General features: G+C 44.7%; 1 protein-coding gene across 1 annotated transcript; it reads left to right on the top strand.

The window, feature by feature from the left end:
* The first annotated feature begins 9,305 nt into the window (after positions 1–9,305).
* IL20RB (interleukin 20 receptor subunit beta) lies at positions 9,306–45,268 on the top strand. The gene is made up of 7 exons (XM_068987613.1): positions 9,306–9,378; positions 27,155–27,281; positions 28,828–29,018; positions 33,095–33,219; positions 35,365–35,515; positions 39,301–39,443; positions 45,161–45,268. Exons 1-7 carry the CDS (start codon positions 9,306–9,308, stop codon positions 45,266–45,268), a joined length of 918 nt encoding a protein of 305 aa, XP_068843714.1.
* Positions 45,269–62,413: the final 17,145 nt, after the last annotated feature.

Raw genomic sequence — 62,413 nt, 5'->3', positions numbered from 1 at the left:
TATTTGAGGAAAAGATGTGATGTGCTAATGCTTTGAGAAAATTTTTAGAATCTTCTTTTTGCAGATGCTTCTGTTACATTTTTATCTAGCAGAAGTTTGGGTATATGGGTAAGAGGCTGAGGCTTCTGTAGAGAATTTAATCTATTTCTGTATATCACAGAAGAAAACCAGTTATATTTTATGGCCACATCTCCCCCTCCCCCCCTCCCCAAACACACTATTATAAATTCTGGAGATTTAAGGAAAGTACCTTCAATATTTTAATAGAAAATACTTCCTAAAACAGTTAAGTAATTAGGAGAAAGTCATGAGATTTTAAAAAATTTCACCAATGCTGCCTAGGCAAATGAATGTTTCCATTCTTTAATATATCATAAACAGACATTTAAGACACAAAATTACTGATCCTAAATTTGAAGTTGTCTAATTCATGAATTTCTTGATTTTGGTGGTTTTAGATTTATTTTGTTTTTTAATTCTCTAAATCTTCAAATCATTTAAAGACTTACATTGCCACTGGGTGGCAGCCCTGACTTCTGCCTCTGCACAACAGGAGTTAGCAAATATAAACATTTTACAATTTTAAAAATCTTTATTACATCTGCTTTTAAAGCCTTTTAGTTTGTTATTTCATTATCTTTCTCAGCCCCACTTTATTTATTAAGATAATTATGAGTAGGCAAGTTTAATGGAAACAAAAGTCACATGCTTACCTTTTTTGGCTGTAAAATTACTTGAATATCAATTGAGGAAAATAGTTTTAAAGTAGTTGTAAAATGACTTTAATTTTAAACAAACATTTGATGATGCTTTCTTTTTATTCTCTACCTCTTTGTGGTTTCCCCTCCATCCAGTCTTCCTTACTTAAAAAATGGATTGTTGTTTGAAAAAAGAAAGGAGGATGATGGTTCAATTACTACTTTGTATCACAGACATGAGCTATTTATAGCAGACCCTGCTGAGCTGATGTCAAGCATTTTGAGAAAGTAGGAATGGAGTAGCACTGGAAACAGAATGCATATTTCTGTGCTATAATTAGATTTATAATAACTAGAGAATTCCTAGGAGATCCATGTGTTCCAATGATAGCTATTGTGTGCTCTTACTATATGATGGAAACCTCACTGGGAACTATTTAACTTTGCAGTTCAACATTTTATCAATTTTTTTAAAGTCTTAAAACCAATGTTTACATCAGTGACTTTTTTTAAAGCATGAATTTTCTTAAGAACTGGAACCATTTTTAAAAACATCTACATAGCTAGCTAGTAGCAGGACTTCTATTAGAAACCACTTTTCCTTATTTCTAGCCTGTATACTTGTCTTGTGACACATTGGCCTCATTGTACCTGTTTTTAGACTAGGAGGAAGGTCCTGGAAAGAGCAATATTACAGAAATTTTCTTTCATCTGTGAGGAGATGCTTAGCTTTCAATTTAAATATTCATAACACACATAACTGCCCCACAACCCACTTCTACAAATAACTTCAAATTCTTGGAAGAAGGATTTTTAGAACTTTATATAAGCTCAGTGACAGAAAGCTATTGCTGTATCTGTATTTAGTCAGAAGTCCTTAAGTTCAGCTGAATACATTCACACATATTACACACCTTTGACTATATACAGTAATACCTGGCACTTTTAAAGATGGTGTGCCACAGATACATCACTTAACAAAATCAGAAGGCTTTAGTGCAATCCATTGTAATTGCTGTAAGAATGAAACGCCTAGCTTTGATTGGTAGAATGATGTCTTCATGGATATGTGGCTAGAGTAATGACCCATAAGTTGTCTCCAGCTTTAATGCTTTAATTTTGTCATCTGATCTAGAGATGGCAAGAAGCAAGGCCACTACCATCTGTGTAGATACATTTGTGAGAATTGCAAAAAGGCACGTCTTCGCCTGGCAAGACAGCCACTTTTGTTGTTAATAAGTCCAGAACTCACCATCACCACCCTTCCCCCATCTTGCAAGATAACCCATTTCAGGATACAACCAAACAGGAATACAGTTCAACCTACAATGCTTAAAAAAATAATTGTGAACATTTTTTACTGGGGTGGGGAGGGGTTTACATAAATAGAGTTTTGGTTTCCCCTGAAAAATGAGAAGCTGGTAACACTGGATTTGAATTCTCACAAGGCATTGGATATAGTATGGATGCGCCCATATTTTTACCAGTACATTAAAGATTAACAGCGTAGAACAGTGTTTCCCAACCTCTATCCTCCTAGTTCAAATCTCAAAATGCAGTTACTTCCTGTTTCTCCTGTAACTTGGAGTTTTGGGTTTGGAATCTGGAAACTTACCATTTTGCAGAAACATTTCAGTTGCAATGTCCAAATTGATAAATTAGGAATAAATATTACAGTATGCTTTAACTTTTCCACTTTAGTATTTTGCTAGAAGAAGAGATCCTTTGTAGTCTTATTTATCTAGATTCTTTAAATGTTTTTGAATGGTTTCACAATTGAAGTCACTTTTAACATAAAGCAAATTTGATACAGCACAAATGACATCCTCATTTTATGTTTTGAACAGCATCCAGTGGACTTTTTGAAAATGCCATATTACTGCTTCTTGGGAAAATCAGTGTTTTTTTCTATTGCAAGGCAAGGTAGGAAAGCTGCTTCTGAAAAACTTGGTTTTTAACAAGTTTATATGACTTAACTGTCATCTTCTAAACTCTTAACAGACCAGCACACTATGCATACTCCACACCCTAGTTTCTTATTGTTAAATGACCTAAAACCAATGACCAAAGAACTGAAATACATTTTTCTTGTTTACTGTGAGGCTTCTTTTGATTTGGAAGTACTAATAAATATAGTTTGCTGCGACTTTAATGAGGACATAAATTGGGCTTAGTGAGGTTTTGAAGAGCAAGAGTTTTCGTTATCCCTGGCTGTGTTCACAGAGATAAACCACCATGTCTTTTAGAATATGTATGTTGGTTTGAGCACTTAAATTATCGGATACTTCAGAATTGGCCTGATGCCTACCAAGGATTCACACAAACACTTAGTTTACCTAGCAGATTTTTTAAACGTTTCCTCTCAAGTTACTTTTTAAGCTGCTTTTAAATCTCCAGGGAAAGCTGGTCTCAGTATTTTGAAATAATGTTGCAAATTTTGTTTGTAGTTGTAGACGAAAAAGTACTCAATTTCCTCTCTCTCATGTATTATTGTGACTTCTGAACAGGAAAACAAACTTAGACAAGAATAGGCATCTAAAGTAGTTTAGATGTTGCTTTAAATAGATCTCTAGACTCAGAAAATATATTAAATCTGTAGAATATTTGAAGATAGCTTTTGGGAAATTATGGAGGCACAGGTATATTCCAGAATGAGACTACAGAGTCTGTTAAATACTGGAATGGTTATAATTGATGTTTTTTGAGCATTTGTAGAAGAAATTAGTGATCCCTGAATAAATGTCTTTTCTTGGAAGAAGTAATACACACTTTTACTTGTTTTGATATGTTTTAGACTATAGGTGAGGGGGATGGTGTAGAAGACAATTTCATCAGGGCATATGCTAGTCACTTGGTGTCAAGATGAGAAAAATACTTTTGGGGCAGTTATATCTATGTGTATAGTTTTGTGTCTGCTTAGGTTTTGGAGATACTTATCCATCAACCAACCATCCAGCCACCTCACCTCAAATAATTTGATTGCATAGGTGCCAGCCCATTCTAACCTAGCAATATGAGAGTGAAGAGAAGGGACACGTTTGTCCAAAAGCTATACATTTCTCATGATGTAAAGCCTAATGGAGAAGTTCTATGAAGAAGAACAGAGCAAGATGAGAGTGTGTGGTGGTAATTTATGTAGGATGTTCTAAGGAGATCTCATAAAATTGACATTGAGTGTACTGTGTGCCTCACCTAATCTGGTGACTAGCTTTAAGCCAGTGAATGAGTGAAAATAGAGCAGTCAAAATCATTTGAAAAATTACGTTAAGATCTTCACTGTTACAGAGCATTGTTTCTGGTTTTCAAATTGTAAAATTGAATAAAGTGATATTTGTTTTATTTAGGCATGGAACTTTTAACTGCAAAGTTCTATTTTGAATAAGGCCTGATTCTCCATCTTAAGAGGAGTTGCTGGGGAATGTCACATAGAAAAGAATCAGTTATAACTACAGGAAGGAGGACAGTTTGTTGACAGACTTGAAGGTTTTAATTCATACCAAAAGAAAGAATTGAGGTTAACATTCCTGATGTTCTGCACTGTGGCCAGACAATAAATCAGGCAGGAAATTGAAAAAGTAAAGTATGTTCAGAGGAGGCTGAAAAGGGGCTGCAAGAATCCTGAAAATGAGAGCTGGAAAGTGTCAGAGTTAACATGAGCAGACTCCGTGGAAGCAGGAGTAAAACACTCTAAGACAAGGCAAATTCTACTGTTTAAATAACTACTGTGTTACTTGCAGAAGAAAAAATAATTGAGATGGGGTTACAATGAAATGTCAGATGTGCTGAAATACAGGACGTAGACATTCCTTTGGTTAAAGGGAAGAGGACTATTTTGTGCTAAGTAGAGCAGGGAGGCATTATTGCAGTTAATGGTGGTCTGCTCGTGGTCTGCACCAGAGCACCAGGACCTACCTTGAGTTTGCACAACCTTAAGAGTTAGTGCCTCAAATTTTGTGCCCTGGTGCCTCCCTTGCTTCAGTTTAATCCCAGCCCTTATAGGGCTCAGGGGGCTTAGGAGTTTCTTCCTTGAGCATCAGTTCCCTTTTCCCTCCCAACTCTCTTGCTTTTCCATAAAAAGAAACTATCTCCTTGCTTTTCCTTCCATAATCATTCAAGTGGCAAATAGTATAACAGGAAAACTAATTCCTATTTGTAGACTGTACTTAGGAAATAGCTTTGTTTTTGCAGTGGTTCATCTTCAGACATAGATGACTGATCATTTTCAACTCTGGAATCCTGTGGGAATTGATCTGAGAAGTCCTGGCAGCAGGTTAGAGGATAGTTCGGTTCTGGCAGGTTGCATAGACCAACCAACCAACTAATAGATCACAACCAACTGATGAGAAGGTACAGAGAGGGAAGTTCCTCAAAGTCAGAAGAAAAAGGCATGGTCAGAGTCAGGCATGTCCAGGCAAGGGTAGTGGCTAGCAGGTGAGGCACGGCCCTCCAGAAATTCTCAACCAGTGGCATGGTCCATACAGAGGTTGATGGTCTGAGCTCCTCGTTGACTCCTGGGCAAGTCCTGAGATGAACTGTCATTCAAAAGCATTGGTAGCATTCAAAAAGGTAGCATTACCCTTCAGTGCCCCAGAAGTCTGCTGAGCAGAGTTCAGAGTGCAGTGGATTGTGAAGGACTGGCAGGCAGTACTGCCTTGTCAACATAGTGGTGGGCAGGGGATCTTGACAGGGACTCATGTCCAGACTGAGCTAAATATCTTAAGATCTCAAAGTCTGGTGAACAACTCTCCTTCCCCTAAATGAGTCTTGTTTCTTCTCCCATTTTCTGTTTACTTACCTTTTCATCCTCTCAGTTGGAATGCTTAACTGCAAATGTGTATCCTATCCAAATCTAAGTGGGTACATCCTTGAAATGCCATATTAAAGACTGTCTGTTCTCTCAAGCCCTTGCTAATCTCCTAGATCATTCACTGTCTTATGTCCCTCGTACACATTGCAAGCCCTCTTTTGGTGCTAATTGGGAGGCAGTAAGGTGAGTGAAAAGAACTTGGAGTTAGGCAGAACTCTGTCAGAATTCCTGTCTGTCTAGCTCTGGGGGTCTACAGTAAATTTTAAGGTGTGTCCTCATCTGAAAAGTAGGGAATCAAATCTTAACTTGAAAGACTTAAATCGTATATATACTATATATATAATGTGGGGATCAAGGAGACGGTGCAGCAAGTGTTCTTGACCGTTATGTATTTTAAAAATACAGCTGATGCTTATTGTGTACTTACTTTGCCAGATCCTGTCCTGAATGTGCAGTCTCATATAATCCTCACAACAGCCTTATGAATTAGGTACTATTACAATTTTTTCCAATTTGCAGAGGAGGACATTGAAACAGATTGCTTAAAAGAGCTGGCTGAAAAAACACAGCTAGTAAATGGCGAAGCCCAAACACCAACCCAGACAGTCTGGCTCCAGAACCCATGCTTTTGACGACCCTCTTAATCGGTGTCACCAACTGGAAGCCTTTCTTTGCTGATCCAGGGTCCAAACTGAAAGATGGGCAGCCTACAAAGGTCCAGCCAGTAAGAGTAAATAATCCCTAATGTATTTATTGTTAATACAACAAATGGTTAATAAACCATTTGTGAAGACCTATTGTGTTCCTGGCACTGTGCTAATGTGCTTTGTCTGTGTTCTTTAATTCCCACCACTATTATGCAAGACATCGTTGTTTCATAAAAATGAGGCTCCTGGAGTTGCTATCTTCCCCTTCACATCAAGAGAGCACTACTTTTTCCAATCCACTGCTCGGCCTACAACGATCTAACTTCTGCTCGAAGTTCTCCACTATAACTCCTCTTAACTGAGATTACAAATGACCTTCTAAGTGACATAAATCTTGGAGACATTTTTTTGATGATCAAGTGATTTTCTTCTGCACTCCCACTTGGTGACCACCCCTTCCCTCATTGTTTCCAGGACCATAGTTTGTTCCAGAACCACCTTTCTGACCTATCTATTTCCCTGTATCTTTCTATGCCATTTTTCTTTTGTCAGTTCATTCTTAAATGCTGATCAAGAGCATATCCACCCACCTCCTTAATCTACATACCCTCCCTGAATGTTCTCACCACTTCTAGTCTCAGCTACCCCTGAAATGCTGAAGGTAGGGGAAATGGTGCCATACCCTGACACTCATAAACTGAGACAAAGATCGTTTACATTTGGAAGACTCCCCCAGTCCTTAGGAGCACCTCAAGTTCAAGTGTATCAAACTGAACACATGCACACTTTTTCTATACCATCCCCAACCCTGACTACCTTGCTGCCGCCCCACCTTCCTTAACATTATTTAAGTTAACCTGCTGTCATCACCTAGTTACTCAGACCTAGGGCCTGAAAATCATGTTTGCCTCCTCCTCCTCCAGTCCACTCCATGTCTAGGAGCTGTCAATTCTACCTCCAAGTTTTGAATTTATTCGCTTCTCTCTGGAGACATGGGAAAACCTAGTGGAAGCCACCATCTCACCTGACTGACCAAAATACCTCCCTCCTCACCTACCAGCCTCCAGTCTGGCTGCTTCGGCTGTTTTCTCCACCCTAGTCATGAACTTTCTCAAACTCAAATACAGAGGATGATGTGATCAGATTGGAGCTCCTTTAACCCCCATTGCCTCAGGATAAACTCAGTGCTCCTCGACAAGGCATTCAAAGCTCTCCCAAACTCTGTTTTTGTCTGCCTTTGAGCCCCGTTTCTCGCTGCTCGGACCTGGTTCTTTAGTTGCACCAGGCTGCTTGTGGTTTCCTAAGCACACTATAGCTGGCTGATCTTTTTAGCATTTAATACTCAGCCCTAAAGTAACCTCCTCCAGGAAGTCTTTGACCCCCTAGGCTGGGTTAGGTGTTCCTGTTTAGTGCTCCTAAATTCCTTTGATGACATTTCTGTCACTTCATTTCCAATATTGATTTGTAATTATTCTCATGTCCATTTTCCCCACTAGTTCGGAAGTTTGTGGTTGAGGTCAGGAACCATTAATTTCCAGTATCTAGCATATATATAACTCCTTAGTGAATGCAGTTGAATGAATAAATAAATAACTTTCCTAAGGTTATATTGCAAATAGTTTCTGACTAACTAAAATGTTGCACTCTAAAATTCACGTTCTTTTTACTAATGCATTTGCACATGTAGAGTATTTAGAGACTTTAAAAAGCTGACATTTTAAGGGGCCAAACCTTATAAGATTTCCTTCCAATTAAAAAATTAAAATGTTCAATAATACAGTCACATGGTTCAGTAATCAAACAATATAAAAAGATACATAGCGCCCACAAGAGTTGAAAGCAGAATCTCAGGATATTTGTACGTGTGTTCAGAGCAGCATTATATTCACAGTAACTAAGATGTGGAAGCAACTCAAGTGTCAGTGAATGGATAAGCATAATGTGGTATATGGAACATAATTCAGCCTTGAAAAGGAAGGGATTCTATAATAAGCTACAAAATGGGTGAATCTTGAAGACATTATACTGTTGTTTGAAATAAGCAAGTCACAGACAGGTATTGCAGGATTCCACTTACACAAGGTACTTGGAGTAGTCAAAATCATGAAGACAGGAAATATAATGGTGATTTCCGGGGGGAGGGGGGAAAGGGGAGTTACTGTTAAATGAGTATAAAGTTTCAGTTTTACAAGATGAAAAGAATTATGGGGACGGATGGTGGTAATGGTTGTATAACAATTTGGATGTATTTAATACCACTGACTGTATATCGAAAAATGGTTAAGATGGTAAATTTTATGTGTATTTTACCACAATAAAAACAGTTTTTAAAATTCCCCAAACGAAAGTTACTGGAAAGAGTCTGGTTCCCATTTTTCTCCTCCATCTTCCCAATTCCTACTCCCTTTGCCCCAAGATAAACAACCTTGGTAGTTTCTCTCTCTCCTTCCGGGTTTTCTTTTTGCAAATGCAAACAAATATGAAGCTATATATTCTTCATCTCCTGACTTTCAAAAAGATATTTAAAAAATTTTTCTTTTAAACATCTCTACTTCTGAAGTGGAGATGTAGCAAAAAAGTGCCCACCTCCAATGAACTCACAAGAGGGAGCCTTGTGAAAAAGAACAGCTATTTGATGAGAGGCTCAGATAATCTTGCCTGCTACTGCCAAGGAGACCTCTAGAGGTCTATCCAGGGTCCCCCAGGTTAGAGCCTGTGATCCAGGCAGATTTTTTATTAAAAAAAAAAAACTAATAACTACTTACATTCAGGATCTTAGTTCCCCGACTAGGGATCGAGTCTGTGCCCCCTGCAGTGGAAGCACAGAGTCATAACCACTGGACACCAGGGAATTCCCCTCACCACGTTGATTCTTAAGCTTCCCAGGTACCTTTTCTCTGGAACTCTCCTAGGCCACTCCCACTTGACGCAATATCTAGGTTTAGGCAGAAAGGAGGGTGCTGCACAGCCCGCCTCTTCAGAGCTGTCCGGGCTGGCTCCTCTTTCCAGAACAATTCAGGCTTTACAGCAACTCAGACTCAGCTCCAACATCTGTGTCCCAAAGCAAGGATGGCTGAGATGGAAAGCACACTTCATTCTGGAAGGAAACAACATTCCAGGTCAAGCTGAGTCTGCCAAACACCGACCCTCAAAATGATTCTAGAAGAAATCAAGACAAGTCTTACCATGTGGTTTTCCTACGCCTTGATTCCTTGTTTGTTTGTGGGTAAGTATTATTTAGAATACTGCCAATAGTCTGGGACTCAACTATAGGTTAAGAAACTGAAAAATGCTTTCCCAGGGTTTGGGGTTGTAATATATGCATAGACCACCTTATGTCTGTTTTTAAAAAGGTTTTTCACTTTCCTAATCCTCCATCCCCACAAAGAAAAGGCCTGCGTTCTATTAAGAAACTTCTCTTAAATTCATCAGAGCAATCTAGAAAGATAAAGCATCAGAACAAATAGTTTGAAGGTGAGCAGAGATCCATATGCATTTTATTATTCATTTCATTACCGAGTTTTAAAAGCCACAAAACAGTATTATCTCAGTCTTTCTGTTTGTGCCTCAAAGATTCTAACAAAACACAGGCGAATAAGAAGACACACTTTGCAACCTTAATATTGGGTCTAAGACATAAAAATTGGATGCCTCTCCTGGTCAGGTACTCTGTAACATTTTTAGACGTATTTGGTTTGGAGCATTTTGCCTGCCAGTTAAGATTACATAATTTTCTCTGCTCTATTTCTGGCTGCTTGCACCTACATGTTTTATTGTTATGAAATCGCAGCTTTTTTGCTTTTGATGTTTCTTCCTGTCAGCATTTACGAGAAATTTCTAATTTGAATACATCAAGGTACGAGACACTTGGCACTGTTGATGGGTGTATTGAGTACTTTCTTTTTCATACTTTCTTTTCTATTTTGGGGGTAACATTGAGAACTAATCATCCAGTTAGTTTAAATCAGGTAACAAATCAGTGCCAAGGTGATTAGCAGATGTTTGGAGCTGACTTAAACATCAAATTTATGCCTGTGTAGCTCACAGCCCTTCATAGCTCTGTGTCTCAGCATGTGATATGTAAATTTGCTCTTTGTTTTGTGACCCACTGTATTTAGGCCCCAATCCTCTTTCTTACAGCTCCTTGTAAACAAGTATAGGCCACAGGCAGCTGTTGTCTTCACAGTTGGCATGTAACCCCCTCATTTCCTCCTCCTGGACTTTATTATTGTTCTTCTCCACCAGAAGCTTGATCTCTAGTTCCTTACCCCACTCTAAACCCATCATCCCATCATCATTCCAGGTGGGACTCTGCTCCTGCAGAACCTTACCACACCTCTCTCCTTTGACCCTTGACCCCATGTATTCTATTTCAGTGCGTTATTTCTGTTTCCTACACTGGCCTGAAGGCAGGGCCTAGGCATCTTTCCTGGTGTCCCCATGGCCCCTAGAATAGGCTAAGCGTGTTGGTTGATTGGTTAGTTAGTTGATCGATTGATTAGTTGGTGGGACAAACAATTTGCCAGGAAACTACTCCTCCACTAAGCCAAAGGGAGAAGATGGGGAGGCTGAATGAGAAGGGGAAAAGCCAGCATATTTTTCCTAATTTTTTTTAAACAGGAAATTTATGTTTTTTTTTATCTCCTTGACCCATTTATTAATTTGACATTTTCTTCAATGAGGCAGTCCAGCCTTTTAAGGAAAACTATTTTAAACAGACCTGGAGGTGAGTACTCTTCTGATACCTGTAAACTTGCACAGAAAAACAAAGAAACAAAAACAGCCACCACTATCCTTGTCTCTCCCTGCTCCCCCCCTCACCCCCCTCCAAAAAACAGTGGTAGGAGCCACAAGGATGTCAGAGTGAGAAGGACCTGTGGGTGAGTCTTGATTTTTATCACGTGCTAGTTCAGTGAATGTATCACATCACTTCAGTTTCCTTGTCTGTAAAATGGTCAAAATAGCTACCTTGAGGTTGGGAGGTGTCAAACGAGATTATGCAAACAAAGGCACTCTGAAGATGTCAGGGTGCCCACCCCATGTTACTTACCATCTGTTGGTTGTGCAAACTGGTGGTGGTGTCAGCAAATATTTCCTTTAGCTGAGGTTACCTTTATGCAATTTTGATCATTTCCTCTGAATTGTGTAGAAGTCTGAAATGATTTCAGCAACATCTAAATGAACTATTGCTTACTCTAGATCCTTGGGAGAGATGGGTAGAGTTCTTGCTCTCTTTTTTAGAATTATTTTGCCTTGCCCTGTCCCTTTCAAGTAATTTGTGTGATTCAAGAAACTGATTCCCACTACCAGTAATAATAGTAATAAAAATAGCAACAATGATGACCATCACGACTGCCATTTATGAGCACACACTGTGTGCTAGATGAGTAAAAACATTCTCTTGACATCTCACATCAGTCCTGCAAAGGAGGTGATATAATCCCCTTTTATGCACTAGGAAACAGGTTCAGTTAGTTACACAAGTGTATACATCTTGTAAGTTGGAGAACTGGGATTTGATCCTGGTTTGGGTGCCCACAGAGCCTGTGCCCTTTTAGTTCTATGCAGAAGAAGCTGGCACATAAGCAGGACAGGAAAAGGTTGGAGAGACGAAGTGAAAGTAATAAAGATGTTTCTACCTTTTCTGACACATTCGCCAGAAGGGCTATTGAGGTAAAAGTGAGAGAAGAGGATCCAAATGAGGGGAATTGAGAGCAGACCCCATGAGGGGAAAGCCAGTATGGAGTCATGCAAGGTTTTCTGCTGGGGAAATTTGCCTAAGGACTTAGTGGTGGGCATAAACCTCAGAAGGGCACAAAGGTCTAATGTGAAATAGGAACTGTTGTTGTTCAGTTGATCAGTCATATCTGACTCTTCACGACCCCATGGACTGCAGAACATCAGGCTTCCGTGTCCTTCACTACTTCCCAGAGTTTTCTCAAACTCATGTCCATTGAGTCGGTGATGCCATCCAACCATCTCATCCTCTGTCGTCCCCCTCTCCTCCTGCCTTCAATTTTTCCTAGCATCAGGGTCTTTTCCAGTGAGTTGGCTCTTCGCATCACATGGCCAAATTATTGGAGCTTCAGCTTCAGCATCAGTCCTTCCAGTGAATATTCAGTGTTGAATTCAAATCAGACTTGAAATCCTTTAGATTTGACTGGTTTGATCTCTCAAGAGATGCTCAAGAGTCTTCTCTAGCACCACAAGTCAACAGTATCAATTCTTCAGCACTCAGCCTTCCTTATGGTCCAGCTCTCACATCCATTCATGACTACTGAAAAAACCATAGCTTTGACGATATGGACCTTTATCCACAAGGTAATGTCTCTGCTTTTTAATATCCTGTCTAGGTTTGTCATAGCTTCTCTTCCAAGGAGCAAGCATCTTTTAATTTTACAGCTGCAGTCACCATCTGCATTGATTTTGGAGCCCCCCAAAATAAAGTCTGTTACTGTTTCCTTTGTTTCCCTTCTATCTGCCATGAGGTGACTGGACTGGATGCCATGATCTTAGTTTTTTAAATGTTGAGTTTTAAGCCAGCTTTTCCACTCTCCTCTTTCACCTTCATCAAGAGGCTCTTAAGTTCCTTTCTGCTTTCTGCCATAAGGGAGGTATCATATACATATCTGAGGTTATTGATATTTCTCCCAGCAATTTTGATTCCAGCTTCTACTTCATCCAGTCCGGCACTTTGCATGATGTATTCTGCATGTAAGTTAAGTAGGGTGACAATATACAGCCTTGACATTACTCCTTTTCCTATTTGGAACCAGTCTGTTGTTCCATGTCCAGTTCTAACTGCTGCTTCTTGACCTGCATACAGGTTGCACAGGAGGCAGATAAGGTGGTCTGGTATTACCATCTCTTTAAGAATTTTCCACAGTTTGTTGTGATCCACACAGTCAAAGGCTTTGGCGTAGTCAATGAAGCAGAGGTAGATGTTTTTATGGAATTCTCTTGCTTTTTCTATGATCCAACAGATGTTGGCAATTTGATCTCTGGTACCTCTGCCTTTTCTAAATCCAGCTTGCACATCTGGAAGTTCTCAGTTCACATACTGTTCAAGCCTAGCTTGAATGATTTAAGCATTACCTTGCTAGCATGTAAAATGAGTACAGTTGTGTGGTAGTTTAAACATTGTTTGGCATTGCCTTTCTTTAGGATTGCAATGAAAACTGACTTTTTCCAGTCCTGTGGCCATGGCTGAGTTTTACTAATTTTCTGGCATATTGAGCGTAGCACTTTCACAGCTTCATCTTTTAGGATTTGAAATAGCTCAGCTGGAATTCCATCACCTCCACTAGATTTGTTCGTAGTGATGCTTCTTCAGACCCCTTTGACTTCAGGATGTCTGGCTCCAAGTGAGTGATCACACCATTGTGGTTATCTGGGTCATTAAGAACTTTGTGGTTAGTTCTTCTGTGTATTCTTGCCACCTCTTCTTAATATTTTCTGCTTCTGTTATGTCCATACCATTTCTGTCCTTTATTGTGCCCATCTATGCATGAAATCTGTATGCAGGTCAGGAAGCAACAGTTAGAACTGAACATGGAACAACAGACTGGTTTCAAATAGGAAAAGGAGTACGTCAAGGCTGTATATTGTCACCCTGATTATTTAACTTCTATGCAGAGTACATCATGAGAAACGCTGGACTGGAAGAAACACAAGCTGGAATCAAGATTGCCGGGAGAAATATCAGCAACCTCAGATATGCAGATGACACCACACTTACGGCAAAAAGTGAAGAGGAACTAAAAAGCCTCTTGATGAAAGTGAAAGTGGAGAGTGAAAAAGTTGGCTTAAAGGTCAACATTCAGAAAATGAAGATCATGGCATCCGGTCCCATCACTTCATGGGAAATAGATGGGGAAACTGGAAACAGTGTCAGACTTTATTTTGGGGGGCTCTAAAATCACTGCAGATGGTGACTGCAGCCATGAAATTAAAAGACGCTTACTTCTTGGAAGAAAAGTTATGACCAACCTAGACAGCATATTCAAAAGCAGAGACATTACTTTGCCCACTAAGGTCCGTCTTGTCAAGGCTATGGTTTTTCCTGTGGTCATGTATGGATGTGAGAGTTGAACTGTGAACAAGCCTGAGCACCGAAGAATTGATGCTTTTGAACTGTGGTGTTGGAGAAGACTCTTGAGAGTCCCTTGGACTGCAAGGAGATACAACCAGTCCATTCTGAAGGAGATCAGCCCTGGGATTTCTTTGGAAGGAATGATGCTAAAGCTGAAACTCCAGGACTTTGGCCACCTCATGCAAAGTGTTGACTCATTGGAAAAGACTCTGATGCTGGGAGGGATTGGGGGCAGGAGGAGAAGGGGACAACAGAGGATAAGATGGTTGGATGGCATCACTGACTCGATGGATGTGAGTCTGAGTGAACTCCGGGAGTTGGTGATGGACAGGGAGGCCTGGCGTGCCTCAATTCATGGGGTTGCAAAGAGTCGGACATGACTGAGCGACTGAACTGAACTGGTGCATGAAATGTTCCCTTGTTATCTCTAAGTTTCTTGATGAGGTCTCTAGTCTTTCCCATTCTATTGTTTTCCTCTGTTTCTTTTCACTGTTTGCTTTAAAAAGGCTTTCTTATCTCTCCTTGCTATTCTTTGGAACTCTGCATTCAGATGGGTATCTTTCCTTTTCTCCTATGCTTTTTTGCTTCTCTTCTTTTCTCAGCTATTTGTAAGGCCTCCTCAGACAACCATTTTGCCTTTTTGCATTTCTTTTTAGGGGGGATGATTTTGATCACTGCCTCCTATACAATGTTACAAACCTCTGTACATAGTTCTTCAGGCAGTCTGTCTATCAGATCTAATCCCTTAAATCTATTTGTCACTTCCACTGTATAATCATAAAGGATTTGATTTAGGTCCTACCTGAATGGTCTAGTGGTTTTCCCTACTTTCTTCAATTGAAGTCTAAATTTTGCAATGAAGCGCTCATGGTCTGAACCGCAGTTATTGCCCACTCTTCTTTTCACTTACTGTACAGAGCTTCTCCATCTTTGGCTGCAAAGAACATAATCAATCTGATTTCAGTATTGACCGTATGGTGATGCTCCTGTGTAGTGTCATCTCCTGTGTTGTTGGAGGAGGGTATTTGCCATGACCAGTGCATCCTCTTGGTAAAACTGTTAGCCTTTGCCCTGCTTCTTTTTGTACTCCAAAGCCAAATTTGCCTGTTACTCCAGATATCTCTTGACTTCCTACTTTTGCATTCCAGTCCCCTATGATGAAAAGGATATCTTTTTTTGGTGTTAGTTCTAGAAGGTCTTGTAGGTCATCATGGTACCGTTCAACTTCAGCTTCTTCGGCATTAGTGGTTGGGGCATAGACTTAGATTACTGTGATATTGAATGGTTTGCCTTGGAAATGAACTAAGATCATTCTGTCGTTTTTGAGATTGCACCCAAGTACTGCATTTCAGACTCTTTTGTTGACTATGATGGCTACTCCATTTCTTCTAAGGGATCTTGCCCACAGTAGTAGATATAATGGTCATCTGAATTAGATGGGAATCAGAGGAGAAAAAAATTTAGGCTGAGGCTAATTTCACTGAACCAAGATTTGGTTCACGTATTTTGTTTTCATTCATTCTAAATTTCTGAGCACCCACTATGTGCCAGTTTCTGGATTAGGTGCTGATTAAAGATGAACAAAACAGAGTCTCCTGTCTTCAGGGAACATAAGAGCCTACTGGGAAATACACTCAAGTCTTTCGGGATTTATCATACATAGTTTTTTTTTAACTGAAATATAGTTGATTTATAATTTTGTGTTAATTACTCCTGGATAGCACAGTGATTCAGTTATACATATATATATGTACATTCTTTTTAAATATTCTTTTCCATTATGGTTTATCACAGTATATTAAATATAGTTCACTGTGCTATACAGTAGGGCCTTGTTGCTTATCCATTCTATCTATAAAACCTTACATCGCTAACCCCAGACTCCTACTCCACCCCTTCCCCCTTCCCCTCCCCCTTGGCAACCACCATTCTGTTCTATGTCCGTGATTCTGTTTCTGTTTCATAGACAGGTTCTTTAGTGTCGTATTTTAGATTCCATGCAAAAGTGATATCATATATCATTCATAGTTTTAACTGTCTTTCAGGCCCCAGAAGTAAGGTCTAGGTCAGTGGTTCTCAATCTCAAGTGCACATTGGAATCACCTGGAGAGCTGGTAAAAATACAAACACTTTCACTTTTCACTTTCATGCATTGGAGAAGGAAATGGCATCCCACTTCAGTGTTCTTGCCTGGAGAATCCCAGGGACGGGAGAGCCTGGTGGGCTGCCATCTATAGGGTCACACAGAGTTGGACACAACTGAAGCGACTTTGCAGCAGCAGCAGCCAGGATTCACAGCCAGAAATCTGACTTAATTAATCTAGGGTGCTGCCTTGGCTCTGGGATTTTTAAAAACTTCCTGGGCCAGACTCCTTAGAGAAGCAGTTTATTCTATAACTGGGAAGAGAAAATAAAGTTTGGAGCATCTTGTGGTAATGAAGGAAGTGCTCAAAATAGGATGGGGGCCAAGATGCCACAAGTATCCTGGATTGGAACCTGACATGGAAAAAAGAGTATCAATGGAAAATTTGGCAAAATCCAAGTAAAGTTTGGAGTTTAATTAAAAGTAATATACCAATGTTAGTTTCTTAGTCTTGACAAGTATATCATGACTATATTAGATGTTAGCATCAGGGGAACCTGAGTGAAGGGTTTACAAGAACCCTGTACTTACTGTCTGTACTTTTTCCTATAAATCTAAAATTATTCTAAAATTAGAAGTCTATTAATGAAAATAACATGAGAAAAGAGAATGAGAGATGAAAGTAAGTCAAAAGCACACAAAATCCAAAATAACTCCCAATAACCGAAGATGGAACAATTTGAGTAACATAATCAACACTGATAGAATAAAATAAATTTCTATGAGTCCACACTGTTATATTACAAATCTCCACAAATGGTAGAGCGGGAAGAACTCTTCCTTACAAAATTCCAGTTAACACATAAAAAACTACTACTAGAACATCATAGCAATGATTGTTGCAAGTATCATCCACCAATAAATACAAAAATTAATGGATAAAAGCTTGAGGAGAAAGAATATTTGCACAGTATCACAGTATTTCCCCTAAATTATTTATTAATTATAAAGGGGAAAATGGTAGTTTTATAGTGAAGACACTGCCTTAACCAAGTGGTCAAGGGTAACTCCACCAGTCATAACATATGTTAACATCATACACTCCCTGTGAGTACATGGCAAAAATGTACAACCTTATCAAATCATGAAAAAATATGAGATGAACCCAAACTGAGGAACATCGTACAAAACAACGAACCTGTACCTGTCAAAAATGTCAAGGAAAGACTGAGGACAGACTGGAGAAGACTAAGATATGACAACTAAATGTAGGACCTGGATTGGTTCCTGAAAAAAAGAAAAAGGAAGGAAGGAGGGGAGAGAGGAAGGAAGGCAGGAAGAGAGAAAGAAAGAAAGAGATTTAGGGGAAAATTTGTGACATTCAGATAAAAACTGAGGCTTCATTATGGATGTTGGGCCAATGTTACTATCTTCCTTTTCATATTTGTTCCCTGGTTATGTACATGTGGAAAACTGACTGAAGGGTATATGGGAGCTCTCTATTCTATTTTGCAACTCTTCTGTTAAGTCTGAAATTATTTCAAAACTTAAAAAGCCTCTTCCCCAGTGATTCTAATGGGCAGCCAAGATTGAGAAGGGTTAGTTTAACCTCTATATACCAGTGCTTCTGAAACTTTAATGTTTATGAATTACCTGGGGTGGGAGGGTGTCTTGTTAAAATGCAGATTCTGGTTCAGTAGAGCATAGGTTGCAAGGTTTTGTGCTGCTGCTGATCCAGACCATACTTCAAGATCCTGAAACAATAGACCACTTTTCTGAGGCATGAACTGGTTTGCATACTTTTTGAGGCTGGGATGTGGGCACTAGTTACTAGGCAGCATGTGATGCCAGCAACTTGTTTAGCAGCCATGTCCTAGTTCAGCCTTGCTCTTTGTTCAGATCACATACAAGGGGATTCTCTTGAAATAATCTACTGTAATTGAGAGACATGTCATGTCAGTTTGCAGTACCAGTATCCCCTAAAGTGCAAGCCCCCTGTGGTGGTAGTCAAAATGATGGTCCCCCAGTGATATCCACATTCTTTTTCAAAAAACACTTATTTAACTGTGTGGCTTGTGGGTTCTTAGTTCCCGGACCAGGGGTTGAACCCCTACCCACTGCATTGGGAACACAGAGTCTTAACCACAGGACCACCAGGGGAATTCAAGATATCCATTCTCTAATTCCTGGAAACCAGTGGATATGTTACCTCCGGTGGAAAAAGGGATTTTTTTTCCCCCCACATTAAGATGCAATTAATATTATGGGATTTTGAGATTAGGAGATTATCCTGGATTATTGGTTGGGCCCAATCTAATCATATGAGTCCTTCAAAGCTGAGAAGCTTTCCTGGATCCAGGGAGAGAGGGATGGGAGGACAGACAAAGAGGCAGGAAAAATTTGAAATGTGAAAGGGACTTAACCAGCCATTGTTGGCTTTGAAAATGGAGGAAAGAGGGGCTGTGCGCAAGAAGGTGGGGCCTTGTCCCAGCAACTGGAAATGGCAAGAAAACAGTCTTCCCTGGAGCCTGCTCTTCTGCCAATGCCTTGATTTTAGCTCAGTTAGACCTGATTCAGATTCCTGACCTATGGAACTGGACAATAATAAATCTGTGTTGTTTTAAGATACTGCCTTTGTGGGAATTTATTACAGTGCAATAGAAAACGAACAGGCCACAAGGAAAAGGGATCAGCTTCATGAATGCAGCTCTGTGCAAAAAATGTTGCTTAGCTAGTTTTGCCACACTGAGTACCAAAATCTTAATAGTCAGGTCACAGTCACCCAGCTCAAGTTTTTGTTGGAAACACAATCCAAGAGGTTCCACCCCATGGGCCTTCTTGAGATACTGAGTCAGACTGTTAAAAGAGAATAATTCTCTATAGTGACAAGAGCATAACTATTCAAAGGAACCAAATGACCAGAAGATATTCCAACATCTCACTCCGGCTCTGGTGAGAATTCTCATCCAGTGTGGCTGAGCAAACACTTCCCCATTTTGCACCCTCCTCCCTGTGGCTAATGTGCCTTTCCCATTCACACTACAAGCTTACTCTCCTCTTCCCCCTTGGCTGTATTTTTTTTAGTATTTTTTTTAAAGTCTTTATTGAATTTGTTGCAATATTACTTTGGTCTTACATTTTGTGTTTTTTGGCTGTGAGAGCTGTGGGATGTTAGCTCCCTGACCAGGGATGAAACCTGCACCTCTTGCCTTGGTCAGTGAAGTCTTAACCACTGAACCACCAGGGAAGTCCCTTAACTGTATTCTTTGTTTTGGTATTTGCTTATTTACATCAGGGAGAGTGTCTATTAACTGGTTTCTTCAGAGACTTGACTTCAATACATATTACTCCTGGCTGTTAGATGACATTTCTTGTTAATGAGATTGCTGGGTGGATGACAAAGTTTTCTTTTTCTCCATTGAATTGCGTTCTAAGGACCACCATGTGTCTTCTCAAACAATTGGAGGGGATTTTAAAACCTTTCATAGGTGAAAGGAGTCACTCTCGCTCAGAGTTGAGCTGAAACTAGAGTTCCCTGTTTGGTGTCCTAGCATAAAACGGATCTTTCCTCATGTAGTGCCACCTTAGTTTTTTTTGTTGTTGTTAATTTAAAATTTTGGCTGCACGGCATGTGGGATCTTAGTGCCCAGACCAGGGACTGAACCCGTGCCCCCTGCCTTGGAAGGCAGATTCTTAACCACTGGACCATCAGGGAAGTCCTCTGCCATACTTTCTGTGTAACCCAGTTAAACATACCCTGGCATCAGTAGTTCACTGGCATTACTGATTTTCCATCTTATTCCCAATGTGTGTGTGTGCGACATAAACTACTGCGAAACAAAGATAGAATTTGGAATATACTATACAAGTGGAATAAAGATATTGAAGATGTTGCTTATAGGGCTCAGAAGGAAGCAGTAATTTTCATTTTCATATAGGAATGAGACAGTATTTTGCCGATAGTGGAGTTAGATTTGGAATTTCACAGCTAGGTGAAGACAGTTACACAGGTGCAAACTGTTGCATAGCATAATGGAGTGACCTGAAAGGTGGGACATTTGCTGTTGTCCTGCCTGTGTGCCCTTCATGAAGAAAGACATATCCAGAAATTCAACCTCAGAGTGTATTCCTTAAAGCCTTGGTAAGTGCCCTAATCATTGGGACAGCTAATCATTAGGTCTCCCTCCATAAACAGGTTTCCCTCGCAGATTTAATTAACTACACTCAGTTATACAACTTTCCTAGATGCATTTCATCCTGTTTGAGTTTATCCTATTATGGTCTTTTAAAATGTATCCTGCCATTCAGATAATCAGAATTAATGTTAATTTTTTAGGTGTGATGACACTATATTTTTTAACTGAAATTTTGCTGTAATTCTAGATTTTTATGCAGTTATAAGAAATAAGTGGGCTTTCCTGGTGGCTCAGATGGTGAAGAATCTGCCTGCAATGCAGGAGACCTTGGTTCAATCCTTGGGTCAGGAAGATCCCCTGGAGTAGGAAATGGCAAACCCAATCCAGTTTTCTTGCCTGGAGAATCCCATGGACAGAGGAGCCTGGCAGGCTACAGGCCATGGGGTTGCAAAGAATTGGACACGACTGAACAACCAACACTTTCACACTTTTCATAAGACATGAAAGTCCCACAGAGGGACTTCCTTGGTGGTCCAGTGGCTGACTCCACCCCCACAATGCAGGGGGCCCTGGATTTGACCCTTGGTCAGGGAACTTGATCTCATATGCCACAACTAAGAACTTAAAAAAAACTTAAGAAAAAAACTTAAAAAAAAAAACCTTAAACTTAAAAAAAAAAAAAATCCTGCATGCTGCAACTAAAAAAGATCCCTCATGCCCAGCTAAGACTTGGTGTACTACTGCTAAGTCACTTCAGTCGTGTCCGACTCTGTGCAACCCCATAGATGGCAGCCCACCAGGCTCCCCCATCCCTGGGATTATCCAGGCAAGAACACTGGAGTGGGTTGCCACTTCCTTCTCCAATGCATGAAAGTGAAAAGTGAAAGTGAAGTCATTCAGTCGTGTCCGACCCTTAGCGACCCCATGGACTTCAGCCTATCAGGCTCCTCCATCCATGGGAGTTTCCAGGCAAGAGTACTGGAGTGGGTTGCCATTTCCTTCTCTGAAGACTTGGTGTAGCTAAATAAATTAAAAAAAAAGAAATAATACAGAAAACCCAGTTTCCCCAATGGTATTTTGTACAACAATAGTGTAATACTACAACTAGGATATTGAAATCCTTGGTATTGACAAAATCCACACATCTTATTCAGATTTCCCCAGCTTTACTTGCATTTGTATGTGTGTGTGAAGGTTTTCATATTTATCACCACAGTCAAGATACTGAACATTTCCAATATCACAATGATATGTCTTGTTGCCTTTTTATAACCTCACCATCTCTCACTACTGTGCCTTTCCCCACTCTTCCTAACTCCTGGCAACCATTAATCTCTCAAAACCTAAAATTTTGTCATTTGAAAATGTTATAAAAATATAAATATACAGTATGTAGCTTTGGGGGTATGGCTTCTTTCAGTTGGTGTAATTCCCTGGAGATTCATCCCGATTGTTTTGTGTAGTTTGTGCCTTTCACTTGGATATACCATATTTGTTTAACCATTCACCTGTGGGCATCTGGGCCGATTGCATTTTGTTTATGGACATTTGTTGTGCAGGCTTTGTGTGATATAAATTTTCATTACCTTGTGATAAATGCCCAAGGGTGCACTTGCTGGGTTGTGTAGTAATTTACAAGTTTAGTTCTGCAAGAAACTGCTGAACTATCTATCTTCCAGTGTGGTAGTACCACTTTGTTCCCACCCAGTGATGTATGAGGGATCCACTTTCTCTGCGTCCTCACCAGGGTTTGGTTTTGTCACTTTAAGAATTTTTAGTCATTCTGATAGCTGTGTGGCACTCCCTCATGGAAGTTTTAATTTGCATTTCCCTAATAGCTAATGATATTGAACATATTTTCATGTGCTTATTTGCCATCTGTGTGTGCTCTTTTGGTGAAATGACTCTTCACATCTTTTACTCATTTTCTAATTGAACTGCTTGCTTTTTTTACTGTTGGATTTTGAGTATTCTTTATATATATATTATAGATATAAATCTTTTGTGAGATATATTGTTTGCAAATGTTTTCTCCTAGTCTGTATCTTGTCTTTTTATCCTCTTAATAGGGTCTTTGTGGTGCAAGAGATTTTAATTTAAATGATGCCTGTTTATAAATTTTTCCTTTTATGGATCACGCTTTGAGTGTCAAGTGTAAGAAATCTTTGTCTGGCCCTGAAGATTTTCTCCTATATTTTTTCCTAAAAGTTTTAAACTTTCACATTTTACATCAAGTCCATGGCCTACTTTGAGTTAATTTTTGCTAACATGCAAGATGTAGGTGGAGGTTTTTTGTTTGCCTGCAAATATCCAGTTGCTCTAATATTTTGTTGAAAGGGCTATCCTTCCTTCAGTAAATTGCTTTTGTACCTTTGCCAAAAATCAGCTGAGCATATTTATGTGGGTCTATTTCTGGGATGTCTATATTGTTTAATCAATCTATGTGTCTATTTCTTTGTTAATACCACACAGTCTTAATTATTGTAAGTTTTAAAATTGGGTAGATTGAGTTCTCTTACCTTTTGCTTTTTCAAAATTGTTTTATTCTTGTTCCTTTGCCTTTTCTCATAAATTTTAGGAAAAGCTTGCCTATCTCCACAAAAAACCTTGCTGGGTTTTTGATAGGAACCTGTTAAATGTATGTCTCAATTTGGGGAGAATTACCATTTTAACTGTGTTGAGTTGTCCAATCCATGAGCACAGTATGCCTCTCCATCTATTTAGATTTTCTTTGAAATTTTTTCACTGGCATTGTGGTGTTTTCCCCATAGAAATCTTAGGTATGTTTCATTAGATTTACACCTGAGTTTTTCTTTTGGAGAGGGGCAATGATTGCAAATAGTATTTTAAGTTTCTGCATATAAGTGTTCATTGCTAGTATTTAGAGATACAACTAATTTTTTTATGTTTTTCTTGTATCCCATGAACTTGCCAAATTCACGATTAGTTTTCAGAGGCTTTTTTGGTAGACTCTGTGGGATTTCCTACATAGCCGAACATGTCACCTGGAAATAGAGGGAGATTTATCACTTATTTTCCAAGCTGTAATGTCTTTTACTTCCTTTGTTTGCCTTATTGCAGTTGCTAGAACTTCTAGTACAATGTCTAATATAAGTGATAAGTGTGGGCATCCTTGCCTCGTTCTTGATATAGGAAAAAGCATCCAGTCTTTTACCACTGAACAAGATGTTAGCTGTAGGTTTTTTTTTTTGGCAGTGCTGGATCGTCATCGATTTGCATGGGCTTTCCTTGGGTGCAGTGAGCAGGGGCTCCTCTTCACGGCAGTGCTTCTCACTGTGGTGGCTTCTCTTACTGTGGGGCACAGGTTCTAGGTGCACAGATTTCAGTAGCTGCGGCTGGCAGGCTCCAGAACTTGGGCTCAGGAGCTGTGCCACGGGCTTAGCTGTTCCACGGCATGTGGGATCTTCCCGGATCAGGGATCAAACCTGTGTCTCCTCCATTGGCAGGCAGGTTTTTATCCACTGTGCCACCAGGAAAATCCAGCTGTAGGTTTTTTATAGATGGTCATTATCAAATTGAGATAATTCCTGTTGTTCATAATTCAAAGAAACGGTTTCTTTTTTTCTGTTTTGTTTTAAAATTATGAATGGGTGTTGAATTTTGCAAATGCTTTCTTGGTGTCAGCTGAAACAATTATATGATTTTTCTTCTTGATCTTGTTGATGTGGTGGATTGCATTAATTGATTTTCAAATATTGAAGCAGCCTTGCATACCTGGAATAAATCCCACTTGATCAGAGTATATAGACTTATACAACATCAAATTTGGATTGTATTTGTCAAAGATTTTTACATCTAAGTGCCTGAGACATATTGATCTGAAGTCTTTTACTTTTTAAAAAATATACATAATCTTTGTCTGATTTTGGTATCAGGGTAATATTGACCCCATAAAGTAAGTTTTTTCTTCTCTCATTTCTGGAAGATATTGTATAAAATTGGTACTAATTTCTCTTTAACTATTTCATAGTTTTTGTTGTTTTTCAGTTGATAAGTAGTATCCGACTCTTTGTGACCACATGGATTGCAGCATGCCAGGCTTCCCTGTCCTTCACTATCTCCCAGAGTTTGCTCAAACTCACGTCCATTGAGCTGATGATGCCATCCAACCATCTTATCTTCTGTTCCCCCCTTCTCCTCATGCCCTCAATCTTTCCCAGCATGAGACACTTTTCCAATGAGTCAGCTCTTCACATCAGGTGGCCAAAGTACTGGAGCTTCAACTTCAGCATCAGTCCTTCCAGTGAATATTCAGGACTGGTCTCCTCTAGGATGGGCTGGTTGGATCTCCTTGCAGTCCAAGGGACTCTCAAGAGTCTTCTCCAGCACCACAGTTCAAAACCATCAGTTCTTCAGTGCTCAGCTTTCTTTATGGTCCAAGTCTCACATCTCACATTCATATTCTCCAGTATAATTATCTGGTCCAGGAGATTTCATTTTTGAGAGTTTTAGAATTATGAATTCAAGCTTTATGTTTATAGTTTTAAAATCCCCACATATCTGACTAGAGAAATGTTTTGTCTGCTTCACCAGAGGAAGCATGTCAGAGGGGACTACGCCCTGCCCTCCTGTGCTATCTTACTGCAGCTGGCTCTTTTCCCTTTCTTCCCTTGGGTGATGACACGTATAAGGGTGGGGAGGGCAGGAAGCCTCCCTTGAGGGCACCCCAGGTGTTTCCTCACAGGCCAAGCCCTGGATGCTGAGAGTGAGATTGGGCTGCATCACCAGGGTCCTACATTAGTGCCCACAAGGGCACTAAGTGGGATGTTCCTGGCAGCCCCCATCCCCTCATGGTTACAGGACTTGATAACGAACAGCAGGTGCCAATTTGGAGACAGACACAGAGGTGAAAAGTCCCAGGCGAGGATCCCAGCCTCATACACACTGTGCTGTTGATGTTATCACTGCAACTGTAACAGCGAAAGGAGGCAGGTGTTGGGCATTAAAAGAGGAGTGTGTAAAAGTCAGAGGGGAAGACCACAGTAGAAGGTCCGGACTGGGGCTGCGAAATCCTTATAAGGGATCAGCTTCACAGATGATTCTGCGAAGAATCACAAGAATCACAAATCAGCTTTGATTCTGTGTGCAAGCTGTAGACCCACTGTGTGCACACTCTGGGTACACAGCTGTGTGAGCAGATGCTTGAGTCTCGTCTGGCTCAGAGGCCTGCAGGCTGTCTGGGGTGGAGTCTCCAAACTGGCTTGGTGCCCTTCTGTACTGGACTCCTTCCATGGCAGACCTGAGCCTGCACTTCCCAAATAGCAGCTGTGCCCCATTTGGCCATTTTGGAGACACAGAGGAATTGCTTTGATACCTGAGGATGGCAGTAGCAAGAGACGGTGGTGATGAGAAGCTGGCAGGAGCCGATATGGGTTTGCCATGTAGAGGTGGGGAGCTCAGGTTTACACAATGTGTTTACGGTCACAAAGTCAGGGGCAAAGTCCAAGCAAAGTCCAGGCCTGCATCGCGGCCAGTGTGACACAAGGGTTGTATATAATGTGCTTCAGCTTTTCTCACTTGTACAACAGAGAAACTGATGGTCCTTACATCCCAGTATGGTCATGAGAATTAAATGAGATAATCATGTGATAACCGAGCACACGGCATAGATAGAGTTTGGTAAGTGCTCAGTAATATTGTTGTTGTTCAGTCGCCCATTCATGTCCGACTCTTTGCGACCCCATGGACTGCAGCACGCCAGGTCTCCCTGTCTCTCACCATCTCCTGAAGTTTGCCCAAGTTCATGTTCATTGCATCAGTGATGCCATCCAGCCATCTCATCTTCTGATGCCCTTTTCTCCTTCTGCCTTCAATCTTTCCCAGTATCAGGGACTTTTCCAATGAGCTGACTGTTTGCATCAGGTGACCCAAAATAGTAACCATTATTAATGTCAATAATGTTAGCTATTATTATTAATATTAACTGGGTTTTCCAGATGGCTCAGTGGTAAAGATTCAGCCTGCAATGCAGGAAATGCAGGGGATGTGGGTTTGATCCTTGGGTCAGGAAGATCCCCATGGAGGAGGGCATGGCAACCCACTCCAGTATTCTTGCCTGGAAAATCTCATGGACAGAGGAGCCTGGCAGGTTATATTCCATAGGGTCACAAAGAGTGGGTCACAACTAAGCACCCACATACATATTATTATTAGTGTTAATATGCTATTCTATCACCAAAGGGAGAATTACAATGATGATAGCAACATTTAGCGTGTGAACACAAATATGGTAATATTAGAGTTGTTTCCAGTTCCAACCAGTCCATCCTAAAGGAGATCAGTCCTGGGTGTTCATTGAAGGACTGATGTTGAAGCTGAAACTCCAATACTTTGGCCACCTGATACGAAGAGCTGACTCATTTGAAAAGACCCCGATGCTGGGAAAGATCGAGGATGGGAGGAGAAGGGCATGACAGAGGATGAAATGGCTGGATGGAATCACTGACTCGATGGATGTGAGTTTGAGTGAACTCCAGGAGTTGGTGATGGACAGGGAGGCCTGGCGTGCTGTGGTTCATGGGGTCGCAAAGAGTCAGACACGACTGAGCGACTGAACTGATGACTGACTAGTTCCTAAGCATGTTTGACTTTCCATTAGCAGCTAACCTGAAGCTGTGGCATTTCCTGAGGTGAACTCACCTCGTCAGCTTGTCTGTCTCCTTGGTCCCAGATGGAGTGGCTGTTCTACCTGCCCCTCAGAACCTCTCTATGCAATCAACCAACATGAAGCATGTCTTGACGTGGAGCCCAGTGATGGTGCCTGAAGAAATAATACACTATTCTGTTGAGTACCAGGGGTGAGCGTTTGTTGTTGTTGCTGTGTTTTTTTTTTTTTAGTTTCTCTCCTTTAGGCAGTAGTTGATTCCTGGAGGCACAGCCCTCATTCCAGAGCTCAAGAAGGCTTTGTGAGCCCAGAGAAAGATGATTTTCTATGATCTACCTCCTCTGTCTTCATGGGCCCTAAGAGAATTGAAGCAACAAGGGAAGTTGTCCCATGGATTTGACAGTGAACTCTCTGAGAACGCAAACGTATATAAACACATTTTCGTGAAGTTTCTTTCCAACAGTGAGTCAGTTGTCTATAGCTGAAGAAAATCTTAAGATGAAATGAGTTTGCCTTTGACTTGAGGAAGAGAAATTATTTGGAGACTCGTATATTTTAGGGGTCGGGGAGACCTCAGTTTTCCTGACAGTACGCTTGCCCCCAGAAGCCAAAACAAACTGTGACCCTATAGGTCAGCTCGTCCTTCTCCAGGTGTCCAGGCCCTCAGAGCTGTCAAGGAGTGACAGGGATGCAGAAGGTACTCAGTAAAGCTCATTAACAATTCATACGAACCAAGCAGCTACATGCGTAGACATTCTCCTAGGCTCAGGGGTACAGACCACAAAGTTTCCAGGCAGAAGAAGATTACATTTAGAGGAGGAGACAGTAAAAACTTAAAGAAATATGTACACCAGGTCTGCACTGTCCAACGTGGTAGCCACTAGACACGGACAGCTATTTATACTTAAATTAATCAAATTTAAATTCAAAAGTCTGTTTCCTAGCCATATGAGCCACATTTCAAGTTCTTAATAGCCATCTGTGGCTACCGGCTACCATATAAAACAACACGAATACAGAAGGTTTTCACTATCACCGGAAGTTCTATCAGGCAGCACTGCTGTAGGTAAGTTCAGATAGAAATCAGTTCTAGGAGGGAGCTAAAAGCCAACAGTGAGTTGGCTCTGTGGCAGCTTTTTATCTGATGGTTAGGGAAGGTCTGTCTGAGGATGTGATATTTAAGCCAATATCTGAAGGACAGGAGCGGGCAACCTGTGTGAATGCAGGGGCAGGGCACTGAGACACAGCAAGCACCTGCCAGCCAGGAGGAATGGTGAGGAGGCCCGTGTGGAGGGAGCATCGCCTTTAGGGGCAGAGCAAGAAGGCCAGAGAGTCTCGTAGGCCGGGGTAGAGTATGCATTCCATTCTAGGCTCTTTGGAAGTCACTAAGGAAATGCTCTGCTCTGCTGAGTGACAAAAGGTTTGAAGACTGGCAGGAAGGGAAGTAGGAAAATCTGTCCGGAGACACAGCAAGGCAAGGGGTGACAGTCGCTGAGACTAGGGTGGTGACCGTGCAGATGGAGAGACTAGGACAGAGCGGGATTGATGCCTGGGTCTCCCTTGTCTTTGGAGTCAGGAAGAAGGGATGGTTGGTGACAGAGGAGAAGGGAGGAACGGAATGTGGAGCAAATACTTGTTTTCCCGTAAAAAGTTAGCGGAGGAGGCGGTTACTTGAAACTGTCATTGAGCCAGGATGGAAGGGCCTGGTGTGACCGCTGTCCCCTCCTCTCTTTGGCCAGGGAGTATGAGAGCCTGTACACAAGCCACATCTGGATCCCCAGCAGCTGGTGCTCACCCACTCAGAGGCCTGAGTGTGACATCACGGAGGACATCACTGCTACTGTGTCATACAGCCTCCGGGTCAGGGCCACCCTGGGCTCACTGACCTCGGCCTGGAGCACTCTGAAGCACCGCTTTAACCAGAACTCAAGTAAGGCCCTTCTCTCCTTACTCCCCCGCCCCCCAGCAGCCTCCCCTTCAGCAGCCTCCCCTTCAGCAGCCGTGCTCACTGAGACTGTTGGGATTCTTTTCAGCGTCGAATGAGTCTTACGAAGTCAGAATGCTACAAACATAGACAACCCTAACTGGTCTGTTGAAAACATTGCCAGCTGCTTCCTCTCTCTCATTTTGAAATGAGACTTTGGAAGTTATTCCTGACTGTCTCCGGAAGGAAAAGTGCTCTGGAAGTGGGTAGAGGCACTGAGATGGCCTCTCCCTACCGTGATCACACAACGTTAACTCTTAACACTGCCTTCCATCTGAGGCCTCACTGTCCCCATCTTTGATGCCTGTGTGAGCATCTTCTTTGGCAATAGGGTCTATACATGACCAGAGTGACCAAAAACAGCCCTTTGGAAATAAATAACTTTTCTATAGCAATGGAACCTGGCAAACATATTGCGAAAGAAGTAAGCGAAGAATCTGGATTGGTGACCAAAATGGCAGAGTGCAAACAATGCCCAGTGTGTAGCAGGGAGTGAGGGGAAAGAGCAGGAGCAGGGTCTGGATGGCTGGGGGGGAGGAAGCAGCTGCTCTCATGGTGCAGGGCTTCTACATGAAGCCTCATCAGATCAGTAGAGGAGCGTCGTGGAAGAGGAGGGGACCTGGTCCAGGTCTGTGTACAGGACAATCGCTCTCGCTGTGGTGTGGAAAGTGAGCTGGAGTAGGACAGACCTGCAGGCCATGGGAAGAGTGAAGAGAGGGCTGTAACATTCCAGCTGAACCAGGGTGGATCGTGATCCTAGAGGGGGCGGGGGGGGGCATGGGAAGGAGAGGACAAATTCCAGAGACTTGGTTGAGTTAGAAGGGACCGAGCTCGGTGACCAGTTCCCATGAGACAGAGTTGGGGGAGATGGTGATGGCACCCAGCTTCCAGATGGGGTCAGTAGGAATGCCATCCAAGGAAGAGAACCCAGGAGGAGTGGCTGGTCTGAGGAATAAGAGATGCTGCTGGCTTTGGGCTCTTTGAGGTTGAGATTCCTATCAGACATCATCCCATGGATGTCTGATTAGCAGTTGGGAATCAGGCCCTGGGACTCAGACAGGTCACAGACACACAAAATGAAATTAATAGCTAACGGCCTGAGAGCAGGTGAGGGTGTCCAGGGACAAGATATGAGGACAAATAGAACCAGGCTAGGATTCTGGGAAACCTAGGGTTTAAAGAGAATGGAGGGGAGGGTACCAGTAGTGCTGGACAGGGAGAGAGTCAGAGAAGGGAGAACAGATGAGCTGCTGCTGGGCCTGAGGGAGGCCCCCAAATAGGTCCTCTTGAAAGTGGTCTCATGGAGCAGGAGGAGGGAGGATGTTGGGCAGGCTGCCGACTCGGGGATTGAATGGAGGTGGAAAGACAGCTGTGGGCGATGATGTGACCCCCTGGGACACACAGGAGAGGCAAATGAAAGGTCTTCGGGAACCTGTATTCTCTGGGTGACAGGTGACCCTCTGCTGGGAATGAGGACACAGGGAGGTCGGGGCGGCCTCTAAATTAATGGAGTGAGGCAGAGCTTCCTGAGGAGCATGGGGGTTGGCAGAAACCAGGAGGGCTAGAAGGTGAGGGAGCCCCTGCTGGAGGAGGTTGAGGAAGGTGAAGGTAGATCTGAGAGAGAACTTGGTCCTCCAGAGTCAGACAGACGGGGTTCAAATCCCGGCTCAGCCGCTTGAGTGAGAGGGGCAATGGCTTGCCTCAGTGGGTGGTTGGGGGTGAGATGAAAAGTGTAAATGCTCAGGGCAGTGCTGCCTTGTAACAGCACTCAGCTATTTGTATTATTATTATTACCCTAGGGATATGCCCAGAGTTGAGAGCCAGCAAGCAGAGGAAGAAGGGAAGAGCTGGGGGGGCGGGAGTGGGACCATTGGAATGGATGTGTGTGTGTGTTAGTCGCTCAGTCGTGTCCAACTCTTTGTGACCCCACGAACTGTAGCCCACCAGGCTTCTCTGTCCATGGAATTCTCCAGGCCAGAATACTGGGGTGGATTGCCATTCCCTTCTCCAGAGGATCTTCCTGACTCAGGGATCGAACCCTGGTCTCCTGCATCACAGGCAGTTTCTTTACCGTTTGAGCTACAGGGAAGTCCTTTTGGAATGGATGCCAGTAGGAATTTTGGTGCAGGATGTGGGCTCCTCTGCCTGCCCTCTCTCCCATGGCACTGGCAGGACATGGTGGAAGCAGTGGGATCCCAGTGCCAGGCCCTGGGGGAGCCGGAGGGGCACCAAGGCTGCTGTAGCTCTGCCTCCACCCACAGTGCCTGGGCAGCACCAGCACCACCTCCCTCTGGCTCCTGGAAGCACAGGGTTCCAGCCAAGATCATTGCTGGAGGCTGGCAGCTGTTGGAAAGGCAGGCATGGGGCATTTGGAGATAAGGAAGTGTCTACACAGCTCTGAGGGTGGGTGTGTGCAGTAGCAACTTGTGCTTGAGAAGGTCAGTATAAACAGGAAAAGGGCTGGCTGCCGAGGAGCTGAGGAAAAGTGTCTCCGTACCTGCCCCAGAAGCAGAGGACGAGGGTCCTCATACAGGTGGACCCAGCTGCAGAGCTGGGAGGAAACTGAGACTCCTCAGGGCATGACGTCTGCTTTTTGGCCTTTGTAAAGCCCCACCCCAACTTCTCCTCCGACATGAAAAATCTGGTTTTAAGGCTGTCTTGGAAAGGATCCCCTGTTCTTAAAGGGAAGCCTGTTGAGAGCAGAGGTTCTTAACCTCAATGCAAATCCAAGTCACAGGAGAGCTTTAGAACCCCTGATCTCCGGGACCCATCCCTAGAGTCTGATTTAAGTGATCGAAGTGCATCCTGTTCCTTGGGAGTTAAAAATCACCCCACACAACAGAGTCTAGAAACGTGGAAAGACATGAGCTCAAAGTCTGGCCATTCACTGCGGGACTCTGGGAATATCACTTAACCTCTCTGAGGCTCTGCTATGTCATCTGCAAGTAGGAGTAGTATTTACTTTCTGAAGTTTGCTGGTTGGATTAAATGAGATGAGTATGTAGAGTACATAGGAGAGAAGTTCCTGCCCCAACATTGTCAGAAAATCATCTGAACTGAAATGACATGTGGTCATTTTGTCTAATTATATTCTCTACATAGATGGAGATAAGGGGATCCAATTCTAATCACGTTTATCTTAAAAGTGGAGGAGTCAAACATTCCTTTCTTACTGGAGGTGTTTCAGAGGCAATTCTAGTGGTGCTGTGTGCTCATAAGAAGCCTCTGATCTGGGTATGTTTTGTACAGTTGGCCCCTGACTTCCCAGGTCCTCCTGTCCCCTTTCCAGGCAGCTCTTTAGATGCCAGGAAATACTTTGTTCTCTGAAAACTCCCTGTAAGAATTGCCTTTCTGTTGAGTGTCTCCTGACCCCAGTGCAGGAGGTTTAGCCAGAACACACTCCCAAGCCACAGACCACAATTAGGGCGGCCCTTCCGGTCTTGCAGTGTCTGGATCTGAGGGGAAGGTCTGGATCCATCGTCAGTAGGCAGGGACTGAAGACTGTGTGGGCCCTTTGGTTTCTGGTCTACTAAGTGGTAAGTATCCATGGGGCCGGTGGGGTCTCTCTGTTTCGGATCCAATAACATGAAGGATGGTGTTTGTGCTTAGGCTGTAATTACTAGAGCTGATTCTTGGAATTTGTAAAACCCTCTGACTTTCCAACAATCCCATAAGGCTATGAGATGAAGACCTCTTGGACTGGGAATAGAAAGGCCAACCCATCCACAGGCTGCTGATCTGGTGATGTTTGAAAGTTAGCAGCAGACGGTATATATCACTGATCTATGTGAATTGTACTACATGGTTGTTGTTTGCTTTTTTCATTTGCTCATCATTCACAAAGAGTTTATTGAGCACCTGCTGAGTACAGTGCTTGCTTCTGCATGCTGTGAAGCCACATCAAAACCCCTCCCCTCCCATGAGCCTGGCGTGTTTCCACTGATGGTTTGGTCATGGTCTCCCTGGACAGAAATCAGTCTTGTCTGGGACTGGCTTTGACTCTCCCCTTGTCTTGCCAACAGCCATCCTCACCCCGCCTGGGATGGAGATCACCATGGACGGCTTCCACCTGCTTATTAAGCTGGAAGATCTAGGGCCCCATTTTGAGTTCTTTGTGTTCTACTGGAGAAGGGAGCCCGGTGCCAAGGTGAGACTTCCAGCCGGGACCTTTGAGTCAGACTTGAAGAAGCTCTGAGAGCTGGATGAGGAAGGCTGGCCCCTGCAGTGCCTGCTGTCTGTGGTGGCCAGAGGATGAGCAGGCCTGGGTGAAATTAGGGAACACAGAGATGGGTGTAGGCTGACAATGCTGGCAGCGTCAAACTCAATGGACTGCCTTGGTCCCACCCAGACTTTGGCTGGGAGCCGTCTTAGGACATATTCACTGAAGTAGGGAAGCTACCTCCTTGCCTTAAACTCTGTCATAGTTGGATCCACAATACCTGTGCAATGCATTTCTTCTCTCCCATCAGCGTGTCTTCTCAGCCATTCTTCCCGCTGTTTAGGGGCAGCAGACAGGGCTGTTCCAGATCAATTGGATGATTTCATAAGTATATGAGGCCAGTCCCAGCTTCTTGAGGGCGTGTATCTGGGCTGAGTGCAGAATTAGGGGCAGAGAGCCAGGAGCTAACTTATAAACAACCCTAATTATGAGCCAATGGGCCACCCAGAATGCCTAGATGGGGCACGGCCCCTCCCTGTGGGGTGGGTGCTGCAGGCCAGGCTGGGTGGGAGTGGCTGAGCTGCAGCAGCAGAAGGCATGAAGTGTGGGTGCACCCGTGGAGCCCTGTCCAAGCTGAAACGGTGATAAAACCCACTCAAATCAGTACAAGGAAAAGTAGGCTCTGTCACAAGGATCGTTGTTGTTTAGTCACTCAGTTGTGTCTGACTCTCTGCGACCCCAGGGAATACAGCCCATCAGGTCAGGTTCCTCTGTCCATGCGATTTCCCAGGCAAGAACACTGGAGTGGGTTGTCATTTCCTTCTCCAGGGGATCTTTCTGACCCAGGGATCGAACTTGTGTTTCCTGCATTGGCAGGAGGATTCTTTACCAGAGAAGCCCTGTCACAAGGATTAACATGGTGCTGTCGGGGGCTCTCACAGAATCCATGACTGGAGCAGGCCCAGAGCCAGGCTGCTGCACAGCCTTACTCACCCAGAGGCCCCCGTCTGCCTGGAAAGCCCTTGCTTCCCCCTGGGGGTCCTCTCTATGCACTCTGTCCATGGCCCTCGCCCCAGCTTGCCCCGACCCCTCATCACTCCTTCCTGTGAGTGCCCATGGTTGCGACTGACTCCCCTCACCGTGTCCTCTCCCCTTGGTCCCTTCTTCTGGCTGCAGGTATTCAGTTCCTCAATACCAGTTCCCAGGCCAAGAAATCTGACTGGTCCTGCTGATTTTATCAGGCCAAGCGTAGGGGTTGCCAGATGCTCGCTGGCCTTTGATAGACCCTTCTCCGGCCAAGGGTACCCCTGAGCTAATGCCAGGACATGTGCTCCACCACACTCCCCTGGAAGGGGAGTAGCCATGGTTCCTAGCATTTACTCCTGCTGGGTCAGGGCCCAGTGGTAGGGCCTGGCACTGCGAGTCGGGCGGATGCAGTCGTGTGGGAGCAGATCGGGGCCTGGGCTGCAGGCACCAGGCAGGTCCCTCAGGTTCTTTGGGAGAGGAGCACCTGCCCTGAGTCACCTGGGCTTGGCCCAGACAAGCCTCCGCAGGTCTCAGGGGGTGGCAGAGGTGGAGGGCTGTGCAGATGGATGGACAGACAGTGGATGGGTGGATGCTTGAGGAGGCACTGCCCACTGGCTACAGTACTCCTCTTCACTGACCCTCTGGAAGTCGTGGCCAGGCCAAGCACCCAGTCAGCTTTCTGTCCAAGTATGAGCCTGTCAGAGAGGCCTCCCCGAGCCCCTCTGTTGGTGCCTCCTCGTTACTCTCTACGTGCTTGTCCTGCTCCACGATTCCTCGTAACCCTCGTCACCACCTGATGTGTGTTGTCAATGGTCCTGCTTTCTCATATATGGCATAAGCTCCGTGAGGGCAGGAACTTTTTGTTCTGTTCAGTGCCAGGTGTCCCTGTTTTGTTCAGTGCCTACAGCTGTGCCTGGCACACAGTAGGTGCTAAATGAATTGCTAAATAAATGAGTAATTTTTAAAAAGTGAATGAATGAATGAAAGAATGAGAGGAACATTCTGTGTGCATGCTGGAAAGGAAACATTGACAGCTTTCCTTCCCTCCTCCTCTCCCTTTCCTGGCCTGCTTCGCTCAGGGTGTGACTGTTCTCTGGTTTCCTAAAGGAACACGTCAAAGTGGTGAGGCCCGGGGTCCTTCCCGTGTACCTGGAGACGGTGGAGCCTGGGGCGGCATACTGTGTGAAGGCCCGGACGTTCGTGAAGGCCATCGGGCGGCACAGTGCCTTCAGCCGGACAGAATGTGTCAAGGTGCAAGGTAAGGCAGCTTGCCTGTCCCTCCTAGGGGTGCACGGCGCCTGCTGCTTCCTCTGGCTCTGAGTCTCCCCTTGGTTTCCCTGACCTGCTCCCACAGGCTGCATGGGTTCCTGTGGTGAAAGTGTGCTGTATTCTAATCCCCACCCCAACCCGGAGGTGAAAGTCCACCCTCGGGCTGGGTGGGGGTCCCTTGGCAGCTGTCTGGCACACTTCCCCTGAAAGCTTCCGAGGCCTGAGGACAGACTTTGCAAAGCTGGTTGACCAGGTGGCTGCTGCCTGTGAATTGGGCCAGTGTAGGTTAGGCGCTGGGGCCCCTGAAGCTCAGAGCTTGTGAGGGGTACCCACTGTGTAGTGCAGCTCTCAGCTGGGAGGGGCCTGATAGGACATCTATAGAATCCTCTTTAATTTTTTTTCCCTTAAAGTTTCTGTGGTCTACAAACCTAAAATGAAGAGAAGCAAAATGAAACCCCACATCCCATGATTCTGCCATACAGACACTGCTAGTGACATTTGTGTAGAGATTTTTAGTTTTTAAATATAATTTTGAATATTTGGTACATATATATTTCAAAAAATATGAGAAGGATTTGGAATTGGCTACCTCCTCCTCTTCTTCATCCATGTCATTCCTATCCACTCCCCCATAAAGGTTAGCTCTTTGTATATCTTTCTGAAAACTTCCCAGTGCATTTACAAGTGAATGGGAATAAGTTATTATATATTTTTCTTCTTTTTAGCACAAATGGTAGCATACTCTGTGCACTGTTCTGGGTCTTTTTATAGATCTTCTGGATCTATAAAGTCTTTTTTCACTTTATACATATTATAGATTTTTTTCATATCTAAAAAAGAATTTCTTTAACCTTCTTTTACTAGCTACCTAGTTTTCCATTGTGTGTTGTGTACCTATAACTAATTTAACTACCCCTCTATTGAAGGGTGGGCTTCCCTGGTGGCTCAGCAGCAAAGAATCTGCCTGCAAGGCAGAAGACACAGGAGACAGAGATTTGATCCCTGGGTTGGGAAGATCCCCTGGAGGAGGGCATGGCAACCCACTCCAGTATTCTTGCCTGGAGAATCCCATGGACAGAGGAGCCTGTCAGACTACAGTCCATAGAGTTGCAAAGAGTTGGAGATGACTGAAGCAACTGAGCACAAGCGGACGGTATTGAGAGGTATTTAGGTTTTTTCCTGATATTTTGCTATTATAGCCAATGCTCTCATTAGTTACCTTGTACATAGATCACTTGCTGGTGTATGTGAAGGATAAATTCCTGGCAGCAGAGTTGCTGGGTTGAAGGGATACACATTTGAATTTTGACCGCTGTTTCCAAATTATCCCCTAAAGGGGTGTTATCCTTCATGTAGACATATGTTCCAGTTGTATTATACATATGTTTTGTGTCTGCTTTTTCACAAATGTCATATCAAAAACATTTTTCCTGAAGACTTTCTGATTACCATTTTATACTATTTTTTAAAACCATGTAGGTCAAGCTTGTTAAAAAAATTCAAACAACAGAGAAGAATGTAGAATAAGAAGTGTGCGTATGTGTGTGGGAGCTCAGTTGCTCAGTCGTGCCTGACTCTTTTGTGAGCCCATGGACTATAGCCGGCCAGGCTCCTCTGTCCATGGAATTTTCCAGGCAAGAATCCTGGAGTGGGTTGCCATTTCCTCCTCCAGGGGATCCTCCTGATCCAAGTTTTCCATTCTCCCCACACCACTGAGGAGGTTTCCTTTGGCAAGTGTGGTGTTTAATTTTGCAGTCATCGTGTGAGGCCAGAACTCACAAGCAGAGTTGGGACTGTACTATGCCTACTGCTCGGCACCGCCCCCGCCGTCACTTGGTATTGCTGTTGTGAACACCTGTTCACGTCAGCGCATATGGATCTACCTCATTTTTAAAGATGCTTAACAAGCCAATGTGTGGGTGTGTCAAAATACGTGTAACAGAACCCCGTAACTAGGTATATTCTGGGCTTTCCAGTGTTTTGCGACTACCACCCATGCTGCAGTGAACAAGCTTGTGTATATTATGTATCCTAATTCTCATTTTGATAGCTGACCTCCTGACCTGCCATGCTGTTATTTGATGATGTAGCAAATCATCCTCTCCTTGGGGATATTTAGGTCATTTCCATCTGCTTTTTAATAAAAGATTATTTAGTTTTGTCTGTGCTGGGTCTTCCTTGCTGCATGTGGGATTTCTCTAGTTGCGCCAAGCAGGGGCTATGCTCTCCACGCAGTGCTCAGGCTTCATGTTGCAGTGGCTTCTCTTGTTGCAGAGCATGGGGGCTTCAGTGGTTGCAGCTCGTGGGCTCTAGAGCACAGGCTCAGTAGTTGTGGCATGTGGGCTTAATGGTTCAGTGTCATATAGGATCTTCCCAGACCAGGGATCAAACCCATGTCCCCTGCATTGGAAGCTGGATTCCTAACCATGGGACTACTTCCGGAAGTACCCATTTCCATCTGCTCTTGAAGATGATGTCCATTTTCACTGATTCATTCATTCATTCAGTGAATAATTACTGAGCACTGTCACTGGGATATAGTCCCTACCCTCGCTAAGCTTACCTTCTAGTTGAGTAGACAGACAAGTAAGCAAATGAGATGGTTTCCCGTGGTGGTTCGTGCTATGAGGGAACACACCAGAGCATACTGGGGCGGAGGGAGGTGCAGGTGTGCTGCTGTGGGCTCCGCGGACAGCTGGTTATGAAGCTGTGGCTCTAATCTAGACATTGCTATGAATTGCTTTATGTGTATGTTTTGTCCTCTTTGGAATTATTGTTTGGAATCTACTCACAAGAGTCTGAACATTTGTGTAACTCCTGATGCGTGCTCTGTGCTCAGTCACTGTCGTGTTTGACTCTTTTGCAACCCCATGGACGGTACCCCACCAGGCTCCTCTTTTCATGGGGTTTTCTAGGCAAGAATACTGGAGTGGGCTGCCATTTTCTTCTCCAGGGGTTCTTCCTGACCCACGGATTGAAGCCATGTCCCCTGCATTGGCAGGCAGAATCTTTACCACGGAGCCTCCTGGGAAGCCCCATCTCTTGATGTGTACTGCCAAAATAGTTTCCAAAAGCATTGAGGAGACCCTCCCAGCTTCTCTGCAGCTGCATCAGCTGTGCCACCCTTCACACTGTGGGTGAGCAGCCCAGCTCAGAGGGGCTACACGAATAAGATGGAGAGATGGGAAAATAACCCATCCCCCACTTCCGTATCTCCAGATGCTCAGACTTGGCACTTTCTGATACAATATTTAGTAGCATTTGGAGCACGGCCCTCCCTGTGTGACCTGGGGTAAGTCACTTAGCCATGGCCAGGACTTGCTACATCGGAGTTATTATGTGACTGTGTTCTGAATTCAGTATTTTCCTCCATAATATGGATCAATGCCAAGAGAAAATTGTGAAACACACTTTGTTTTCAGTTACCGCCCAGCTCCCTTCTGGGCTGTGCTCTTGGGCGCCACCCCCTCATCTTGCCTGGGGTCCTGGCTCTCTGCCTTCCTTCTGGCAGTGGTGCCAAGGTGTGTGCAAACACAGCTAGTGCTTAATGTGTGAGGCTCCTCCCTTTCTGGAAACCAATCTGGATTCTAGAAAAACGATTGAATGGTGGTCACTCTTGTCCCTGGGGCATATGTTAGATCTCAGGGTGCCGGAGTCTGCTCTCTTGATCCGTCTGCAGAGCCAATCCCGGGAAGGCCAGAGAGGCCCAGGACTGGCAAGCGAGTTGGTCTTTGGGGCTGTCTCCTAAGCCGGTTCCTGTCTTTCTGTTTTCAGGAGAGGCCCTGCCTCTGGCGCTGGCCCTGCTTGCCTTCGTGGGCTTCGTGCTGATCCTGGTGGTGGTGCTGCTCTCTGTCTGGAAGATGGGCCGCCTGCTCCAGCACTCCTGCTGCCCCGTGGTGATGCTCCCCGACACCTTGGTAACTGCTCTTCTTCCCTTCAGTGTGACGCGCTGTCCAGATGTCGTCTGGGCCTGAGCAGGGCATGGACCTCCGCTTCGTGGGTGTACAAGCATTTACACCAAGAAGGGAGAAGGACCTCCCTTCTAATCAGAGGGGCTGGGAGACCACCCTTCTGGGTGGGGGTTGGCCTCCCCCAGGTTCCCGTCAGGCCTCTGCTGCTTGCCCCTAGGGCCTGGCACAGCCAAGGCAGCAGGTGTGTAGCCCAGGCCAGGAGCTCGGCATTCCAGGAATCATGCACAGTCTTACCCTGAGGACCGGCATACCGGGCCTTCTTGGCCCCCTCCCATCATTATAACAGCAGCTACATCCAGAAACAAGTTCCAACACAACAGAGTCAATTCATACACCAAGAGTATCCTGGGTTCTTGGGGTGAGGCGCACGTGTGTGAGTGTGGGGCATGCGGACAGTGCTTTGCCTTTGGCTGGGGCAGGGGAACTATCCGCACCTGCCCAGTGACTACCCAAGGTGAGGGGTCCCCACAGCTCACAAGCCAGGAGGACCCTGGGCCATCCATCTGAGTCTCCCTGTGGGGGCAGGCCCCGTGTGCTTTGCAGGGGTGGGGGAAATGCAAAAGCAGGCCTCCAGAGCTCCCTCCATGTTGCATCTATACAGAACTTCAGGAGCACAAGGAAAGCATTGAAAAGACAAGAGCTCCTAGGAATCCTAATGCGTTCTGTTTTTGTTGTTGTTCAGTCTCTAAGTCGTTTCCAACTCTTTGCCACCCCATGGACTGCAGCATGCCAGGCTCCTCTGTCCACCCCTGTCTCCTGGAGGTTGCTCAAATTCATGTCCATTCAATCAGTAATGCTATCTAATTGTTTCATCCTCTGCCACCCCCTTCGCCTTCTGCCTTCAATCTTTCCCAGCATCAGGGTCTTTTCCAATGAGTCAGCTCTTCACATCAGGTGGCCAAAGTATTGGAGTTTCAGCTTCTACATCAGTCCTTCCAATGAATATTCAGGGTTGATTTCCTTTAGGATTGACTGATTTGATCTCCTTTCAGTCCAGGGAAAATCCAAGCAACTGAGATGAGACCAGAGACAAGAGATTCTGTGAGAGAATGTCCACTTTGGTGCATGGAAGATAAATGCCATGATCCTTGACACCCTTTTGCTCCTCTGTTCCCCTCTCCATCCTTCCTACATCATTCCAGTGTCTTCCTACATGCATTCCTTTCCATAAGGCTTTTAATTTCTATTCTGTTTTCCCCCAGATTTTAATGCGGACAGTTTCTCTGAGTATATGCATTTCCCACAGTGCTGTGTAAGAAATAGATCGCTAGGGTCCATCAAACCCCAAACAAGTTCTGGAGCTGCACATCTCCACTGCCATCTCTCCTCATCCTCAGCCTCAACTTTAGTACAGGTTGGCTGCACTTCCGGAGAAGGCATTGACAACCCACTCCAGTACTCTTGCCTGGAAAATCCCATGGACGGAGGAGCCTGGTAGGCTGCAGTCCATGGGGTCACTAGGAGTCAGACACGACTGAGCGACTTCACTTTCACTTTTCACTTTCATGCACTGGAGAAGGAAATGGCAACCCACTCCAGTGTTCTTGCCTGGAGAATCCCAGGGACGGGGGAGTTGGTGGGCTGCTGTCTATGGGGTTGCACAGAGTCAGACATGACTGAAGCGACTTAGCAGCAGCAGCAGCAGCAGCAGCTGCACTTCAGCATTGGCCTTAGTCATAGATAATCCTCCAAACTATTAAAAAGCAGCTTCCAGCCAACCTTGCAAAATCCATGCATCTTTCCAATTAAACCATGGAAAATTACCAAGTGGAAATCCTTGAGAAGCTTCAACAAGTCCTATTGAGCTTGTAAGTGTTTTATCTGTTTGGATGAAACATTTCATGTCTACATCTGTAATTTTACAGTTGGTGATGGTTGCACTTTGAAATATACCATTAAGAATGTCTTTCCATTCAAGTTTATATCACGAAGGAACAGTCTAAAGCAAAAATATATATGCAAGGAGAATTATATTAAGACTGCTCGGTGTGTGCTCCCTATTTTAAAATATAATGTGTTTTCCTTGTCTTTTATCCATAATTGCTTCATGGAGATGGAGGCTTTGGTGCTAAAGGTCTTAGTTTTCTTCTGTGACTCACTTTATTTTTTCTCTTCTTGCTGTCACATTCCACTGTAAACGTGGGTAGCAAACATCAAGACGGCCCCAAGCTCAGCTCAGTTTACTTCAGTCGCTCAGTCATGTCCGACTCTTTGCAACCCCATGAACTGCAGCACGCCAGGGCTCCCTGTCTATCACCAACTCCCGGAGTTCACTCAAACTCATGTCCATCGAGTCGGTGATGCCATCCAACCATCTTATCCTCTGTCGTCCCTTTCTCCTCCTGCTCCCAGTCCCTCCCAGCATCAGGGTCTTTTCCAATGAGTCACCTCTTCACATGAGGTGACCAAAGTATTGGAGTTTCAGCCTCAGCATCAGTCCTTCCAATGAACACCCAGGACTGATTTCCTTTAGAATGGACTGATTGGATCTGCTTGCATTCCAAGGGACTCTCAAGAGTCTTCTCCAACACCATAGTTCAAAAGCATCAGTTCTTCAGCGCTCAGCTTTCTTCACAGTCCAACTCTCACATCCATACATGACTACTGGAAAAACCATAGCCTTGACTAGACAGACCTTTGTTGGCAAAGTAATGTTGTCAACAGAGTTATGTTACTCTGCTTTTCAATATGCTATCTAGGTTGGTCATAACTTTTCTTCCAAGGAGTAAGCATCTTTTAATTTCATGGCTGCAGTCACCATCTGCAGTGATTTTGGAGCCCAAAAACATAAAGTCTGACACTGTTTCCACTGTTTCCCCATCTATTTCCCGTGAAGTGATGGGACCAGATGCCATGATCTTCGTTTTCTGAATGTTGAGCTTTAAGCCAACTTTTTCACTCTCCTCTTTCACTTTCATCAAAAGGCTTTTTAGTTAGTCATCTCCAAATTGAGATATGCTTCAATGGACTTTGTGTGCTTCACAGAAAGTAGATTCTGTGAACAGAAACAGACTCAGAGACTTAAAGAATGAACTTATGGTTGCCAGGGGGATGTGATACTTATGGAGTTTGGGATGGACGGGTACACACTGCTATATTTAAAATGGATAACTGACAAGGACCTACTGTGTAGCACATGGAACTCCACTGAATGTTACGTGGCAGCCTGAATAAGAGGGGAGTTTGGGGGAGAATGGATAAATGTATATGTATGGCTGAGTTCCTTTGCTGTCCACCAGAAGCTATCACAACATTGTTAATTGGCTATGTGCTGTGCTAAGTCACTTCAGTCATGTCCAACTCTTTGTGACCCTATAGCCCAAAGGCTCCTGTGTCCATGGGATTCTCCAGGCATGAATAATAATCGACTATACCCCAATACAAAATAAAAAGTTAAAAACAAAAAAAGAAAGTGAAGTTTGTGAACTCAGATGCCTCGGGGGCCCAGAGAGGTACAGAAGAAAACAATGGTCCAGAAAAAACAAAAAAGTGTACAGTGCAGTAAATGTGACTTAATAGGGAGAGATGGATATGGGGACCAAGGCGCACATGTCCCAACTAAAGAAAGCATCTGCTTCTCAGCTCAAGCAGGCTACCAAGAGGAGATGTGAGCTGGTGCTCCCTGGGCTCCACGGTTGAAATGAGAAACCAGAAATCCAGACTTTATAATAAATCTCCTGATTTTTGAGCATTAAGAACTAATTCAAGTTTATATATATATATAAATATAGATTCAAGTTTATATATATAGAAGCTTATATATATATAAGCTAAACCTTGCTTGAAAGTTTGTTCTAACCTATGGGATGACAGTTTTGTACCTTATAAACCTATATATATAAGTTTATATATAAATTCAAGTTTATATATATATATATAAGCTTATATATATATAAGCTAAACCTTGCTTGAAAGTTTGTTCTAACCTATGGGATGACAGTTTAGTACCTTCTGAAATTCTGAGATTATGCCGATTCACTTTAACATTCTAGAACTACACTGTCCAAAACAGTAGCTGCTAGAGTATGTGATTATTAAGCACTTGAAATGTGACTGGTCCAAACTGAGATATTCTGTAACTATAAAATACACAATAGATTTGGAAGGCAGTACAAGGAGAGTGTAAAATAGATTATTAATATTTTATATTGATTATATATTGAAATAACATTAAAAATAAAGTATATTATTAAAATTAATTTTACCTATTTCTTTTTAGTTTATAAAATGTGCTACTAGAGGGTTTTTAATTGCACATGTAGCTCCCAGTACATTCTGCTGGACAGCGCTGCTGTGGAGTTTAAGAAACCACCAGGTATAAGCGCTGCAGATGTAGGTAGCCAGCGTCCTGAGAATGAGTGGACCATCAGTGTGAATTGATGGCGGGCTCCACACTGACATCCTGTTTGGTGAGCCCTGCTTGTACACTGTCCTTGCCCATTATTTGCCGAGCCCTGAAGCCACTTCTTCACAAACAAGATCCAGAGCAACTGACTTGATGAAGCTGTTGTCTCCTGGGCACTGGTGTAGAGGAAATCATTGGTGCCTACCTGTCTGTGCCCATGTGCCACTCTTCAGAGTAATGATGAGCAGAGCTTCAGGAGAAGCTGTTTAAGAGTCGAGTGAGTCTGTTGGAAGTGACTGAGTTAGCAACAGGGGAGAGAGTTACCCTGAAAGGAAGAAACCTGAATTTTTACCATCAGTTATGATAATGTTGGAAATGGCACCCCACTCCAGTACTCTTGCCTGGAAAATCCCATGGACAAAGGAGCCTTGTAGGCTGCAATCCATGGGGTCACAAAGAGTGGGACATGACTGAGCGACTTCACTTTCACTTTTCACTTTCATGCATTGGAGAGGGAAATGGCAACCCACTCCAGTGTTCTTGCCTGGAGAGTCCCAGGGATGGGGGAGTTGGTGAGCTGCCATCTATGGGGTCGCACAGAGTCAGACATGACTGAAGCAACTTAGCAGCAGCAGCAGCATGATGATGTATTGGGCTCACTGGGAGAAGATGGCAAGAAAGTGAAATACGAGTAGGGAGGGACTTCTGTTTATGGAGCACCATCCCTGGAGCGGACACCGTGCTGGTGCTGTTTGTAGAGCGCCTTGGACCAGGTCACTATTCTCAGAGCTCTCTGGTGGAAGAAGCCTAGATTTTTGGAACCAGCACTACATGCTGGACTTTTGTGGGGCAGGGTCCCTGAGGAGGCAGGGCGCCAAGAGATCCACTAGTCAGTGACCTGGGAGATGATCTCAGTAAAATGGCAAGCCCATGCTCTAGGGGTTAGAACTGTCTATTTTTTTTTTAAGTTTTTTTATTTGACTGCATTGGGTCTTGGTTGCAGTACGTGGGATCTTTGTTGTGGCTCAGAGACTCACTAACTGTGGCTCATTCCAGAGTGTGTGGGTTCAGTAGTCATGAGGCATGGGCTTAGTGGCTCTGAGGCATATGAAATCTTACTTCCCTGATCAGGGACTGAACCTGTGTCCCCTGCATTGGAAGGCAGATTCTTAACTGCTGGACCACTAGGGAAGTCTCTTCGGGCTTTTTTTGCTGCTAGAAAGTTAATGAGTCAAATAGTTGGGATTTTTGGTGATATTCTCTTCAACTCTGACTATGACTATTAACCTAATGAATATGAATGAAAATTGTCTTTCAGAAAATAACAAATTCACCCCAGAAGTTAATCAGCTGCAGAAAAGAAGAGGTAGAAGCCTGTGTGACTTCAGGGCTCTCTTCTGAGGAGCTCCTCAAGGCCTGGATCTAGCAGATGAAGCCGAGAAATCCGGGCTGCAGGATGCACCACGAGGGGAAAGGCTGCACTTCTTTTCCTTCAAGGACAAAAGAGAAGAGAAGAGGCTGCCATGTCCACGTCTAGAAGCGCTGTCAGAGGCAGGGTGGTATGGCTGATGGAGTGCGAAGAGGGGGTCAGGGGATGTGACCTCCAACACTGGATCTCTGCCTTCTACTAGCAGGATGACCTTGGGGGGAAATGACTTAGTCTCTCTGCCCCTCAGTTTTCTCATCTGTACAATGGTTAACTACTTGACCATTAAACCGTATGTGTATATATATCTATATTATCTCTCTGCCACTTGCAGAGCTGTCGGGAAATTGGCAACATTGTACGTTGTGATTAGGTCTGCTTTTCTGAAGAGCAGCAGGTCCGTGTGTAACAGGAATGATCAGAGACTACACAAGCAATGGCCACTTTCCTGGAGGACACTTTGAAGATGAAAGGAAGAGTGGGTACGACGAGGTTGATTTCACTTCAAGCCAAATGCCTGTGCACACATGTGGGCTAAGTCACTTCAGTCATGTCTGACTCTTTGTGACTCTACGGACTGTAGCCTGCCTGTGCAGAGGTGACTGAATGGCTCAGCCAGCAATAAGATCTGTGGCCTAGAGGGAGACTACAGCCCCACTGAAAATGGGCTGTGTGTGGATGCTGCTGACCTGTGAAATGCTGTGCAGGATGAATAGGGTGTGTGCGCCGAGGACAGCAGCTGAAATGAGTGTGTATGATGAGATGAGACTGCAGAAGGCTGTCGATCGTAAGCGTAATGTTTTCTGTGCTCCTTTTTCCTGTGGAGTTGTTACAGTACAGCATGAAAAATATAAAGAGGCCACCTTGGGGACTCATTTTGGTTTCTTCCAAAACAGTGGTCTTTAGGGTTCGAGTTACATCATCAACCTTGGGTCCAGGCTGCATGAAGGCCACCTTTGGTTAGGATGCTGGGGGTAAGCCCAGGTCGGGGATGGAGTAGGGGTAGACTGGGGGACAGTGTCTGGCTGCATGGGGGCTCTGACTGAGGCAAGGTGCTCTTGGCTATTCCTGGGACCTCACACTACAGAAAATCCCTTGGGGAACTCTTTTAAGATAGCCCCTCAGGGTGTCCTTACTTCCCCCAGCGTGTTCGTCCTGGACCCATGACTGAAGCTTCTTCCTGACCCTCTCGCCCACCAGGTGAGGAAGAGTCAGGGTCAGAGAAGGGATGGAGGGGGAGTCTCCTGAAGGCTGAAGCAATTGTTGGTCAAAGCCTGGGTCTCCCATCATAGACCCCACCCTTCCCAGCTCTGGAGCCTCTGAGCTGGTTTGTTTCCACCCCCACTTCCTGGGCCCCTTCCAGCCAGCCTTGAGGTGGAGACAATCTAACTGCTTCAGCCAGGTGTTTCCCCTATAAGGCAGAGGCCCCAAGCCCTCTCTCCACCTGGGCAGGGGTTTCTAGGGGCCAGAGGAGGGGCTCTCTCTAAGACGAGATCACTGGAGAGCTTTTCTTTTGTACCATTTTGTATGGTTCTGCATTGTTTGATTCTTTTATGAAGAGTATATGTTCAGTTTACCTTTGGCCACACTGGAATCCCACTCCAGTTTGGAGTGGCAAATGGCAACCCACTCCAGTACTCTTGCCTGGAAAAATCCCATGGATGGATGGAGGAGCCAGCTAGGCTACAGTCCATGGGGTCACAAAGAGTCGGACACGACTGAGAGACTTCACTTTCACTTTCTTTCTTTCTAAACTGGAACCATATTTTCAGTTTGCAGGAATAAAGACTCCACTACTCCACCAGCCATGACCCCCTCCTCCTTCTCCCCTGCCCTCCACCCTCGAGCCACAGTTGCCCTGTCACCTGTCCAGACCCAGAACTCAGGAATGACCCCCGACTTCCCTCCGCTTGCATCCCTCTCACAGCTAGTTCCCTTGCCCATCCACCTTGCAGGTTTATACAGGTATCCAGACATTTCCCTCAATTATCCCATTGTCCTCCCATGTCCCCAGAATCATTTATGGAAGCCTGACCACGCACCAAACATTTAGCTGGTCCTTGAGAGTAGAGGGGAGCCCTCCCCCATGGCTGGCCATTCCATCTGCCCTGGAATACTGGTATTTTGACTCCCTGGCCTCTCCTCTGATTGATTTACCCCTATCACCCGGATTCTTCAATGAGTGAAAGGGGTGTGATTAGTAACTGCAACAGGAATACTGACCATCTCTCACAGTCCTTGATGATGCCCAATGAGCAGACACCCCTGACCCCACAGTCAAGCACATTTTTCTTAGTCCTGCCTTCAGATGCTACCAGGATCCAAGGAACAAAATCCTGATTCTATGAGGCTTACTTTTGGATGGTGGGGCCGGGGGAAGGAATAATAATAAAATAATAACAGTGTTTATCATTATTAGGTGAGTTATCTAGAATATTGAGAGTGTGTAAGTCCTATGGGAAGATGACAAGATGGAGCAGAAAGTGGAGGGGTGGACTGAGGGCAGATTGCAGCTTCCTCTAAATGAAAATAAATGGAAACAGGAGAACCACAATACTAGTTAAGTCCTTCCGCAGTGTGGGGGACTAAGTGTGTGTGTGTGCTAACTCACGTCAGCCATGTCCTGAAGTGCAGGGCCCTATGGACTGTAGCATTCAACACAACCCTATGGACTGTAGCCCTCCAGGCTGCTCCGTCCATGGGATTCTCCAGGCAAGAATACTGGAGTGTGTTGCCATGTCCTCCTCCAGGGGATCTTTCTGACCCAGGAATTAGAACCCGCAGTTCCCACATTGTGGGTGGAATCTTTACTGCTGAGCCACTGCGGAAGCTCCGATTAAGTGTGACTCTAGAGCAAACGGTTTGGCAACAAGTCCTTAGGAGTGTGCAGCCTCAGAAACTTCACTCAGTATTTTGTTTGTACTGACAGTGTTTTGTTTTTTTTTAACTATTCTCTTAAGTTGTCACAGCAAGTAAATAATTATGTTTATTTGGATAGGAAACTAGATTTCAGGATTAGTGAAAGGGACGGTCAATGGTACACTCAATTATTTGAGTAGGAGCAGTGTACTACTGGTGGAGAAGGCAATGGCACCCCACTCCAGTACTCCTGCCTGGAAAATCCCATGGACGGAGGAGCCTGGTGGGCTGCAGTCCATGGGGTCACTGAGGGTTGGACACAACTGAGCGACTTCACTTTCACTTTTCACTTTCCTGCACTGGAGAAGGAAATGGCAACCCACTCCAGTGTTCTTGCCTGGAGAATCCCAGGGACGGGGGAGCCTGGTGGGCTGCCGTCTATGGGGTCGCACAGAGTCGGACACGACTGAAGCGACTTAGCAGTAGCAGCAGCAGCAGCAGTGTACTACCGGAACTGAATTGAGTCCATCCATATGAACTCATGCCTTTATAAAACATTACATTAGAAGTAGATTTCCTTTTGGGCTTTTTGCCACCGAAGTGGCCTAGTTGCAATGTACCCTATATTTTGCTTTTTTTTTTTTTTTTTTTTTGGCTATTTTTCTCTCAAAAGGAGCCAGGGTTTCTTGGAGCAATGTCTGATTCTATACCTGGTCTGGGGTAGAAATGAGCAAGATAATAATGTCAGGACACTTATACCTTGTTGGGCCAGAAGCAAAAAGCTTTAAATAATTGGGTCACTCAAAATTATGCAAGGAATCAGTCTAAAAGAGGTAAATTTGCCTCAGCCAAAGTTGGGACAATGTGAACATCAAAAGAATACTGGCTGATATCAATGGGCAGACCACATTTGCAAAGTCATGGGTCCATAACTGTACATGAAAAGAGCAAATGTTAATACAATGAATTCTCAAAGATGAATAAAATGTATTTCTACTGAGTCTTGTTATTGAATCCTATTGGGCTTGTTGACTCACTGTATCTAAGAAGTATACCTGTAAATGTAAACTGGTAAATGTAGCTGCACCAGTCAGAAGGCGTTCCTCTCCCCCAGCCTTCCCTGGCCCAGGCCATGACCTGCTGAATGCCTGCAACAGCCTCCCCTTCCTGTCTCTGCACTTGCCCATCTCCTGTCTTTCCACGGATTCCCTGGCAAAACTCTTTTTTAAGTTCCTTTTACAGACTGTCTAGCTTCCGTGCTACCCTTCCCCATCTCTTAGATAATTTTTCTTATTTTTCTGTGCGCCCTGTTTTTTCCTTTGGCTAACTTCCTGTGGGTGCTCAGAGTTCTCCGTTTGCTTGGAATCTGGCCTGACTGGGTCCCTTTAGGGACCAGCTTCTGAGCCCACCTGGAGTGGGGAGCGCATCACGACCACGGGTGTCTGGCGCCACCTTGTGTTTAGTGCTGGAAATTCCTTCTTTTGTTCCCATTTGCCTGGAAGTGCCCTGGGCTTTCTGGAGAGAGAAAAGGAAATTTCCTAGAATGAGAACTGCAGAACTTCCATGGGCTTGGTCCCTGGCAAGCCTCCACCATCATCAGTGGATTTAGAATTTAGCAGACACCATATCCTCACTCGTGCTCAGAAGCGCTCTGCTCAGTGCTCCTGTGGCCCTCCCTCCTGGCTGGACCTTGGCCACTGCCTCAGGCCTCTGGCTACCAGTCTTTCCCCTGTGCTGCCCTTCCCTACCTCTTTAAAAAACAGTTTTTGATATTTTCTCCTGTGTTCTATAACCTATCTCAGGGTTTAACTGACTTTTTTGGGCGGTGGTGGGGTTTGTGTCCATGACAGGGGAGTCATGTTAAACCATTTTGGCACCCAGACTGTGACATTTGGAACTGGCACACAAGAGGTGAACCCAAATTACAGTTTTCTCTTGCTGGCTGTCAGGTCCTCAAGGATCAAACAAAAAAGCCCAGAAAATCTATCTTCTCTGGAGGTGGGAGCACACATAGGTGGGAGCAGGAGGGAAGACACAGCCCCTTCCGCCTCCTTCAGTGAGGGGCCACCAGTGCAGGAGCCCCAGTAAAACCCCATGAAGGACCCTGGAGGAAAAACTGAGACGTCTTGTCAGGTACCTGCAAAAAGCCCCCAAAGCCAAAGGAAAACTCTCCTATGGGAGGAGGTTCGTGTCCCCAGTCCCTCCACTGGAGCCCACTGGGGAAATTTTAACAAACCTTAAAAAACCTGACTGTTGAAACAAATTAGTGCCTGTGTAACTTCTACACTTGCTCCTGTGCTTTCAAATCACCCATCTACAAGGTGGCCACATATCTCCAAATTTCCTGGACATGACAGTAAGTCTTCTGCCGAACTGTCTACTGATGTTATTACCGGTTTCTAGCCTTAGGAGATCACACCCCAGAGCGGGGGCCCCTTGATGCCATCCCACTTACATTACCCACACTGAAGGGCTTTCCCAGGTGATGCCCTGTTTCACTGAAGACTTTGGAATCTTGCACTTAGAAACAGGTCAAAATGAAATAGCCCTCAGGTTAAGCCTAGGTTGGGCTTCTCTGGTAGCTCAGGTGGTAAAGAATCTGCCTGCAATGTGGGAGACCTGGGTACACTCTCTGGGTTGGGAAGATCCCTGGAGAAGGGAATGGCTACCTATTCCGTATTCTTACCTGAAGAATTCCATGGACAGAGAAGTCTGTGGGCTACAGTCCATGAGGTTGCAAAGAGTCAGTCCTGACTGAGCAACTAACACACTTAAGCCTAGGTTATGGAGGGCCAGTGGGGTGGAAGAATTATGCATTTTAAGTGAGGAGTTTTAGTTTAGCAGATGGCAGCAAGTAGATGCTAAAATTTTAATATGGGTACCTGTAAGCAGCTCAGTTTTAATTTAGGACATGATCCCTTTGTCTGAGAAAAGGATTTGCCTCCTTTACCCTCCTCTTTTCCTCTCTTTCCCTCCTGCCTTTCCTTCCTTTACACCTGCTTCCTCTCTTTCTCGCCTTCCCTTCCCCTCCCTCTTTCCTTCCTTTTTCTCTCTACTTCCTTTTCTAACAAAGTTTTAAACTCTGAAGGAGAATTTTAACTTGGGGTTGGCAAAGACGACCTTCAGGTTGAAGAACTGATAAGAAGTTTGGGTCTGAGGTGTGGTTCTAAGTGTGCTGCCTAAAAGCCAAAAGCCCAGGCCCTAGAGAGGGGTGTGGTGTTGGAGGTGGGGCAGGGCGTGGGTCTGCACTTCCCACCTACCCCAGTGGGCAGCACTCACACCCCTCTCCTTTCCGCTCTCAGCCTGCTTGGTTGTTAGAGCTTCAAGACTTGGGGGGATCAGCCAAGGCCAAGCTGGGCTGAAGGTGCTGCCCCTGGAGGGAGCAGAAGCCCAGTGAGCAGCACGCTGGAGGCCGAGAGCTCATTGAGTCTGAAGGAGGAGCAGTCTGACCTCCTGTTATCAGCGTTTGCACCTGAGATTTTATTTGAACGCTCCCTCCCCGCCACCACCCAAGTTTCTTACATGAGGAGGAGGGCTTGGGGAGGCCTCTGGAACTGTGGCTCTCCAGGACCCTGCTCCGGCCTGCCCTGTGTCAGCTCCCGTGAGGAAGTGACCACTCTTCTCGGTGGGACAGGACAGGAGAGGATAAGATTTCTGCTTTAGTCACTAATAAGAAAACTCCTCCTATCACTGAGGGAAAGTGTTCCCACTTTGGAAATAGGCCCGACCACTGTGTGAAGACTGAGATTGTTGCCAAAACCTTGGCTCTCTGCGCACTAATGCCAAACAGAATACGGAGACAGTTATGGAAGAGAAAGAAAGAGTGGCTTTATCACTTGGCCAGGTAAAGGGGAAAAACAGGAAGCTAGTGCTTCAAGAACTGTGCCCCCCATCCTGGTGAGTAGGGAAAGGTTATATAGTCAGGCCGGAGATTGTGATGAGGATCAAGACAGTACCAGGCAGCACTAGTGGTAAAGAATCTGCCTGCCAACGCAGGAGACCTAAGAGACGTGGGTTCAATCCCTGGGTTGGAAAGATCCTCTGGAGAGGGCATGGCAACCCACTCCAGTATTCTTGCCTGGATAATCCCACGTACAGAGTCTAGCAGGCTATAGTCCGTGGGGTTGCCAAGAGTTGGGTATGACTGAAGTGACTTAGCACGTATATTCTTCTTTCTTCTGCAGTTTCAAAAGGGTGGGTTGCTGACAAGATTAAGGTATGTGCAGGGCCTAGGAGAAGGCAATGGTATTCCACTCCAGTACTCTTGCCTGGAAAATCCCATGGACAGAGGAGCCTGGGAGGCTGCAGTCCATGGGGTCACAAAAAGTTGGACACGACAGAGCGACTTCACTTTCACTTTTCACTTTCCTGCATTGGAGAAGGAAATGGCAACCCACTCCAGTGTTCTTGCCTGGAGAATCCCAGGGACGGGGGAGCCTGGTGGGCTGCCGTCTATGGGGTCGCACAGAGTCGGATATGACTGAAGCGACTTAGCAACCGCAGCAGCAGCAGGGTCCTGGGGAGTCCTCTCCTAATATTGATGAGTTTCTGCCTCAGGTGGTTTCATTGCTGCTTCTCCTTTGATTCGCAACTGTTCTGCCCTTTGGAACTCAGAGAAGGTCATGGAGTCTGGAGTCTTGGCTACAAGGACTAGGGAACAAAAAGGCCTTCATGCCCAGGAGTCCCACAAGGCCCTGCTTGGCATCAGTGACTGGGTCTGGGACATGTGTCTACTTTTAAAAAAAAATTGTTTATTTATGTGAATGTGTCGGGTCTTAGTTGCAGCATGCAGGTTCTCTAGTTGTGTCAGGCAGGCTCTAGAGCACTGGCTCAGCAGTTGCTGCACACTGGCCCAGTTGCCCTGTTCCAAGTGGGATCCCAGTTCCCTGACCAGGGATCAAACCTGAGTCCCGTGCAGTGGAAGTCAGACTCCTAACCACTGGACCACCAGGGGAATCCCTGGGGCATGCTTCTTGCTTGTCTAGCTCAGTAGCGTCTGAGACGTGCCTGGAAGACCTTGATTAAAATGGTGGAGTGAGCACACATCAAATCCTCTCTGTAACCTCCACAGAAGAGTGATTGATGAAATTCACACACATACACACATACACACACACACAATAAATCAGTGAATCAATCAATCTTTGTGACTAATAATGAAGAATAAGCCTACTGTGTGGGCTGGTAAAATGTAACCCAAGGGTAGAAGGTACTGGGTATACTGTCCATAGGGTGGGCCTCAAGACTCATGTGAGAACAGAGATGAGTGCACCCCATGCTTGGCAGGAGAGTGGACCTGTGCTCGCTGCATGGAACTGAGGAAGGGGCTGGTTGTCTTGCCTATCCAGTGGATGGGGGCTGAAAAAGCTCCAGAAATGTGCTGCTTGTTCACGCTGCAGGAAGAAGAAGAGGCATCTTGTTAAACGGAGGAACTGGGCTGGTCGAGCAAGGGATGCAGCGCCTGGGATCATGTTGGCTGAGAGCAAACGTCTGAAAGTCCATAACTTAAGACCCAGTCCTGAGTGTGCAAACCAGGAAGAATGGTCTAAATCAGCTGCAAAAGTGCTTACCAAGCAAGGACTTGTTCACGGCAAAAAACCTGGCAGAACAAGCTGAGGAACAAAAGTGACAAAGAACACTGGGAGGCACGCTTTACAGACTCAGCAAATAAGAATTCGTAACAGAAGGGATGGAAATAATAGATAATTTGAAAATCTAAAACTCATGGAATCTCTCCCACCCTTCCTTAAGTTTAGTGGTGGCATTTTTTTCCCCTGCCAATTGAGACTATTTAGCTTAATTCTGGACAACTGAAAGCTCTACAGTCATTTTAACTAGGAGTTTGCATTCATAATTAAAATTGCCTCTTCCCAGATAGTAATAAAAACTTTGAACGCTCTCTGGAGATATAAAGCTTCTTTTGTCTTTGGCAGGTGGCTTCCTTACTTCAGGGAAGGGTGCGGTCAGTTTCTATCTCTTAAACCTCCTTCTCCTTCACCTGCTGCCATTGTGCACGTCTGAGATTGGAATTCAAGAAGAGGGGATGGTAAAGGGGATCAGGAAGGGTCTTACTTCATTGTAACAGTGAAAATCTGGATTTGGGATCCCTGAGACCGGCTGAGATTTAAAGCTGATTCTCCTGTGAGTAGTTTTGTGAGTTCTTTGGAAGGTTTTCCTGCTGAAACTCTCAGACTTTGAGCCCCAGACAGACAATGAATTTTGTTTTTCCAGCTTGTGATGGTTAACTTTATGTGTCTTGGCTGGGCCATGGAGTGCCCAGATAGTTGGATGAACCTGATTCTGGGTGTGTCTGTGGGAGTGTTTCTGGATGAGATTAATGTTTGAGTTGGTAGGCTGGGTAAAGCACATTGCCCTTCCCATGGTGGGTGGGCCTCCTCCAATCCAATGACAGCCTGAGTAGAATAAAAAGGCAGAGTAAGAAAGAAACAAAATTGTGTCATTTGCAGAGACCTGGAAGGACCTGGATACTGATACTGAGCGAAGTAAGTCAGAAAGAGTAAACCAAATATTCTATGTTAAGGCATATATGTTGAATTTAGAAAAATGTTATAGATTATCTTATTTGCATAGCAGAAATAGAGACACAGATACAGAGAACAAATGTATAGATACCAAGGGGGAAGGGGAGGTGGTGGGATGAATTGGAGATTGACATAGACATATACACACTACTGATACTATGTATAGACAGCTAATGAGAACTGACTATATAGCCCCCAAACTCAGCTCGGTTCTCTGTGGTGACCTAACTGGGAAGGAAATCCAAGAAGGGATATGTGTGTGTAGGTGGCTCAGTGGTAAAGACTTCCTGCAATGCAGGAGATGTGGGTTTAATCCCTGGATTGGGAAGATTCCCTGGAGTAGGAAACGGCAACTCACTCCAGTATTATCACTTGGAAAATTCCATTGACAGAGCAGTCTGGCAGGCTACAGTCCATGGATTCACAAAGAGTCGTAGCCGACTGAGCATGCGTGCACATGCCTGACTCAGTTTACCGAAGGCAGAAACGGATCCAGCAGTGTAAAGCAGCCATACTTCAAATACATACATCAATAAAACTACTTTAAAAAAAGGAATTCTTTCTTCTCTGTCCAACTGTTTTCAAGCTGGGACGTCAGATTTCTGTCTTCAGACTCAAACGCGGACTGTGGTTCTCAGGCCTCCAGGCTCGACGGGAACTATACCATTGGCGCCCCTGGGTCTCTACTGGGCCAACTGCAGATTTTGGGACTTTTCAGCCAAATCACGTGAGCCAACACAATAAATCTCTATCTCCCACTGGGAGGGTCCAGAGGAAATACCTTAATTTTTATTTTATTTTATTCTACTTTATTTTTAAAATTGAATTATAGTTGACTATATTAGTTTCAGGTGTACAATACAATATTTTGCAATTCAGTATTTTTATAGATTATACTCCACTTAAAGTTATAAACCATTGGCTATATTCCCTGTACTGCACATTGTATCCTTGTATGTTATTTATTTATGTTTGTTTTCATGTAAATCATTTATTTATTATTTAAACTGATAACTTTGTACTGGGGGGATAGCCAGTTAACAATGTTATGATCATTTCAGGTGAACAGCAGAGGGACTCAACCATAGGTATACATGTATCCATTCTCCCCCAAACTCCTCTCCTATCCAGGCTGCCACATAACACTGAGCAGAGCTCCATGTGCTACACAGTAGGTCCTTGTTGGTTATCCATTTTAAATTGTGTGTTATTTATTTTATACCTACTAGTTTGTATCGCTTAACCTCCTTCGCCTATCTTGCCCCTCCTCCTACCCCTCTCCCCACTGGAAGGGCTAGTTTGTTCTCTGTATCTGTGAGTCTGTTTCTGTTTTGTTACATTCTTTTTTTTTTTTAGTTTTTGGATTTCACATTTAAGTGAAAACATACAGTATCTTCCTCTGCAAAGATCTTTCACCACCACTGTGAGAAATAAGTGTGAGAGGGGAGCCCTGGCATCCTCGAAGAGCAATGTGATCACCCTTCTCTGCAGGTCAGATCTCACAGTGGGAGCTGCACTAATAGAGACCTGAATGCAATGGGAGTAATCGCATCCAGGGGTGGCAGGAGCCAATCGACCAGCAAAGCAAGGTGGATGTGGTTAGTGTAACGGACAGCAGAATAAGGGCAGCGATCAGGATAGTCTGACTCACATAGACCTAGGGCATTGACTAGTGGGTCACAATGCTCCTAGAAGTGAAATAGATAGGAAGCCTCCTACTCAACCTGTAGAAACAGAAAAATTCTAGATCAAGGGAAAAACAGTCTAACCTAAATCATTAAAAACAGAGAAGCAACCTAAATGTCCTTCAACAGATGAATGGGTAAAGAAGACGTGGCACATATATATAAGTGGAACAGTAGCCATAAAAAAGCATGCGATAATGCCGTCTGCAGCAATATGGATGGAACTAGAAATGATCACATAAGTGAAGTAAGTCAGAGAAAGACAAACATCATATCACTCTCGTGTGTAATCTAATTAAAAATGATATAAATGAACTTATTTACAAAATAGAAACAGACTCACAGATTTCAAAAACAAACTCATGGTTACCAAAGGGGAAACGTGGATGAGAGGGATAAATTAGGAGCTTGGGATCAACATATACACATATATAAAATAGATAACCAAAAAGGACCTACTGTGTGGCATAGGGGACTCTACTCAGTATTTGGTACTTTGGCCGCCTCATGCGAAGAGTTGACTCATCGGAAAAGACTCTGATGCTGGGAGGGATTGGGGGCAGAAGGAGAAGGGGATGACAGAGGATGAGATGGCTGGATGGCATCACCAACTCGATGGACATGAGTTTGAATGAACTCCGGGAGTTGGTGATGGACAAGGAGGCCTGGCGTGCTGCAGTTCATGGGGTCGCAAAGAGTCAGACACGAATGAGTGACTGAACTGACTGACTGACTGACTGATAAGGGAAAAGAATCCGAGAAAGAATGAATATATGTATACCTGAATCACTTTGCTGTAAACCTGAAACTCATACAACATTGTAAATCAACTATACCCCAATAAAATAAAAAAGAAGAAGAGGAAGAAGGAGAAAATACCAGAAGACTATGGCCTCCCAGTCAATCCCCAGACCTGAGCCAGTTTATAGACCCAGAATGAAGGAGGGTGGTGGCTGGTGCCCTTAGAAGGATGCTGGAACATTACCAAACATGGTACTCTTACTCTTCCTCTCGTATTTCCTGAAGGGACTGACTTCCAGCCTTTCTCCAGGGTGACTGCATTGGGGAAAAGGAAATAGTCAGGCATTCTGGGGATGACTGGACACTGACTCTGAACTAACAGTGATTTTGGTAGACCCAGCATGTCACTGTGGTCTACCAAAAGTGACTTTGGTAGAGTCAGGGACTTTGGGAGGTCAGATGATCGATGGGCTTGATTCAGGTGTGTGTCAGAGTGGACCAGTGGGTCCCTGAGCACATTCTGTGGCTATTTCCCTGGTTCTGGAGAGCATAAGTGGAAGAGATACACCTGCTGGCTGGCAGAATTCCCACACTGGCTCTCTGACCTCTGGAGTGAGAGCTATCGTGGTAACAAAGGCCGAGTGGAAGCTGCTAAAGCTGCCGCTGCCTAGGAAACTCGTAACTCAAAGGCAGTACTGCATTCCCGGGGGGAACTACAGAAATTAGTGCCACTATCAAGGACTTGAAAGATACCCCACCCACTCCACCTCACCTATTTGGCCTCTGCTGAAGAAGGGTGGACCCTGGAGAATGACAGTGCATCGTGGAATATTATAAGCTTAGCCAGGTGGTGTTCTTTTTAAGATTAAAACAATTATTTATTTTTGGCTGCACTGGGTCTTCATTGCTGTGCACGGGGTTACTCTAGTTGTGGCGAGTAAGGGTGAGAGTCTAGTTGCGGGGCACAGACTTCTCGTCGCGTTGGCTTCTCTGGTTGCTAAGCACAGGCTCTAGAGCATGTCAGCTTAGTAGCTGTGGTGCATGGGCTCAGTTGCCCCATGGCATGTGGGATCCTCCTGGACTAGGACTGAACCTGTGTCCCCTGCATTGGCAGGTGGACTCAACCATTGGACCACTGGGGAAGGGCCCAGGTGGTGTTTTTAATTGCAGTCGCTGCACCAGACATGATTTTGTTGCTTAAGCAACTCAACACATCCCCTGGTATGCAGTTATTGACCTGGAAATTGCTTTTTGCTCATTACCTGTTGATAAAGGTCACCAGAAATAGTTTTCTTTCAGTTAACAAGGTCAGCAATACACCCTCCCTGTCCTGCCTCAGGGGTGTATCAGCTCTCCAGCCTCTATGTTATAATTTAGTTCACAGGGATCTTGATCACCTTTCCCTTCTGTAAGATATCACACTGGCCCATTACATTGATGACATTATGCTGATTAGACCTACTGAGAAAGAATTAGCAAATTATTGGTATTTGAATTTTAAAGGATGGGAAATAAATCTAACAAAAATGCAGGGACCTTCTATCTTAGTGAAAATTCTAGGGCTCAAGTGGTGTGGGCATGTCAAAATATTGCATCTAAGGTAAAGAATAAGTTGTTGCTCAGGCCCTTCTAACAACCAAAATTGTGGCACAACACCCAGTGGGTCTATCTGCATTTTGGGGATAACATATTCCTCCTGTGATGTGTTTCTCCTGCCCATTTACTGAATGATCTGAAAAGGTGCTAGTTTTGAGTGTGGCTCGGAACAAGAGAGGACTTCACTGGTGGCTTAGACAGTAAAGAGTCTGTCTGCAGTGCAGGAGACCCGGGTTCTATCCCTGGGTCGGGAAGATCTCCTGGAGAAGGAAATGGCAACCCATTCCAGTATCCTTGCCTGGAAGATTCCATGGATGAAGGAGCCTGGCAGGCTACAGTCCAGGGGTCTCAAAGAGTCTGACACGACTGAGCGACTTCACTTTCAGAACAAGAGAAGGCTCTGCTTCGGTCCAGGCTGCCATGCAAGCTGCTCTGCCATTTGGGCCACAGGACCCCGGAGGTCCAAGGGGGCTGAGACTGTCCTGGCAGACAGGGATGCTGCTTAAAACATTTGGTGGCCCCTGTGGATGAAGCACAAGTTGGGCCCTTAGGGTTTCTCTGAAGAACCCAGACTAGTCCACAACTCAGCTTTCCTCCTTAGCCTCTGGTTTCCCTAGACACTGCCACCTCCTTGTATGCACAGGCCCTTGGCCTTCTCCCAGTGAGCCAGGCACCCGCCTCTTTTTCTCTCCAACAGCAGGGAAGACACATTGGGCTCTGTGCATGGGACCCCCAAGGTTGGGGTTAAAAGATAAACTGCCCTTCAATCCACCCTTTGCTGGGGTTCAGTGACACTCAGAGCACTCCAGCACTCTCTCTACAGGTACCCTCTTCACACATCCTTGAAATGTCCAACAACTCAACCCTTTTTATATCCTCTCAATAGGTGTTGGGTACAATATTCGGATATTGCTTTCTTTTGGTTGTGCCGGGTCTTCACTGCAGCATGTGAGCTTCTAGTTGTGATGTGTAGGCTCAGTAGCTCCAGCGTGGGGGCTTCTCTCGTGGTGCCCAGGCTCAGTTTCCCTGTGGCATGCAGGAAGACTGGAAGCTGCCCATCAGTGAGCCAAGTTGATTTAGGACCACCCAGGTGGTGCTGGTGGTAAAGAACTGCCTGCCAATGCAGGAGACTCAGGTTCGATCCCTGGGTTGGGAAGATCCCCTGAAGGAGGGCACAGCAACCCACTCCGTTACTCTTGCCTGGAGATTCCCATAGACAGAGGAGCCTGGCGGGCTATGGTCCATGGGATCACAGAGTCAGACACAACTGAAGCAACTTAGCATGCATGCTTGCCAGGCTGTCTGCGTAAGATCTGCATGCCACAGGGAAACTAAGCCTGTGCACCGTGAGAAGACCCCCCACACTGGAACTACTGGACCCACACATCACAACTAGAAGCCCACACACTGCAATGAAGACCCAGCACAGCCAAATGTTCCCTAACCAGGGATCGCAGATTGTTAACCACTGCACCATCAGGGAAGTCCCTGGATATTACTTTCGAGTTTAATGTCATGTTATGTACTGAAGAGGTAAGGATAGAAGAGGACCTCTGCAAGGAGATCAGGAGATGATTAAATGTGAACAGGCAGTTATGAAAAATATTGCTCTTGGTAATAAAAAGACTTTAATATGTAGGCTAAACAAGAGGTTAGAATAGTTGATAGGTGAGTTGATCCAAGGAGAGGAAGAAATGTCATATAAAAAGCACCAAAAGATAGAGAAATGAAAATGTGAAGTTGAGAGTCATGGAAGACTGAGAAATTCTAATCCAAGAGGAATTCTGAATGAAAAAACTGATGAGATCATAGGAGAGGGAACAGATGAAAAACTTCCACAACTGAAAAAATTCCAGCTTAGATACTGTACTGATTGTGGTGAGAGTAAAGTAATAAAAAACAAAAAATCCCTCCTGAGCACCATGGCCTCCATGCCTCACTGGGAACAGACAGGGAGGGGGCCACCGTCACACCGACCACATTCCCATCACAGGAAACATCTGGGTCAGGAGTGTATCCTGCCTCCTTGGTCCAGGATGGGAGAATACCGAGCATGTGACTGGCATCTCCATAACTTTCTACTACTTCCTTTTCTCTCCACAACCTGATCAAATAGGTTTTTTTTTTTAAAATCTATTAAAGATAAACGACTTTTCTGCTGCTGCTTGTGATGAGCTCAAGGCACTTGTTTAGGGCTCAGACACATGGAACACCACAGGAGCTTATTCCAGGGCTTTTTTCTGAGTGTTTATTTTTTTTTTTTAAGGGGATAAAAAGTAAAAGTGTTAGTTGATCAACCATGCACGACTCTTTGTGACCCCATGGACTTGCTGCTAGGCTCCTCTGTCCATGGAATTCTCCAGGCAAGAATACTGGAGTGGGTAGCCATAGCCTTCTCCAGGGGATCTTCCCAACCCAGGGACTGAACCCAGGTCTCCTGCATTGCAGGCGGATTCTTTACCATTTGAGACAGATTTATTTGGCTGTGCCAGTTGTGGCATGTGGAATCTTAGTTTTCCTACCAGGAGTCAAACCCACACCCCCTGCAATGGTAGCTCAGAGCCTTAGTCCCTGGACTACCAAGGAAGCTCCTTTTTCTCACTGTTAACACTCAACTCGCTAATAGGGCCTGGCTGATTCAGTGATGGGGACTGGGTTGGTAAGCGAGGGAGCGGCAATACCCATTTCTTATGATGTATTCTGATTGCTCTCCTATTGCAGAGCTGTTGCAGGCAATGGTTTCACAGGATGAACAGAATAGGAAGGGAACTAACAAGATTTGTCTAGTCTTTTGATTTTTAACCTTTAGGCCAATTAAATCAATCTCCAAAAGGAATAGCTGCTTATTGTAAAAAGTCTGAATGATAAGGAAGGACATAAATCAAAAAGCTTCTTCCTTGCTCCCCTTCCTCCTCTTCCTCCTTCACCCAGGGTGTGAACCCTATGATTATTTTATATATATATAATGTTGGAGAAGACTCTTGAGAGTCCCTTAGACTGCAAGGAGATCCAACCAGTCCATTCTGAAGGAGATCAGCCCTGGGGTTTCTTTGGAGGGAATGATGCTGAAGCTGAAACTCCAGTACTTTGGCCACCTCATGGGAAGAGTTGACTCATTGGAAAAGACTCTGATGCTGGGAGGGATTGGGGGCAGGAGGAGAAGGGGACGACAGAGGATGAGATGGCTGGATGGCATCACGGACTCGATGGACGTGAGTCTGAGTGAACTGCGGGAGTTGGTGATGGACAGAGGGGCCTGGTGTGCTGTGATTCATGGGCTTGCAAAGAGTCGGACACGACTGAGCGACTGAACTGAACTGAACTGATATAATTTTAATTTATTTATTTTTGGCTTCACTGGGTCTTTATCACAGCCTGTGGGCTTTCTCTAGTTGTGGCAAGCAGGGGCTACTCTCTAGTTAAGGTGTTCAGGCTTTTCATTGCAGTGGCTTTCCTTGTTGCAGAGCACGGGCTCTAGGGCATGTGGGCTCCAGTAGGCGCAGCAGGTGGGCTCCAGCAGGCGCAGCAGGTGGGCTCCAGCAGGCGCAGCACGTGGCCTCAGTAGCTGTGGATCCCCGGCTCTAGAGACCGGCTCAACAGCTGTGGTCATGGGCTTAGTTGCTTCGCTGCATGTGGGAGCTTCCCCAATCCAGGGACTGAACCCGAAATTCCTGAGTCTCCTGTGTTGGAAGGCAGATTCTTTACCACTGAGCCACCAAATA

This window comes from Capricornis sumatraensis, chromosome 1, assembly GCF_032405125.1.
Source record: "Capricornis sumatraensis isolate serow.1 chromosome 1, serow.2, whole genome shotgun sequence".
Lineage (NCBI taxonomy): Eukaryota > Metazoa > Chordata > Mammalia > Artiodactyla > Bovidae > Capricornis > Capricornis sumatraensis.
This window is presented reverse-complemented; position numbering and strand designations above follow the sequence as displayed.

What these genes read in the sequence shown, in the direction of transcription:
- IL20RB (XM_068987613.1), top strand. Translation starts at nt 9,306, where the DNA reads ATGATTCTAGAAGAAATCAAGACAAGTCTTACCATGTGGTTTTCCTAC. An exon ending in CCGCTTTAACCAGAACTCAA is followed by an intron (nt 29,019 to 33,094) that starts GTAAGGCCCTTC and finishes TCTTGCCAACAG; the next exon opens with CCATCCTCACCCCGCCTGGG. An exon ending in GAAGGGAGCCCGGTGCCAAG is followed by an intron (nt 33,220 to 35,364) that starts GTGAGACTTCCA and finishes GGTTTCCTAAAG; the next exon opens with GAACACGTCAAAGTGGTGAG.